Source organism: Equus asinus, chromosome 10 (genome assembly GCF_041296235.1).
Source record: "Equus asinus isolate D_3611 breed Donkey chromosome 10, EquAss-T2T_v2, whole genome shotgun sequence".
NCBI lineage: Eukaryota > Metazoa > Chordata > Mammalia > Perissodactyla > Equidae > Equus > Equus asinus.
Window position 1 is genome coordinate 66,554,031 of NC_091799.1, and position 72,089 is coordinate 66,626,119.

Below are 72,089 nucleotides of genomic sequence, written 5' to 3' on the forward strand. Positions count from 1 at the left end.
GAGGAAGATGGGCATGGATGTCAGCTCAGGGCTAATCTTCCTCGAAAAAAAGAAAGGTTAAGATGACAAGTTTTATGTTATATACATTTTACTACAATTAAAAACAACAACAGCAGCAGCAGCTATATATCAGACACTAGACTTCAGTAAAGGAGAGACAACAGGGAGAAGTGAGAAATATGGTAATCAGGCATGCATTAGCTGATAACCAATTAGTGTCAGAAGTTTCTTGGGTTTAGCTAATTGTTGCTGTAAGGGAATGTGGGTCCAGTGTTGTCTGATGCTCTAGTTTTTTAAAATCTGAAATTTCATTAAAATATACTGACAATTAATTATGTTAACTAATTCAAATATTTAAAAAATTCTTTGCAAAATGAGTAAAATGTTGATCAAGGTAGAAGTCGGGTGATGGGCACACAGTGGTCCATTATATACTCCCTCTCCATTTCTGTATATTTGAAATTTTCAGAGTAAAAAGTTAGAAACCCAAAAGAACCTCTGCTTGCCAAATAAAATATGTCAGCAGGCCATGGCCTAAAAATGATAACTCTGGCTTGTGTGCTAAGTGCTAAGAACACAAGCTCCATGAGGGCAGGATCTCTCCTCAGTGACTAGGATGGTGCTGGGACATAGTAGCCACTCAATTAGTATTTGTGGAATTAACGAATGAAGGACAACACATCCTTTTCAGCACCTACACAGGAAATGTGTTGGACACTTAATACTATTGCTGTGTAATTGTGCTGTGTTTTTTTCTGAAGAAAGATTTAACATGTACAGAATGGTCTGCATTGCCTATATATAAGATGAGTTCAGAGAGACTGTGTTAGTTTCCTACTGCTGCTGTAACAAGTTACCATAAACTTAGTGGCTTAAAACAGCACAGATTTATCTTAAAGTTCTGGAAGTCAGAAATCCAAAATGGTTCTCTCTGGGCTAAAATCAAGCAGGAATGTTCAGCAGGGCTGCATTCCCTCTGGAGGCTCCAGGCGAGAATCTATTTCCTTGCCTTTTCAAGCTTCTAGAAGCTGCCTGCGTTCCTTGGCTTATGGCTCCCTCCTTCATCTTCAAAGCCCATAATGGCCAATCCAGTCTTTCTCACATTGCATCACTCTGACATTGACACTTCTGTTCTCTCTTCCACATTTGAGGACCCTGTGACTACATTGGGCCCGCCCAGATAATCCAGGATAATCTCTCTATTTTAAGGTCAGCTGATTAGCAACCTCAATCCCATCTGTTATCTTTAATTCTCCTTTTCCAAGAACCCAACATATTTACAGGTTTCAGGGATTAGGATGTAGATGTCTTTGGGGAGGTATTGTTCTGTCTTCCCAGGGACTAAAGTCGGCACGTGCCTCCATATCTGAGTAGCAAAGAGGGCTCACTAACTAGCCACAGAGAGGACCCCACAGTACAGGCAGGTGGACCTGTCTGTAACACACAAGTGTGTCTGTCTTTTATAGATAATGTGTATCTTTCTTTCTTAGGTAGGCATATCTGTCTTTTTATAGCTTTATGACAGTAGACATTAAAACCATATAATTTCCCTTGTTCTAATTCCACATTCAATCAATTAACTTCTGACTTTACCCATGTACCCATTTTTTTCAAGATACAGAATGCTCTGATCAGACAATATTAATGGCTTCTCCATTCTTGGGTTATATTTCTTATTGTAAATTAATACCTTTAGGATGCTGGTTTCAGCTTTTTGCATATTTCCTGGACAATGAGAAGCTGGTTCTCTTGGTATGTAAAAAAGGTGGAGTTTTTGAACTTGAGGACTCAACTCCAGATTGTGATGAACACAGCAAAGTTCCACCATTATGTTTGGCTGCTCCCCAGGCAGCATCTCTCTGTCTCACTGGCATTCCTTATGAACAAAGCAAGGATCATCAGTCATCACAAATGGAAGTTGAAATCAGTTATAACCTTTATACAAAAATGACATCGTCAGCAAAGAAGGAGAACTCTGCCTCTCATGCTATCAAAGCAAGAGCAAAGGCTTTGAAGGCCAAGAAGGCCATGTTAAAAGGCAGCTGCAGCCTCCAGAAGGCCCAATAGTAACCTGCCTTCCCATGGTATAGCACACTGCTACTCCAAAGGAAACTGAAGGACTAAAGAAAAAACCAGACCACAATGCCGTCATCAAATTCTCCTTGACCACAAAGAAGATGGAGAACAACATACTGATTTTTACTGTGGATGCCAAGGCCAATAAGCCTTAGATCAAGAACTATTTGCAAAAACTATGTGACCTTGACATGGCTGAAGTCAACACCTTGATCAGGCCTGATGGAGCCCAACAGGCATGCGTTGAACTGGCCCCTGACTATGGCAATTTGATGCTGCCAACAAAACTGGGATCATCTAAATAGTTCTAAACATTTTTATCATACCCCAAAAGAGTAAATGGGGGGGTGTGCACATTATAAATAGAAACAGTTATTTCCGACAGAAAAATGTCCAAACCCTTCAATATGTGCAGCTCGTAGTATTTTGAGATATTAGTTTCAAATTTCTCTCCATATTTTCCACTTGTTCCTCCCCTAGTCAAACAGATAGCTGGCTCGTTTCTTCTGAAAGAGTGCAGAAAACACAAAACTGTCAGACATCTTATTTTTATCTGCAAAAACTCAATCAATCCCACAGGGGAACTGAGAGCTATCCAGAAGAGGTAGAAAGGAGAGGGTTTGTGGGGAAAAGGGCTTACTTGAGGCAGTCGAGAGAGAAGAATTCTTTCTTCTAGACTGCAGAGAGATCTCCCAGGCTACAGGGCAGAAAGGGAAAGTCTCCGGTCTTTTGGAGCAGCGGAGAGCCCCATGGTGCCCCCAGGAAGTATCAGGGGATGCACCAAGCCTTCCAAGAGGAATGACTGCATGGGACATTTAGGGCACGGATCACAAACCCAAATACTTGAAGGCCAGGAAGGTTGCCCTAATCAGCGAAGGGGCTGTCAAGGGTGAAGCCACTACTTATTTCCAGCCCAGTGCTGTCAGATGAGAATGTGGAACCAAAGTTAGCATACGTCCCAATTTTTAAAAAATTAATAAATCTGGACATTGAAGGACAAATCTGATTGTTTCATGTTGCAATTAATTCACATGTCTAATTGCCACTATGTGGACCAACATAAAACCATTTGCAGAGTCCTTGTCTCAAGTGTGACACGATTGTACAGAGCCCCTGGACTGGCATGAGCTATATGCACGGGAGCAAGGTCCAGCTCCACTGTGGCCTGTGTGCAGAGATGGCCAATGACCAGAGGACACTACCCCACCCCTGCTGCCTTGCCTCTGTTAGAGCTTCCTCTGTTGGCACATCCCTAGGAGGAACTCAGAGCGACTGAGCTTCATTTCTCATCAGCCCAGTAGGATGGGGCTTGAAGAAATAATTAAATTCATTTGTAAAAAGTAATGGATCATGACATATCTTTTAGGCACGAGTTTATGGATTGAGAGTCATGCCTGTTACACAATTAAAGGCATCTAAACCCCCATAATCAGGCCTTTGTCCTACCTCAGATCATTTTCTCCATTTCTGTCCACCCACAGGCTAACTGAACTCAATCTCTCCACGTTCTTTGATGACAGAGCCAGAAAGGCCAGCCTATAACCTATTCCCTTTATGTGCCCTCACGTTCCTGGTAGGGCTTTGCTTACTCTATTCCCTCCCCTGGAATGCCCTTCTCCGTCCTCATTTCTGCCAACCAAAAACCTATCTTTTGAATAAGCCCAGAATTCTAGTCAGAATCCATCTTTTCCCCTTCCATTCTCAGATTGTGGTTGCCTTGCCTGTACTGTGCCTCTTCGTAGAGAGGCCTTGTACTACACGTAGTCGTAAATGTTTCCCTTTGCTTTACGGACAAGCTTTATCTTTCAATCTTTGCTTCTGCCATGGTCTCAGAGTAAGGCTGAAAAATGATGACTGACTGGACTTGAACGATGAAATATGTTGTGGCTTAGGAGACTGTGACTTTTCTTAGAGTTTGTAAACCAAACAATGAGTTACATCTAACTAGTTTCTGTGGTGGACAGTCTCATGCACCACCTAGATCCCCTTTCAGGAATGAAGGCCTTATTCCTCCAACTGGCAGGAGTTCTGGGAGGAGTCAGCCCTCAGCTGTCAGCCCCTTTGTGATTGCTTGGGCTTCAAGAAAACTGTGTCGCCTAAGATCACCTGTCCTTTTAGGGCTGGCCTGCAGCCAAAGACTAACAAATGTGGGAGTATAAAGGCCTGACTCCCTGGCCCCAACTCTGGACAACTCTGAAGGGCCATCAGTCTGCAGGGCAACCCTGTGGGGCCAGCTGAGGCCTTTGCTGGGCCTGCATGGCAGCTGGACTTCCTGATCCTGCTTGCCGCCCTCCTTCCTCGGGTATGGACCCTAAGAGCGCTCCCTAATAGAGAAGTTGCATGCTAGCTTCTGTCAGAGTCTGCTTCTGGGAAACCCAACCTGGAAAAGGTTTCACATCAACTAACTACTATTTTCTTGTAAATTTATGGCTGTTCACGTAGACAACAGAAATGTCAAATCCACATTAATTATGTTTATTTTGTGATATAAATTCAGTGAAAGAATAAAAGGGGGGAAGATGGATGCATGGGGTAGGAAAACAGGTAGTAATTACTGAATTGTAAAAGAACATAAATTAGGATCACAAATTTAAAATTGAGTTCATTACTATTTCGAGCACGTTAAATAACTTGGTGTGTTAGCAATCATTTCAATAAAATTAACATTGTGCCCAGCAAAGATTTACAGACCATTCTGGCTTTTGTGCTGTTTGCTTTATGTCTCTCTCCTCTATGTTCTTCAATCAACAGCTCTTTGCTGTGAAGGTTTCGGTTTGGGTTTGTTACCAGGAGCATCCAGGCCAAATATCTTCTGTGGGAGAAAAAAAAAGCTTAAGTGAATTCCCTTTCAGCAGCTTCATCTCTAAATGTGCTTGAAAAAGATAAGGAAGTGAGACTCATCCATGTCAAGCAAGCGGGCAACAAAGATGCCAGCAAGATACTTTCCATGTGTTTTGCTCTTAACTGTGAGCAGTAAGTAAGAGCAGGGAGAACGTGAAGGTGGCCTATAGGCTAACAGTGAGCAGGGAAGTGCTGAAGGCCGGGAAGGAAAGGCGGAGAGGTACAAGAGGTGGAGGGCACAGCAGAGGGCAGGGTGGCCAGCTGGCAAATTGTAAGCTCTTTGTTGTTAGCATTCAAGGGTACAGGTTCTGGATCAGCTTGCTCGGATTCAAAATCCTGGCTCTCTCTCTAGCTGACCTTGAACAAATTCACTTAACTCTTCTGAACTTCAATTTCCTGAAATTTAAAATAGGAATAAGAATAACTCTTACTCTGTAGATATGTCACGATGAGTACATGAGTTATTACCTGTAAAGCCCCTAGAATTACCTGTAAAGGCTGACAATGAAATTGCTTCATGAATGCCTGGCCTTTCTAGAATGGGAGTTGAAGGCTGAGCTCCCCAGCCCTCCAGGAGTGACCAAAGTGCATTCAGCAAGCATCAGCAAGAGCAGGAGAAGACAGCCTATCTTTTATTGTGTCATTTAAGTCAACAGATGTTAATTAGCACCCAATAAATGGGGTGTCCTGTAGGGGCACAAAGATGATTCAGAGACCTATGCCCCAAAAGCCTATTGGTGAATAAGGAGCATATGATCGCCTGGCTCCTGGTGAGCAGACACCCATCCTTTTGGATTCACAGTGGAGTGAGCATCCACTGGCCAGTGGTCTTTCTATGCAGAAAGCCCTCCTTGCATGATGCCACTCGTATAGGACAAAGAGCACAGGTTTTTGGAGTATGACAGCCTTGGCTTTGAATCCCTGGTCTGCTTTGGGCAAGTCTGAACATCGCTGAGCCTTAAGTAGCCTCATCTTTAAATTGGGGTGATACTTACCTTAAAGGATTGTTGTAATAATCGAGATGGTGCAGATTAAACACCTAGCACAGATACTCAGAGTTAATTCACTGATCAAATAATTATTGAATATCTACTTTTTCAGGCAACCAAAACACAACACGACACAACAAAACAAGACCTGGTTCCTCGTATACCTGAGAAGGAAAAAAACATTCAAAAAGAGAGAACTATGTCTGGAAAGCCTTGCTTATAATATTTTTGAGTGCTTACTGTTGCCAAGTGCTAGGCCAAGTTGAATGTCTTACACAGGTTGACTCATTTGATTCTCAGGTGATTAGCAGTTTTGAATTGGATGCTGTTATTCCCTATTTCCCCCATTTTACAAGGGAGTGGCTAGAGAAGAGGCAAGATGGGTAGGCAGTGTTCAGATCACAGTGAACCTCATAGCACAGATCAGGGAAAAAGACTGAAGGCTGTGCTAACACTTTGTGTCTGCCTCTTGCAGTTCGCTCTCCACCCTGCTCTACCCTGCTCAAGGCCCAGTGTCAAGGGCTGTGTGCCTGTCTTCCACGGGGCTTCAGCCGATGGGTATCTGCAGAGCACAGGGGGATGAGCCTCGGTCAGGGTATCGATTCCCCTGGCTCCCTCCCTGTGAGCTGGCCTTGAGCTGGCTGTGCTCCTCACTGAAGGCCCCTGCTCCTCTAAAGGAGGCCAACTCCGTGAGACTGTCCCCTCTCAGCTCCAGTTAACGCTCCATCTCCTCAGATCTCTACACCTGAGGGAGCTAACATCCAGAGTAGCCCTTGTGGGTTTCCCCACATCCACAGCTCTCTCAATAAACTCATATACTTTTTAATCCATCCCCATTGCCGCTTCCCCAGTCCAGGCTGCCCCTTCACTAGATGATGGGAATAGCATTCTTTTTTTTTTTAAAGATTGACACCTGAGCTAACAACTGTTGCCAAGCTTTTTTTTTTTTTTCTGCTTTTTCTCCCCAAATTCCCCCAGTACATAGTTGTCTATTTTCAGTTGTGGTCCTTCTAGTTGTGGCATGTGGGACATCGCCTCAGCGTGGCCTGATGAGCGGTGCCAGGTCCGCGCCCAGGATCTGAATCAGTGAAACCCTGGGCCACCGAAGTGGAACGTGTGAACTTAACCACTCAGCCAGCTCCAGGCCAGCCCCTGTGGGAATAGCATTCTAATTCATTTTACTGCATCCACTCTTTTTGGCGGGGGTTGGGGGAGGAGGGAAGGGTATAAAAATGAAATGCTTTTATTCTTCTCCAATCATAGTTTGGTGGTGGTGGTGGTGCTGAGTCTTACCTTTCTCTCCCTCAATGATATTTTGGGTAGATTTCACAGCTTTATAGTTACTTTCAGTTATTAAAATTTAGTCAGTTTTAATCTCAAATTTTATTAATCTAGTTTTGGTTTTAAGAATTTATCTTTAAGAAATCTTTTTTATTATGGCCATTTTCAAATAGACAAAAGTAGAAAGAAAATAACACCATAAAACCTCCCATTACTCCAGATTCAATAATTGCTAACATTTTGCCAGCTATTGTAATTTCCGTTTTTCTTTTCTCTGGATTATTTTAAAGCAAATCACAGGTATTGTATCAATTCATTTGTAACTTCTTCAGTATGTATCTCTAACATATAAAGTTAGTTTTTTAAAAGCAAATTCCTGTGCCATTACCACACCTAACAAAACGACTATTTCTTAATAGCCTATAACACTCAACACATACTCAAATTTATCCAGTTGTCCCCAGATGTCTTTTGCAGTTGTTTTGTTTCAATCAAGATCCAAACAATACCCAATCCTTTCCTTTCTTCTCCTCCTTCATCATCGTCATGGTTATCTCATTTATTTGTTAAAGAAACCAGGTCATTCACCCTATACAGTGTGTCACCATCTGGATTTGGCTGATTATACCCTTATGGCATTATTTAACATGTTCCTCTAGCTCCTATATTTCCCGTAAACTAGGTCTAGAGGCTTGTGATAGATTCAAGATACATTTCTTGGCATTTATGGGACTGTGAACTTCATCTTTTATACGCACTCTTGATACCCTTCAATCTATTCTCCATAGAACAAGCAAGTGATTATTTAAACATATATACATCTGATAATATCACCAGCACCCTACCCTCATCATGCTAAAAAAACTCTCAGTTTTATTCTGTGGCTCTAAACCCAAAAATCAAAATCCTTGACATGGTCTACAGGAAACTGCTTTTCCATTTTTGTCTCATACTACATTCATCGTATTCCACCCACAGTGGACTCCTCTCCATTTCTTTCAATCTTTGTGCTCCTGCTTATTCAAGGCTCTAGAACTTGGTGTTTCCTCTGATGAGGACATTCTTCCCTCTTCTCATTGCTTAATTAACTCCTATTTCTTCAGATCTCAGATCACCTTCGTTCCTCAGGGAAGCCATCCCTGATTGCCCAGATAGGATTCTTTTTTTGTTCAGTTCCAAGTGACCAAAAACAAACAAAAAAATCAATCCACCAGTCAAACTGCCTTAAGCAGAAAGAGGGGAATTAACTCCTCACATAACTATGGACTCCGTTGGCTTAGATCCCTATTAGAGACATATAGCACGAGGGACTTTTGCCCTCATAAGTACTATTCACAGCCACAGTTTTACATTGATTTGTGTGGTGATGTGATTAATGTTTATATTTCCTCCTAGGCTGTAAGCTCCATGAGGACAGCCATGATTTTGTGTTACCTTATTAGATTATATCCCCAATGAGTGCCTGCCTCCAGTGGGCACACAATAAATACCTGTTCAATAAACAAAGGAACGTGTTTTGGATATCCTGGGGGTGTTATGTCATGGTGGTTTTGGAGTTAAACAAATTTGGATTTCGGTGTTGGCTCTGTCACTAATTTGCTGTTAGACTAATTAATAAATTGGCCTAAGATTTACTTTCCACTTCCGCGAAATAAAAATAATACGTGGTTTGTTGGACTATCTTGAGGATTCAATCAGATAACGAATGCAAAAGGTTGGCATATTGTAAGAATTGATTATTCTTTTATTCCAACTGTTGCCAGAAAGCCTAGCTATCCATATTACCATGAAAGAATTGCCCTATAGTTTACTTCCCCACCCAGACACTCCTTTAACTGAAACTATGACAGATATCCCAGTATTTTCCATTCCACAGAGCTCCACCCTTTAACCTATTCCTGGAGAAAACTCAAGCTGCAAATAAGACTCATGAACCACTTTACAAGCAACTGAGAGAGAGAGAGACAGAGAGAAGGCTAATCTAATGAGCAACATGCAACAGGTGGGGGCCAGGTGTGCTTCTTGTCTCTACTAGTCACTCATTGTTCTGTACATTCTCAGCAATCAAACTGAATAACACAGTGGCCTTTTACTCCCAGTCTCCCTTCTATTGGCATCCCTACCCTTGTTTATAGCTTCATCTAAGAGAGGGACTCCACCCCACACCCAAAGTATACAATCTGCTATAATAAGCAGGGAAATGGATATGTGTTTCAGACCAACCTGGGTGCTAAGAACCACAGACACCTACAGTACAATAGCCAGTGAACTGAAAGAACCATCAGGCTGAGTGAAGCAGAAGGAAAGTGCACCACTCCAAGGATGCTCCAGGTTACATGCCAGCATTCTACCTGGGGTTATGGAGTTACTCTTACTCCTCCCTCAGTCTAAGTGTATGGGGATCACTAGCTAGTAAAGCACAAGATCTGGATGGGAAGGCAGCAAATTCCATGAAAAGGGTTGGTGTGGGTGTTGGGAGTGGGCAGGCCAAAACACTGGGAAGCTTGTATTGTATAAGGACGAAGCTATGAGGGGTTAAAGGTATCTATAGGAGAGGAATTGAAATGATGGACCACAGGGAAGTGAAACAATGGGTATGGCCCAGTTTTGGCCTTGAAGGAGTTATCGAGGGAGACAGACATGAAAACCAACAATAATGTAAAATAAAAAATAAAAATTATAATAAAAATCTGTATAAAGCCCTACATGAGGGAGCCACCCTCCGCTTAGAGGAATTAGAAAAGATTTCAGTGCAGATTTTTGAGAGCAGAACACATTGGGGATAAACTTGAAGCAAGGTCAGGTTTCCTGCGTGCCTGTGACTGAGGGTGATCTGAGTAGAAAAAAACATGAGCAAAGCTATGGAGGCGTAAAAGGGAATTGGGGGTTAAGGGTTGGGCAGGTAATTTAGATATAGCTGAAAATTAAGCTATATTTGCAGCAATAGCAGGCATAAAGTTTGGATGTGGGACAGAGGTGTAGGACCAGGTTTTTCAGGGCTTGGATATGGCAGCAGAACATTTAGGCTGAGAACCTGGGTTTTGAAGAAATACCACCCTGGCTTTGAAACTTGGATGCAGTATAAGGGAAATCTATTGTCATTTCCACCTCACACCTTGGGAGGTGACTCCCTGTGCAGGAAGCTGTTGGGGGTCCCCAATTCACAAAACAGGCGCTTTTCTCATGGGCTGAGCCCATTGCCCATTACCTAGTTTCCAGTCACTGGTTCAATGACTCAGGGGTGGTATCATCAACAAGGTCAGGTCTGATCTGGTTTCTTTAAGACATAAAGCCAGTTGAACTCACACTATAGATTTTTGCCTTTCAAGACTTCACTTCTAAATGTCAGAGATGCAAAAAATTCAGAAAGTGAAGGGCCGTATTGCAATAGACAATGGTTGCAATAGGAAGCGGAAGGCTGGTTGCAACAGACAACATCCGACACTTCTGTGTTTATTAGTATCCCTCCAAGCTTTACTTTAGTAAGCACTTGCTTGGCAAATCCCTTTGTTCTTCCCCAGAACTTTGGCTCTAACCTCCTCATTTAGGCCAAGAAGGGCTTTCTGGAATGCCTTTGACTTTACAACTTATGTTGACCTGACATTAGACCTCAGATCTTCATTGCACTTGCCGTGAATGGGGCCTTTGGACACACTGCCTGATATGGGACATTTGGTCACTGAGTAGTCAGTGATTAATGTTTTACCAATGCTGCCAAGTACACACCTAAGATACAGTTTTTGTTTTATTCCTTTCTTACTCTTATTTTTTATTTAAAAAAATTTTGCTGAAAATACAAAAGTTGCTGAGATCATGGCCTATCACCCCTATAGCATGTAAATCTTAAGAACTAAGTCATTAAGATACGTAACTACCGAGTGATGATCTAACTGAAGAAGTTTAATATTAGGGCCAGCCCCGTGGCCAAGACGTTAAGTTTGCCTTCTCTGCTTCAGTAGCCCAGGGTTTCGCCGGTTTGAATCCTGGGTGCGGACGTGGCATCGCTAGTCAGGCCACGCTGAGGCGGCCTCCCACGTGCCACAACTAAAAAAGGACCCACAACTAAAAATACACACCTATGTACTGGGGGGGCATTGGGGAGAAAAAGGAAAAATAAAATCTTTAAAAAAAAGTTTAATCTTGATAAAATATTTTTATCTAATATGCAGTCTATATTCAGTTTTCACTGACTGCCCTAATATCATCCTTTATAGCAACTCTCCCTTCCTCAATATGGGATTCTATCATGTCCTATTACTCTGGAACACTTCCTCAGCCTTTTGTTGAAACTAAGAGATATTAATAATTTTTGTTAACGGATAAATACAAATACAGAGCACAAATAATACAAGTCATAAGACATATGCTAGGGGTGAATATTTTAAATATCACTTCTTTTTATGACAGGAGGCCTTTGCAGTAGTCCAAGCAAGAGATGATGAAGAAGATAAACCAACTAAAGAGACATAGTTTTCAAAAGGGGCATCCAGAGGACTCAGTTAATTTGGTGTGGGAGGTAAATGAGAAAGAAAGATCTGTAACGACTCTAAGGTTTAGTCAGCATGGACAGAGGTGTTGTCCATTGCTAGAGCAAATGCTGGGAGGAACCATGTGGAAGGGGAAGACAGTGAATGAATTTTGGATATGTTGAGTATAAGATGCCTCAGGAGTGACCAGGTAGAGTTGTTTAGAAGGAAGGTAAACAACTGTCCCAGTTTGCTTGGATCTTGCTCAGTTTTAGCGCTGAAAGTCTGTGTCCTGGAAATCCTCTTATTCCTGGGCAAAATGGGACCATTGGTCCCCTATAATCAGTAGGCAATTAGGACATGAATCTGGAGCTTAGAGAGAGGATGAAGTTAGCGATAGAAGGGCACACAGGTGATAATTTGAAACCGTGGGAGGGATTGAGACAACTTGAGGAGAAAAGCCAGGTGAGAAGGCTTCAAATCCCAGACTGGAAGCTGAGACACATGGTGTCTTTCTTTCTGGGCAAGCAATTTCCCTAGCCCGGCAGTCATAAAGCAAGCATTGATTTACTTACTGTGTACTCCAAATTACATTTCATACCACTGTGAGCTATTCATAAACTTGCTGTCTTAGGAACAGAAATGAAATCAAATTTATTATCCAACAAGGTAGTTATCACCCCTTCCATCTGTGACTTCTTTACTAGACTCATTATTAATTGGGGAGATTTAACTCCTTTTTTAGTGTTACTCATTTTTCATTCAATTCTTTACAACCACTTCCCACAGCAGCTTGTGATCATTACTTTTCAATTTTGAGTTTCCCAGTATAGCCTTTTCTACAATATGGTCCATTTTCTGCATCATGAAGTTCAGCAGAGTGGAACTTGAGTTAAATAAAATGAGAATAAATTTAGAAGTTTGTCAAGCTCTGGATCTCATAAAAATCATAGGAACTATGCTTCTTCTCTGCTATTTTCCAAAAGGAATGAGTATACTTGGACCTCAGTTATCTCCAGAGTCACTGTATTAATACATTAAACACAGTTTTGTCATCTAATTGTTAATTGGTCCTAATTTTGTCAAAAATGTTGTAATTCAGTAAGTCAGGCATAAGTAATTAGTTTGGCTCAAGGTCTTATCTATACATCTGACAGGGCCTCAAAGGTCATCTGTACTGCGTTCCCATCCAAGGCTGTGCCTGCCTTTGCTTCTATACTTAGCCTTCCTAAAGACAGCAGATGCTAAATTTGACACTTTCATATACTATTGTGAAGCCTTATGTTTCCACAGCAGTTTCTCATACTCATCATGTTTGATTCCTACAGCTGTCAAGTGAATAGGTAAAGAACTGCTATCACTCTCATTTAAAAAGTGAGGCGCCTGAGACACAAAAGTGACTTGACCAATGTCACAAGATGAGTTAATGGAGATGCCAGCAGGAGACAGGATTTTTGACTCCTAAGCTGATAGTCTTCTTATCACATCAGGTGGCCAGTCCTCACTCTGCAGTCATATAACGTCACCTGAAGTTATAAAGTACACCTGAAGTGTGAATAGATGACCTTGCCAGCCACATTGCCCTCACTTTTTGCCATCTTTTTTTTTTTTTTGAGGAAGATTAGCCCTGAGCTAACTACTGCCAATCCTCCTCTTTTTCCTGAGGAAGACTGGCCCTGAGCTAACATCCATGCCCATTTTCCTCTACTTTATATGTGGGACGCCTGTCACAGCATGGCTTTTGCTAAGTGGTGCCATGTCTGCACCCGGGATTCGAACCGGCAAACCCCGAGCCGCTGAGAAGTGGAACATGCGCACTTAACCTCTGCGCCACTGGGCCGGCCCCTTTTGCCATCATTTTATGGAATCCAGCGCGTATTTAAAAACCTAGAACCCACAGGACAGAAATTGACTTAGTAGATGTGGGAGATAGTGAGAGGATCTGAAAGCATGACTTTCTCTTGCTCCCCTACTACTGCCCATCAACCACCTGTATGCTCAAGTCCTTGGGATATCTCAGTGGGCTCTGTATGCAACTATGGTGGATTGTGTTTTTCCAAAGACGGCCACAACACTGCCTCGTATCCTACCTGCTCTTCTTACAATGTGCTTTGCACTTCTCCCATGGAGAGGTGGTATCTATGTTTCCTCCCCTTGAATCTGGGTGACTGGGTGATACAAGGTGGCTTTTGAGGCCATACCATAAAAGGTGACACAACTTTGCCTTGTTCTCTTGGGACACTTGTTCTTAGAACCCAGCTGTCATGCTGTGAGGATGCCCCAGTCACCACATGGCGATTTCATGTAAGGGTTCCAGTTGATACCTCCAGCTAAGTTCCCAGCAAACCATCAGACATGTAATAAGTCAGTGTCAACCATCAGACACGTAAGAAGTGAGATTTCCGATGATTCCAGTCCCCAGTCTGGAGGGAATATCCTGACACCTCCTCTGTCCCAGGCAAGCAGAGACAGTTGGTCACCCTACCCTAGCGGATGAGCCACATCCCCTCCCTCCTTAGAACAACTTCTGAGGATTTAGGATCCTCCACTGTTACACAGCCCAAAGCTCCAGGTGAAATATTTCATTCAAAGTGAAACAACTCAGGCACAGCCTAAACCCAGAGGTAGGACTTCAGGGGACTAAAATTTCCTCCCCAGCCTAGCAATCTGACTCTTAACTTCCATGTTAGGAGATTGACTCCATGGTCCAGTTGAAAGGCCTAGGAATGCTGATAGTTAAACTGTTGTCAGTCTTTTCATGCACTGGTTGAGGAATTGGAACACATGACCCCTAATGGTACATCCAACCCTAGAATGATAGGATTTACATGTTAATGTAAATGAGTTGATCATATCATCTACGGGGGATAGTTTCTTATATAGGAGCTGGGAGGGAGAAAATGAGCACAATGTGTTCCTGAAGAGAAGTGATTACCTTGCCCACTCATCATTCTTTCTCTCCCGTATCTTCACTCTGTGTCTGCAGTTTCCTTTTCAGCAGCACTTATGAGACTGAGGTACTGCCCATCACACAGAGAGGGCTGCCTCCTGCAGCTTTTCCACATGCTCAAGTCTCTCCTACCACTCTTAGCTCTCTATGCCTTTTCAAAACCACACTACCTTATTTTTTTATTATTTTTAACTTTTAAAAACTAAAATATATCTAAGAGAAATCAAAATATATGTGCACACAAAGACTTGCATAAAAATGTTCATAGAATCTTTATTTATAATAGTCCTAAAACTGGAAATAACTCAAATGTCTGTCAATAAGTCAAAAGATCAACAGATTGTGGTACATCCATACAATGGAACACTACCCAGCAACAAAAACAACAAACTACTGAAAAATGCTATCATATAGGATTATCTCAAAAAACATTATACTAAATGAAAGAAACCAGACAAAAAATATATGACATATTGTTGGAATTCCAGAAAATTAAAAACTAATCTATCGGAAGCATATAGGTTGTCGCCTGGAGCTGGGAGGAGGCGCAGGTAATTGCCAGAGGCATGTGGAAGCTTTTGAGAGTGGCGGAAACGTTTTACATCTTGATTTTGTGACGGTAGTTATACAGTGTAAATTGCATACCAATTATACTTCAATAAAAAATAAAATGAAATGCAAAAAAAGACAAAACTGAGTCTTAGAATGAGTATATTCTATTGTATGCAAATTATCCTTAATAAAGTAGATTTAAAAAATTAAAAAGTAAAGTGAAATGAGTCAAACAAAGAAGGACAAATACTATGTTATCTCTCTTACTTTTAAGAAAGAAAAAGAAAAAAAAACAACAAGCTTATAGATTCAGAGAACAGATTGGCAGTTTCCAGAGGCAGAGGTTAAGGGTTGAGAGAAATGGATGAAGGAAGTCAAAAGGTACAAACTTCCAGTTATAAAAGAAATAAGTCATGGGTCTGTATGTAACGTACAGCATGGCAACTATAGTTTAAATAATACCGTATTGCCTATTTGAAGGTTACTAAGAGAGTCAATCTTAAAAGCTCTCATCAAAGGAAAAAAAATTTTGTAACTATGTATGGTGATGGATGTTAACTAGACATATTGTGGTGATCATTTCCTGGTATACACAAATATCAAATAATTATGTTGTACACCTTAAACCAATATAATGTTGTATGTCAATTATGCCTCAATTAGAGAATTTAAAAATTAAAATATAGCACAAATACAGAAAAAGGTACAAGCCATAAAAGTACAGCTTATTGAATTATCGCAAAATAAACTCCTTGACCACCTCCCAAGTCAAGAAATCAATGAATATCGCTTACACCCTAGAAGACCCTCTCGTACAACATCCCAATCAGTACTGCCCCCTTAGCCCAAAGGTAACCCCTTGACTTTAACACCATAGTTTAGCTATGTCCGTTCAAACTTTATGTAAACAGAATCATACAGTATATAATCAACATCTGGCTTTTCTTAATCATCATTATGTTTGTCGGATTCATCAATATTGTTTCATGTAGCTCTTTCTTTCTGTAGAGTATTCCACTGTATGTACATACCACAATTTATTTATATATTCCATTGTTGATGGACATTTTGTTATTTCCAGTTTGAGGATATCATAAATATCTTGCTATAAGCATTCTACTACATGTCTCTTGGTTAATTTCTTTAGATATATATCTAGGAGTGGAATTCCTGGGTCATAGGATATGTGCATGCTCAGCTTCATCAGGGAATGCCAAATAGTTTCCAAATTTATGCACACCAGCAGCAGATGAGAGTTTTCTTTGCTCCACATCCTTGTCAACACTTAGTACTGTCAATTATGTTGTCAAGCTATATTTAAATGTGGAGTAGTATCTCATTAAGGCTTTAATTTGGATTTCTTTGATTATTGAGTTTGAGCTTATTTTCATGTCACTGGCCATTTGTATATCCTTTTTTGTGAAGTTACTGTTTAAGTCCCTTGCTCATTTTTTCATGAAGATGTATTTTTTTAAAAAATTGATCCTTGGGAGTTTTTCTTTGTTTAACATATCCTGGATATGACTCCTTTGTCCATTGCAAGTGTAGCAGCATCCTCTTCCACCCTGTAGATTGCATTTTCACTCTCTTAATGGAATCTTTCGATAAATAAAAGTTAATTGTAGTCCAATTTATCAATCTGTTCCTTAATGGATAGTGCTTATAAATGTTCTGTTTAAGAAATCTCTCCCTACTCCAAGTTATAAAGCTAATCTCCTAAATTACTATTTACAATTAGGTGTCAAGTTTTGTTTTTTCCCATAAGGATACCAAACATCGAAAATACTATCTTTTCTCCACTTCTCTGCAGTGCCACCATTAACATAAATCAAGTGTTCAAATGCATATAGGTCTGTTTCTGGACTCTGTAATTCTCTATTCTTGTACTGATACCTTACTGTCTTAGTTACTTGATATCATTAAAGCAAGTTCTCTTATTATTATTCTTCTTCAATGGATTTTGACTTATCATAGCCATTTGCATTTTCTTTTTTTTTCAAAGATTGGCACCTTAGCTAACATCTGTTGCCAACCTTTTTTTTTCCCTTCTTCTTCTTCACTTCAAAGCCCCCCAGTACATAGTTGTATATTCTAGTTGTAGGTCCTTCTGGTTGTGGTATGTGGGATGCCGCCTCAGCATGGCCTTATGAGCAGTGCTAGGTTGGTGCCCAGGAACCAATCCTGCAAAACCCCAGGCTGCCAATGCGGAGCATGCAAATTTAACCACTCAGCCCCGGGGCTGGCCCTGTGTATTTTCATGTAAATTTTAGTATCGCCTTCTCAAGTCACAAAATTCCTGTTCATATTTTCATTGAGACTACATTGAACAGGACATCAATTTAGAAAGAATCAACATCCTTTCAACATTGAGTCCTCCAATCTAACAACACGTTATTTCTCTCTATTTCAGTTTTTAAAAATTTAACTCAATAACATTTTATTTGCTGGATTTATTACCACATATTTGATATTTTTGAAACTATTGAGAATTGTGTCTTTTAAAAAACTTATTTTCTATTTGTTGCTGGGGTATAGAAACAGAATTGAGTTTTGTATATTGACTTTGCATCCATCAATTTTAATGAACTCTTCTTAAATCTATTTATAAGCTAGTACAATATTGAATGAAAGCAGACATCCCTTTCTTATTCTTATCTTCGAGGGAAATCTTTCAACATTTTACTATTAAGTATGTGATTGCTGTGGATTTTTTATAGATACTATTTGTCCTATTACGTAAGTTCTCATCATCTCTAGTTTTCTAGGAGTTTTATCATAGATAGATAATGTATGGATCCGAAATCAGAAGCTCTATCCACTATCAATTATTTAGATTATCTTTTAAAAAGTATTATTTATTTTTTATTGAAATTTTACACAGAACTTCAATATGTAGAGGATAAAAATTGAGCTTCTCTGCTTCGAGCTGAGGTGACAGTCTGGAGCTCACTCACACAGCTTCTATTTTTTTTTTTTTTTTTTTTTGGTCACCAAGCAGTAGCCTCAGCAGCAGCCCTTCGGAACACAGTTTGAAAACCACTGCCCCAAGCCAACTTGTTTACTTCAAACCATTTGCTTACTCCCTAAAGCTCTTAGGTACATGATTCAATAAAAATGGAATAAATAGCTAATATCTTTTGAACATTTATCCAGCACCAGGTATGTTTGTTGTTAAGGGTTTACATGGATTATCTCGTTTAATCATCACAACCATCCTAGGAAGTAGATTCTATTCATACAGATAATTTCTCATTTTATAGATGAGAAGACTGAGGCTTGGAAAGTTTAAGTAACTTAGCTCAAGATCACGTAGCTGGCAGGTGGTGGATTTTATTCCGTTATCTATTACCTATTATCACCAACTGTCTTAATGGGTAAACATCTGTTTTTCAGTGCAGACACCTTTCATCCCTAACCAAAGTAGCTAGCCGTGTTTGAAAACACCTCGTGCTTTAAGTTCCAGGAACATCTGTTCCATTATTTGCTTTTGCCTACATAACAGTACAGCTGGCTAAATAGATGATGAAAGACACATAATGGAAGGTGACAACAAGAAGCGCTGTTTGCTATCTGAAAATTTGTATCCAGGGTAACACATTCCTTTTGAAAATGTACTAGCAAGCCTAAATATATTAATTATTCAGATATCGTCTCAGATGTGGTACTTGTCAAAAACAGGGAGCTGTTTTCCCAAAACACATCATGCTCAATGCACCTAATATCAGAAACTGTTTACAAAATCACTTCAGTGCTTCAGTTTGGACCTTTTCTATTAAATATGCATTGCCTTAGGTGAGGTATTCATTGTGTTAAAATATCTGGGGACGAGATACTGACTTATTTTACGTTCCAGTATGTTGCAGTATTGATGACGTTTAACCTGGTCTTTCTTTTCGTTAATTTTTTTTTCTGGTGGAATTTCTGAAGGGTTACTCTTTGTCTCTATCACTCTCTCTCTCCTTTCCTCTCCCTCTCCCTCTCACAAGCACGACCTATTGTATTTCCTTTTCAGAAATTTATTCTTTGGTTTAACACATCAGAGGTTGGAGCTGTATGACTGTATAGTTAGATGTTACACATTGACGACATTTTTCTATTTATTTACATTCATGACCAAGATTCCTCACAAGATGAAGCAGACAGCTCTTGCTTCTGAGGTATGTGTATGCTGATGGAAGCCCCCCAAAGGAAGTCCCATATGACCCCATACAGGGCTCAATCTCTCTGCACTTGTCTGTCATTCTGTTCATTCCATCCCCTCTTGGGCAGACATAGGCATTCCTGGTCTTACTCACCCCTCTTTTCCTGCTCCTTCCTCTTCCCTTTACTCTGACAAGATTCTCTTAGTTCCTCCTACTCTCTTCATCTCCAGCGCAGGTCAGGCCAAAAGAAATACAGTCTAGAGAAAATATATCCATTTATTCTTCGGTAGGAATAAGCAGGTGAGGAGTATAGATAGAAACATTGCTTTGGGTGCAGATATTTTTAATCTAGGCCTATATCAGTCTTTAAAATTAGCTTCCTCATAGACCATTGGCCATTCAGACCTGCACCCTAACTTTAGAGTTGACTGTATCTTTACTTCTTAGATTCCTAAATGGTGGGGAATCTAATCTTTTCAATGTCTTCTAAGAAAGGAAATTAAATTATTATTTTCATCAACAACTGATGTCAGAGTTTAATGGTTTGTAATGGTTCTTTTGCTTTCATCAGAGATAATTCTTTCCATGAAATACTGGGATCTGCATTCCAACTTCTATGCATTAGAGTAAGAGTCAGTCTCTTTCATAGGTCGTCTGCCCTGGTTACAGCTGGGGAGTTTGTAAAAAGTATTGCACAAACTCCTGGGACGCTACCAAATAAGAATTACGGGAAAAACAAGGTAGATAACAAATGTAAAAAGGTTGAGGGAAGTGTTGTTTTAAGTACCACGTGAAAATCAAACATGAAGCGAAGATTCTGGGAATGGGAGGTGGGTTACATATGAAGATAATGAACTACTCAACAAGAGGAAAAAATTGGAAAACAACAGGGCCAGAGAGAGGGGAAGAAAAATTTCTCCTTGTTCTTTTAGAGTCTCCAGCTGGGCCTAAGAATTAAACTGACATAAAGCAGATTAGCAGGAGAAAAGCATACAAGGTTTATTAGAATTTTACATGTATATGGGAGTCTTAAGAAAATAAAGAGCCAAAGAAGTGACCAGAGCAAAAAGCTTATACATGTTTTAGACACAGATACAATAAATTTATGAAACAATGTTAGGACAAAGGGGTTTGGTCTGGGGGCAGTAAATTATGGGAAATGACTAGGAGATATATGGGGGGAGCTAATGGAAGATAAGGGTTATTTTAGTAAGTTATTTGTACAGATCCATTTCAGCACCAATTCCTGGTGATGAGGATGTTCTTCTCTTCCTGGTACAGGAAGTGCACCTTTCTCACAGGAGATTTTATGCCCTGTTTCTAGATAGAAAAGGGGAGGTCAGAGAGCCCTTCTTGCATCGGCTGTTTCTCAAGTGCCTTCAGCTCCAAATAACCAATATGCCAAAGCGGCGTACTTTGGCTTAGTATGCCCTGAATTCCTTCACGAGATGCCTGTGTGGAAGTCAGGGAATGTTCTGAATATCTGTTGCTATGTACCAAATCACCCCAAACTTAGTGGCTTTATACAATAGTAGTCATTTGTTATTTCTCACTGTTTCTGTGAGTCAGAAATTTGAAGTGACTTGACTGAAGGGTTCTGGCTTGGGTTTCTCATAAGGTCACAGGCAAATGATGGCTGGCATTTGTGTCGCCTGGAAGATGCTTCACTCACATGCCTGGCACTGGGTTGGGAAGACTCTGAACCTGGAACAGCTGAACCTCTTTGGGTATCTCTCTCTATCTCCATGTGGTCTCTGCCCATTGTCTCTCCAGGCAGCTTCAGGGTATCAGAATTCTTCTGTGGTGGTTCAGGGCTGTAAAGCATGCGTCCTGAGAAAGAACCAGGAGGAAGCTGTATCCTCTCTTCTAACTCAGCCTCAGAAGTCACGCAGCATCACTGTCAGCATATTCTATCCCATGCATTCTACTTGTTATAAGAGAGTCATAAGGCCAGGCCATATTTAAGCCAAGGGAAATTAGACTCCATCTTTGACGGAAGAATTGTCAAAGAATTGACAGATGTGTTTTAAAACTACCAGAGAGGTCTGGGCTAGAAATATAAATTTGGGAGTGATCCACATATAAATCATTGAAGAAGTGTGAATAATGGAAAATAGGGGTATGGTGAGATGGGAGGGAGAGAGAGAGAGAGCGAGAAGAATGAAAAGGAAGGGAAACCAAGGCAGAGTCTTAAAAAATTTCCAGCATGTAAAGGTGATTCGACAAAGGAGAATGAGAAGCCCCGATCAGAGAGACTGGAAAACAACCGGGAAAGTGTGGTATCATAGTAGCAGTGGAAGAGTATGGCTTCAAAGAGGATCTACAACAGATCCTACTGAGAAGTCAATTAAGATGAAGACTGACACACATCCGGTTTAGTAATATGGAACTCAGTGGGAACTACTTTGTTTAAGTGATGGGGAGTAGATTGAAGCAGGAGTGGGAAATAAGGAAATGGAGACAATGCCTGTAGACAACTCTTGAGTAGTTTGACTCTGAAGAGAATGAGGGAAATAAGGCAGTAGGTGGAGTGAGATCTGGGCCTGCTCTTCGCAAAGTTTGGTTCAAGGATTTGCAACATCGGTATCTCCTGTGTCTCCTTGTTAGGAATGCAGGATCTTGGGCCTGTCCCAAACATATTAAATTTGAATTTACTGTTTAACAAGATCCTCAGATGATTCTTATGTATATGGAAGTTTAAGAAGAACTGGTCCAGGGAGGGTTGTTTTTAAGTTGTTAACACATTTAAATGCTGATAAGAAGGATCCAGTAGAGGAAGAGGAATGGAAGACGAGGAGAGAGAATTCTGTCTGGAATTTCAAAGAAGACAAATTGTCTACATAATTCAATTGTTCTGTCTAGATCTCTGGGCTACTGGTGGAACAAGTAATCCTAAAACCTAAAGTCGGGCAGAGGGTGTTGATGTGAGGTGCCAACTTCAAGGAAAGTGGAGAACGGAAGTCTGTCATGGTTCTTGGATGTATTAAAAGAAAACTACAATTTGGGCTCACACTTGGCAAAACAATTCCAAATTATGGAGAATGGGCACATAATCTTTTGATTTGTTTTTTATTATGGAAATTTCCAAAATTATGCAGAAACAGAAAGAATGTTACAATATACACTTTACTCCGTTTCAACCACCTTTTTTCAATACATTATATTTTGGGCTAGAATATTTTAAAGCAAATCTCAGGCATCATATCATTTCACCCCTAAATAATTCAATATCCACCTTAAAAAATAAGAATTTTTCTTAAACGGCCACCTAATAAAATAAAAACTAATTCCTTAATGTAATGTAATACCCATTCTTTATTCAAGTTTCTCTGAATGTCTACAAAATATCTTTTTACAATTGGTTTGTTCACAAAGAATGACCACACACTGCATTTGGATGTTACATCTCTCAAGTATTTTTAATCTAGGACAATGCTCCTCCCCTCTCCCCTTCTCTCATTTATGCCATTGATTTATTGAAGAAATTGGTTAGTTGTGCTGTGGGATGTTTGACATTTTGGATTTGGATGGTTGCTTCCTCATGATGTGGTTTAATTTGTTTGTTTGTTTCTTTCATTTTGTTTTTTGCTGAGGAAGATTTGCCCTGAGCTAACATCTGTGCCAATAGTCCTTTATTTTATATGTGGGTTGCCACCACAGCATGACCACCAATGAGTGGTGTAAGTCTGTGCCCAAGAAGCAAACCTTGGCTGCCAAAGCTCAGCGTGCCAAACTTAACCACTAGGCCACGGGGCAGACCACTAATTTGTTTCTTTAGCTTCTAAATTTTCTGTATGCTGGAAATTAGATCTAACCACTTGATGAGGTTTTTTGGCAAGAATCTTTCTTAGGTGGTGCTATGTACTTCGTAATCCATCATACCAGGATGTGCATAATGTTCAATCATCCCTCTCTGATTGACAGCATTGATCAGTGGGTTCCAGCAGTGAAAGTCTGATCCCTTCGTTATAAAGTTCCCCATCAACTATTTACCCAATTCTTTTAACAGCTACTGACCTTCACCTTAATTGTCGAGGTTGAACAATAATGACTTTCTTTTTAAAAAATCTTTTACTTGGAAATTTACAAAATTAGAAAGAATAATATAATAAACTCCCACATACTCATCACCTAGCTTCAATATTTCTCAACTCAAGGCCAATATCTATACGTCCCACTCCCACCACTTCAGATTTCTTTATTATTTTAAAGCAAATCCCAGACGTCATAGAATTTCTTCTGTAAATATTTAACTACTCATGACTAAGGGTGCAGGACTCTTTTAAAAAACCTAACAATATCATTCTACCACCCAAAATGTTTTAAAAAGAATTCATTAATATCATCAAATAACCAGAGTTCACATTTTCCTTGTGCAGTTGTTTTGTTTGTATTAGGATCCAAATAAGATCTATTGCTATTGGCTAATATGGCTCCTAATTCAAACTTACCCCATCGTGATAGTTAATATTAAATATCAACTTGACTGGGCCACAGGTTCCCAGATACTGGGACAAATAATATTCTGGGTATTTCTGTGAGAGTTTAACCTTTAAATCAATCAACTGAGTAAACCAGACTGCCCTCCCTTGTGGAGGTGGACCTCATTCAATCAGTTGAAGGTCTGAACAGAACAAAAGGTTGATTTTCTCTTAAATAAGAGAGAATTCCTCCTGCCTACCTTCAAGCTGGAACATCTTCCCCCCCCCCCCGCCTTTGGATTCAGACTGAAGCATCAGCTTTTCCTGGGTCTAGAGCCTGCTGGCCTTTGGACCAGAACCACACTATCAGCTCTCCTGGGTCTCCAGCTTGCTGACTGCCAATCTTAGGACTTGTCAACCACCATAGTCTTGTAAGTCAATTCTTATGATAATTATCTTTCTTGTGCGCGCGCTCTCTCTCTCTATCCTATGTTCTGTTTCTTTGGAGTACTCTGATTAATACACCCATGAATCTCTTTTTTTTTTTCGCCCTTGTAGTCTTTTTGTTGAAGAAACTGGGTTGTATTTCCTACAGTTTCCACTGTTCACTGGATTTTGCATCCCAGTGTTGTCATTTAATATGTTCCTCTGTCCTTTAAATTTTCTGTAAACTGGATCTAGTTACTAACCAGATTTACATTGGATTTCTTTTGCCAAAGCAATTTCATGAGTGGTGGTGTACATACTTCTGTCAGGTAGTACAGAGAGTCTGGTTGTTGTTCTTTGTGAAGTTAGCAACCATTGCTGATCATTGACTAGATCTATTAATTCATTAGGGATTGCAAGATGGTGATATTCTAATTCTGTTGTTCCTTCTTTCCATCTGTAATTCTTCTACAAAGAGAAACTTTGCTCATCAAATATTTGCTTACTCTGAGGTACAGTGTGTATAGGAAATACAAGAGTAATGATTAACACTTTGCTCTATTTGCTAGTTTTTAAATTTAACGAATTACTTCACCAACATCCTTCAAGGGTGACCAATTAGTTGGATTTCTTAAAAGTATCATTTCAAACACATGGCTTTAAATACATTTCATGTATTTTAGTCTGTTGCAGGCACTATCCTTAGGGATGCTCAAATTGACTCATCCTTGGCCAATGAGAGCTTATCCTAGCAGGCTCCCGAGTCATTTTGATATGAACCTGGTGGTCTCTGCAATCAGCCACTCCTCCAAGGAGCCCAAGTTCCTTTCAGTGAGGAATGGTCTGTAGAAAACACATTCTAGCCATCAGGGTTCTCCTCGCTCCGCATTGCTTTAAAACAAATTGAGTAAGGGTAGACCTTCCTCCCTGACTCTTGGACTGAAGAGTTCCTATAGAAAGTCACTTTAGCCTACAGACAAAAACAGTTGTCCAATTTTTAAGAGGTTATATGCAAAAAAGATAAGAAGTGGAGAGAGGTGACATAGATTCTGGACAGATAGCTCCAGTTTATGATTGCTGCCAGAAAAAAATCAAGTCTTTCTAGTCTGAAAACAGCTTAGGGACAGAACTTAACTGTGGCATCTCTGGGTAGTGGAAACCAAGTACAGAGAACATCCCATGGTCTACCCAGGCCACTCATGGGGTCTGCATGGCTCCAAATTCTGTCAAGCAATGTCCAATTGGTATATTAAAAAAAAGCCCACAAACTCAAAATTTAAAAATAAATCTTTGTTATTTCCAACTGCGTTGCAGTAAGGGAGAAGGGAAATGCTCACCAGCCAGCAGACAGACGACCACCACACCCTGGTTCCTTAACACGCCAAGGTTCTGTGGTTTCTTTTACACTCAAGAGGACAACCTGAGAACCTCTGGTCAGCAGGGGAGTCACAGCCTCTGGACGCGCAGGTAAGGGGATTTCCTGATATTTAGGAAGCAGAAATAAACCTTTGTGATACTCATTCAGGGAAAGAGAAGGTGGACCTTATTTATAATCATAAGTTAGTAAAGGTAAAAAAATGCTACTTCAAAAGAGGCTAGAACATGCATTTGAATGGGATCACAGCATCAGTCCTGTAAAATATTAAGGATTTATCATTGTGTTCAGATCTCAGCTCTCTTTCTATCACTATCACCATTTACTCTCTCCAACTGTGGAAGGGCTGGATTTATCTTCAGTGCTCATCAGGCCTCGCATTCAGGAATTTCCCCTTCACTCCTGCTCTCATACATTGATACATTGCTCCCTCCCAAGACTTCTTGATTGGATAGCTTCCCACTCCCTTTAGTTCTTCTCATTCAGCAAGAAAACCAGTTTAGGAGAGAAGATCCAAGATGGCGCCGTGAGTAGTCCTCTTTGTCTCTCCCCCTTCGAGTCTACAATTATTTGGACACTTATCGCTTGACAAAGGATATCCAGACAGCATCTCAGGAGGTCTGAGAGACCCACGCGACTATACATCGGAAGGCGGATGGACTTTCCTCCGGGAGGATGTGGAAACAGGTGAAAACTCTCCGACCCCGACGAGCAGCCTAGTACCCGCAAGCGGCTTTCTTCCAACAGACGCCCCCAGAGGATCTACACACATCTAGGGCAGGAGCGAGTACACAACAGAGGAGCGACGGTGGAAACAGGTGACCAGAACCCTACCTAAACCCCCCGCAATTACTCCTAAACGCAGAGGGAAACTTTGGAGTTGCACACCTGAGCCCGCGGGGAGAGTCTCTCCCCGCCATCGGCAGGGAGACCCCGCCTGGTGTTCGCGGCGCCCGGAGGGTCCCAGAGAGAGTCGCTGAGGGTACGGAGGTCTCCCAGCTGCCGTTGCCCGCCCCGTGGGACTAGGGATTGCTGGAGATCTCGGAGAGGACCGGGGCTGGGCGAACTTTCAAAGGCCGGCTCTGCGACCCGGAGGGGAAGCGCGGCAGTTCCACCCGGGCAGCAGACAAAACTCTCTGTCTGCCATTAGCAGAGGGGCCACGCCGAGCATTCACGGCTCCAGGAGAGGCCCGGAGAGAATCGCAGAGGGCGGGGCGACCCCCAGCTGCCGTTGCCCGCCCCGTGGGACTAGGGATAGCCGGAGATCTCGGAGAGGACTGGGGCTGGGGGGAGTTCCAGAGACCCAGCTTCATAGTCTAGGGGGAAACCCTACAGGCTCACAGCAGCCTTAGGGAAAGCCTCTGCACAGCACCAGTAGAAGGCACCCAGCCACCAGCCACAAGGCTGGAAGACCCCAGGGCAAAAGCAGCATAGCTAGGTGAACTAACCACAGACTGTAGAAGATGCCAATAGCTCTCCTGCGACCCATAGAGGACAAGTGAGATTTTGTGGGTGCCGACAGCAACGGAGCGACAAATATAAGTGATCCCACCCCTGGCCGCTGGAAAAGCCCATAACACCGTTGCAGACCCCAAGGAGAGAGCACATCTAGGTGGGCTGCAACAGTAGGCACCAGCAGCCTGAAGACCCCCTGTGACGGCCCCCACAGCAGAGGAGGGAATCCAAAGGGCCACTGTGGCTACGAGGAGGGGCCCAGGCCCAGTTAGCAACTGCAGACAGGGTTCCTGGTTGGTGCAGTATAAACAGCTGCTCCCCCACCGCAGTAGCTGAAACAAGTGAAAGGAGCAACTAAACTCTATCTCCATGCGGAGGCACAAATCAACAACATCAAGCAATATGAAAAAATACATTAAATCTCCAGAACAGAAAGAAAGCAACAAATACACAGAAAACAATCCCAAAGAAAATGAGATATATAACCTAAATGATGATGACTTCAAAACAGCCATCATTAAAATTCTCAATGAGTTAAGAGAGAGTTCTGACCGTCAACTCAACGAGTTCAGGAGCTATGTCACAAAAGAGTTTGATACGATAAAGAAGAACCAAACAGAAATATTGGAAATGAAGAACACAATAGAGGAGATCAAGAAAAATCTAGATGCTCTGAACAGTAGGGCCGATAATATGGAGGAAAGAATTAGCAATTTGGAAGATGGCAATATAGAATTGCTGCAGGCAGAGGAGGAGAGAGAAGCAAGACTAAAAAGAAATGAAGAACTCTCCGAGAATTATCAGATACAATTAGGAGATGCAACGTAAGGATTATAGGTATACCAGAGGGAGAAGAGAAGGAGAAAGGGGCAGAAAGCCTATTCAAAGAAATAATGGCTGAGAACTTCCCAAATGTGGTGAGGGAGATGGATCTTCAGGTGACAGAAGCCAATAGATCTCCAAACTTTATCAATGCAAGAAGACCAACTCCACGCCATATAGTAGTGAAGCTAGCAAAAGTCAACGACAAGGAGAAAATACTAAGGACAGCCAGGCAAAAGAAACTAACCTACAAAGGAACCCCCATCAGGCTATCAGCAGATTTCTCAGCAGAAACTTTACAGGCTAGAAGAGAGTGGAATGATATATTCAAAAATCTGAAGGACAAAAATCTACAGCTGAGAATTCTCTACCCAGTGAAAATATCCTTCAAATACGATGGAGAAATAAAAACTTTCCCAGATAAACAAAGATTAAGGGAGTTCATTGCCACAAAACCTCCTCTTCAGGAAATCCTCAGGAAAACCCTCATTCCTGAAAAATCCAAAAAAGGAAAGGGACTACAAAACCAAGAGCAGAGGAGATAAGTAGTAGGACAACAACAGAGAGTAGCAGCTCTTCATCAGAACAGATTAAACCATGGGACGAGAAACAAAGGAAATTGAAGAAAACCGGAAAACAAGACACAAAATGGTAGTGGTAGGCCCCCACATCTCAATAATCACTCTAAATGTAAATGGATTGAACTCCCCAATCAAAAGACACAGAGTGGCAGGATGGATCAAAGAACAAGATCTAACAATATGCTGCCTCCAGGAAACACACCTCAGCCCCAAAGACAAACACAGACTCAGAGTGAAGGGATGAAGAACAATACTCCAAGCTAATAATGAACAAAAGAAAGTAGGTGTCGCTATACTAATATCAGACAAGGTAGATTTCAAAGCAAAATAGATAAAGAAAGACAAAGAGGGACAGTATATAATGATAAAAGGGACTCTCCACCAAGAAGACATAACACTTATAAATATATACGCACCCAACACAGGAGCACCAAAATTTGTAAAGCAACTCTTAATAGAACTAAAAGAAGACATCAACAACAATACAATAATAGTAGGGGACCTCAACACACCATTAACACCAATGGACAGAACATCCAGACAGAAAATCAACAAGGAAATAATAGAATTAAATGAAAAATTAGACCAGATGGACTTAATAGATGTATATAGAACACTTCATCCAAAAACAGCAGGTTACACATTCTTCTCAAGTGCACATGGAACATTCTCAAGGATTGACCATATTTTGGGAACCAAAGCAAACATCAATAAATACAAGAGAGTTGAAATAATATCAAGCATCTTTTCTGATCATAATGCTATTAAACTAGAAATCAACTACAAGAAAAATCAGAGAAAGGTGCAAAAATGTGGAGACTAAAAACATGCTTCTCAACAAACAATGGATCATTGAAGAAATTAAAGAAGAAATCAAATTTTATCTGGAGACTAATGAAAATGAGAACACGACATACCAAAACATTTGGGATGCAGCAAAAGCAGTCCTAAGAGGGAAATTCATCGCAATACAGGCCCACCTCACTAAAAAAGAAAAAGCTCACATAAGCAACCTCAAAAGACACCTAACAGAACTAGAAAAAGAAGAACAAACAAAGCCCAGAGTCAGTAGAAGGAGGGAAATAATAAAAATAAGAGCAGAAATAAACGATATTGAAACAAAAAAGACAATAGAAAGGATCAATGAAACAAAGAGTTGGTTCTTCGAAAGAATTAACAAAATTAACAAACCCCTAGCCAGACTCACCAAGAAAAGAAGAGAGAAATCGTAAATTAATAAAATTAGGAATGACAGAGGAGAAATCACAACAGATACCAATGAAATACAAGAGATCATAAGAGAATACTATGAAAAACTATATGCCAACAAATTGAACAACCTGGAAGAAATGGACAAATTCCTAGACTCCTACAATCTCCCCAAACTGAATCAGGAAGAAATGGAGAATCTGAATAGGCCAATCACAAGTAAGGAAATAGAAACGGTAATCAAAAACCTCCCCAAAAGTAAGAGTCCAGGACCAGACGGCTTCTCTGGAGAATTCTAGCAAACATTCAAAGAAGACTTAATACCTATTCTCCTCAAACTGTTCCAGAAAATTGAGAAAGATGGAGAACTCCCTAACACATTCTATGAAGCCAACATCACCCTGATCCCCAAACCTGACAAGGACAACACAAAGAAGGAGAACTACAGGCCGATATCACTGATGAACATAGATGCAAAAATCCTCAACAAAATTTTGGCAAACCGATTACAGCAATACATCAAAAAGATTATACACCATGATCAAGTGGGATTTATACCAGGGACACAGAGATGGTTCAACATCCGCAAGTCAATCAACGTGATACACTACATCAACAAAATGAAAAACAAAAACCACATGATCATCTCAATAGATGCAGAGAAAGCATTCGACAAGATCCAACACCCATTTATGATAAAAACCCTCAGTAAAATGGGTATAGAAGGAAAGTACCTCAACATAATAAAGGCCATATATGATAGACCCACAGCCAACATCATACTCAATGGACAAAAACTGAAAGCCATCCCTCTGAGGACAGGAACAAGACAAGGGTGCCCACTTTCACCACTCCTATTCAACATAGTACTGGAGGTGCTGGCCAGAGCAATTCGGCAGGAAAAAGAAATAAAAGGAATCCAAATAGGTAACGAAGAAGTAAAACTCTCGTTGTTTGCAGACGACATGATCTTATATATAGAAAACCCCAAAGAATCCACAGAAAAACTATTAGAAATAATCAACAACTACAGCAAAGTAGCAGGGTATAAAATTAACGTGCATAAATCAGTAGCATTTCTATACACTAACAATGAACTAACAGAAAAAGAACTCAAGAACTCAATCCCATTCACAATCACAACGAAAAGAATAAAATACCTTGGGATAAATTTAACCAAGGAAGTGAAGGATCTATACAATGAAAACTACAAGACTTTCTTGAAAGAAATTGACGATGACATAAAGAGATGGAAAGACATTCCTTGCACATGGATTGGAAGAATAAACATAGTTAAAATGTCCATACTACCTAAAGCAATATACAGATTCAATGCTATCCCAATCAGAATCCCAAGAACATTCTTCACAGATATTGAACAAACAATCCTAAAATTCATATGGGGCAACAAAAGACCGCGAATTGCTAAAGCAATCCTGAGCAAGAAAAACAAAGCCGGCGGAATCACAATCCCCGATTTCAAAACATACTACAAAGCTACAGTGATCAAAACAGCATGGTACTGGTACAAAAAACAGGTCCACAGATCAATGGAACAGAATTGAAAGCCCAGAGATAAAACCACACATCTATGGACAGCTAATCTTCGACAAAGGAGCAGAGGGCCTACAATGGAGAAAAGAAAGTCTCTTCAACAAATGGTGCTGGGTAAACTGGACAGCCACATGCAAAAGATTGAAAATTGACCAGTCTTTTTCACCACACACCAAAATAAACTCAAAATGGATCAAAGACCTAAAGATTAGGCCTGAGACAATAAGTCTTTTAGAAGAGAATATAGGCAGTACACTCTTTGACATCAGTTTCAAAAGAATCTTTTCAGACACTGTAACTCCTCAGTTGAGGGAAACAATAGAAAGAATAAACAAATAGGACTTCATTAGACTAAAGAGCTTCTTCAAGGCAAGGGAAAACAGGATTGAAACAAAAAAACAGCTCACTAATTGGGAAAAAATATTCACAAGCCACTTATCCGACAAAGGGTTAATCTCCATAATATACAAAGAACTCACACTGCTTAACAACAAAAAAACAAACAACCCGATCAAAAAATGGGCAGAGGACATGAACAGACATTTCTCAAAAGAAGATATGAATATGGCCAATAGACACATGAAAAGATGTTCATCATCGCTAATCATCAGGGAAATGCAAATCAAAACTACACTAAGATATCACCTTACCCCCGTTAGATTGGCAAAAACATCCAAAACCAAGAGTGACAAATGTTGGAGAGGTTGTGGAGAAAAAGGAACCCTCATACACTGTTGGTGGGAATGCAAACTGGTACAGCCACTATGGAAAACAGTATGGAGATTTCTCAAAAAGTTAAAAATAGAAATACCCTATGACCCAGCCATCCCATTACTGGGTATCTATCCTAAGAACCTGATATCAGAAATCTCAAGAGTCTGTTGCACCCCTATGTTCATCGCAGCATTATTTACAATAGCCAAGACGTGGAACCAGCCTACATGCCCAGAAACTGATGATTGGATAAAGAAGATGTGGTATATATACACAATGGAATACTACTCAGCCATAAAAAAAGACAAAATTGGCCCATTCACAACAACGTGGATGGACCTTGAGGGTATTATGTTAAGCGAAATAAGCCAGTCAGAGAAAGACGAACTCTATATGACTCCACTCATAGGTGGAATTTAGTATATTGATAAGGAGATCTGATCGGTGGTTACCAGGGAAAAGGGGGGGTGGGAGGAGGGCACAGAGGGGGAAGTGGTGTACCCACAACATGACTAACAAAAATGTACAACTGAAATCTCACAAGGTTGTAATCTATCATAACATTAATTAAAAAAAAAAAAAAAGAAAACCAGTTTAGACCCCCTTACAACAGAAAAGGATCCCATTGTCCAGGAGGCAATAGGAAGATTTTTAGTAATCGTGGTCACCTCACTTTCTTAGGTTTGACCCATTCTCAGACTCCCCAAATTTCAGGTGCTCCTCCTTATGTGCAGAGCTATCTCATTAGAGGAGAATGTGATCCTCTCAGACCTCTTCCAAGAACCCAGCTCCTGGAATAAGTGAGTGACACCCAGGCACCTGAGCCATTAGGAGGACGAGCTCTGGTGTTAGATTGCCTAGGTTCAAATCCTAGCTTTATGACTTGCCAGTTGTGTAACCTCAGTCAAGTATTTACCTCATTTTTTTGTGTTTTAGTGTCCTCACGTGTAAAATGGAGATTATATTAATCCCCTACCTTGTAAACTGCTGCAAGGAATAAACCAATGTACAAAAAATTCTTAGCATGGCATTTTAAGTTCTGATATATAAAGGGATCAATAAGTGATACCTATTATTATTATCTTTTGCAGGGCAAAGAAGTCTTCTGAAGCACAAACAGTTCAACCTCTCTGCATTGAGAGAAGTCAAGCCTTAATCATTGTCGCTCGTAAGTATTGCTTCAATACTGTATTGCATCTTTTTGTTTGAAATAATAAACTTCTTTGTTTCTAGAAAAGGAGGCTTGGTTGTTGTTTTACTTTTCAGAAATCCTTAAGGGGCCAAACCATCTTGTCCATTCTAGAGGGGGAATCCATGAGTCAGACACGTGGCTTGGGAGTGTCCTCACGCCTCTTCCTATGATCTTCCCTGTGCACAGCCAGTTCAACAAGACGCTCCCCCAACCTCCCCCGACACACCCAAGCCTGCTCTTGCTAATGTCAGGAAGTGGCAGCATCACCCCACTAAGTCGCCTGTGACTTCTCTCACACTCAGAACTGGAATCCTGCCTTTCCTCTCAGCCCTCATGACATCACCTTGCTTCCAGATGCCATTTTCTCTCACCTGGGTTTGGGGTACTAGCTTCCTAAGTTGCTCACCTGCCAGTAGTCTTGCCTCCTTCAAGTCCACTGGCTTTGGTCCAAGAAGCTCGTTTCAGTGGATGGTGAGGGCCTAGGTCAGGCCAGAGGTTGAAGAGAAGAAAGGAAGTGGGGACAGGGAAGGCAGGGAATGCCTACGGAACTTAGCTGGGAAAAGAGGCGAGATCAGAGATGAGACAGGTTTTCCAGAGTGATCAGCAGTAAATTTCCTTAAAACAAACGTGATTATGGCCCGGGAGCAGGGGTGAAGGATGAAAAAGAAAGCGGCCTGTGTCCCGGGAGCTGGTACAAGAACAAAGGAAAGAATAGGGTCAGTTAGGGCTTCCATCGTGAAAAATTGGGGTGGATTTTTAGACATCATGATAAAAATACTTAAGATCATTTTATGCATTATGGTCTCAGTGTATAAATCAGCAATTTAGATAACATTTAATACAGTACAAGGAAAAATTAGAGAACAGCACGTTATCTTTTTATTCCTTATTGAGGTACAAAATGAGGATTTAAAAAATCAGTGTAACAGATAATTTTAATTTGTTTTCAATTTCTATGCCCTAAATGAATGAGTTTTTTTTCTCAATACAAGGGCACTTTTCTTTCCATCATTGAGCACCCTGGAGGCAGTGAAATTCACATGTACCCCATCTCTCACAGAGGATGACAAAATGACACTTAGATCCAAGATAATTCTCACTCAGCCCTCCTTTCCTTGACTTGTCAGGTTCCTGTTTTGTTTTAAGATAGTGGATTGAGATATTTTTTTTCTCTGTTAACTCTTTCTAGGCACTCCTGAATCCTAATTCTAGATTGAAACATCTCCCCAGGCAACACCAACACACCTTTAATTTTTGTGTTCTACGTCAAAGACCTCCTTTACCGAACTTTATCTTCATCCCAGCTGATTTTTCTGGTTTATAAATTTATATTTAGTCAATGAACTGAAAAGTTTCATCTGCATGATATACCTCCCCAATGGTTTAATACCCCAGAGTTTACAAAATCCTTCCAGTGGATTGTTCCTCAAAGCTGTGAGGCAGCCTGCAAAGTTCTTTGTGGCTTCATCTTACAGAAGAACCAGCAACAACCACAGAGATGCTATGAGGTTTGACCAAATTTAAACATCTTAAAAAAAAGCCAATAAATATTTACAGATAGGCATCTGTTATCTTCTATAACTTAAATAAATGTTATTTATATTTAATAATTGGATAGAAGATGCAAGGATAAATTACGAGAACATACTATCTCTTAGGAAACATTTTTATTCTAGAATTTATGTGGGATAAACATGACCACTTATTCATTTTAGTTTATGTTTGATATATTTTATTTCATATCTTTATCCTATGCTCATAGAACAACTGGAATAAAAGAACATACATAAAAATACATAGAATTTTTAGCATTTTTCATGAATTCTTCATAAAATTTTGAACTAAATAGGAGAACTGAAAGTATTAAATATTTTTCTTTCTAGTTTATAAAAGAGCAGAAGCTAAAGCATCTTTTAAGATGACAATGTTGGGGCCAGCCTCATGGCATAGTGGTTGGGTTCATGCAATCTGCTTCGGCACCCCAGAGTCTGTGGTTTCGGATCCTGGGTGCAGACCCATGCACTGTTCATTGAGTAATGCTGTGGCAGCATCCCACACACAAAATGGAGTAGGATGGGCACAGATGATGGCTCAGGGACAATCTTCCTCCCCCCCCCCCAAAAAAAAAAGAGTGAAGACATACCAAAACATAGCTACAAAAATTGTGAGATATTAAAAAAAATGACATTGTTAATTAAAAAAATAGGAACTCAAATTTTATTTTTGGTATAATTAAAACTGAAAACAGTTTGATTTGTGGTAATATTGGGATTGTGGGTAAAATTTTCTCCCTTTTATGTCAATTTATGTTAAGGTTGTTACAGCTATCATGTATGATAAATAAATAAAGTTAAACTATTGAAAAAATCACATTATGATACATGTACATGAAATTATTTTTAAATTACTTCCATGTTTAAAAGCATTGAAAACTACTATAATGTCTCAACATGTTTGTAATTGCATCTGAGGCTAATAATTTTCAGAGGATAGGATTATTATTGTGGATAGGATTAAAGCTGGTAAAGAGTTTGATTGGTGGTCGATAACTGACCAATAGACAGATATAGCTTTTATCTAAAGGTAAATAATAAAGTATTTTAATTTAGTTGTGTAACACAAAATACAGTGAATTCTCAATTAGAACAAAATAAACCCACAAATTACCAGAGTTTCCTTTGGTCCATCTTTTAAGGGGAAACAGGAAAAATCAACAACATACGTATGCTCTGTGTCTAGATCCCCAAACTTTCTGTGTGTGTTTCGCTCTGCTAGAGACTGAGGTCAGTTGCTTTGCCTAGAAAATTTTTTATGAGGTTTGAAATTAAAGGTCAATACTGAGTTAAGCAAACAAAAAAAATCAATTGAAAACACTTGATGTCCCCAAAGGGAATCATAATTTTTCACTCAGTATAAATTAATGAGATGATGCATAGTAAGACAAACAGAATCATAGAACCACAACAGCATCCTGTCTTGTACATGGAGTAAAGATGAGAATTTTAGATATAGCCTGTGGGCTCTGCATGATATTTATTCTCTCAAACCATGTCACGTTGCCTCGGCAGTTTAGTTCAGCTAACACTTACAGATCTCCTGCTGGGGCTACACATTTTGCCAGGAGCTAGACTGCAAGATCGTCAAAATCAGTCCCTTTCCCTCTTGTCCCTTCTCCTCTCAAATAGAGCAACGGTATTTTCTTTGCTTAGCCATTTAAACAACTGTGAAATAATGTAGTAAAGGATGTAAAACACAGCTGTATGTTTAATGAATAATTCGAAAGCAAATATAGGTCTAATCACCCCACTAGGAAATGAAATAATACAAACAGTAGCGAAACCATCCTCCAAGCGTGGAATAAGACCACGCCAGCACCCCAGAAGCACCGACCAGTCCCTGTGCCCCTTCCCAGGAACATCCCTTTTCGTCTCCCCTAGAGGCAACTTCTCTCCTGATTTTATTTTATCTCTTTTTTGTTTTTCTTTCTAGTTTTTTTTTTAACCTTCTGTGCATGCAATCCCTAAATAATACAGTTTAGTTTTACTTGTTTTTTGAACTTATGTAAATGCTCCCATACTCTCCATATTCTTTTTTTTCTTGTTTCTGTCATTCGACGTTATAAGATTCATCCATGTTGTTGCATCAAGCTGAAGTTTATCTATTTTGATTGCTGTATACCACAGTTTATTTATCCACCCTACTGTTGATGGAAATTGAAATTGTTTCCATTTTGAGGCTCTTATGAACTATGCTTTACATGCTCCCTAGATCTCATGTGTATGAGTTTCAGTCTTGGTGAGTTTCACCTGGGGTGGAACTGGGTGGGCCTATCTCCCACTTTAAGTGTCAGACTGTTTTTCAAAGGTATTGTATTATTTCACATTCCCATTGCGACATACAAGATTGCCCACTAAAGAAGAGTGGTGTGTATGCTATGCTCCACAGAATCCTTCAGGGACTGCAGGATAGGGCAGAGTAGGAGTCGGTCAAGTTCTGTGTGCCCACGCCAATTCACACAGTGCAGCTTTCATGTTTTCCATACGGAGCATCAGCAATCTTTTACTGGAAAAAAGTTTGCAAAGCTTAAGAAAAAGGAATTGAAAATCATTGATCTGGAAGACAAATTATACACCTAGAATATTATAGCCTCGGTAAATGTTTGTTGAATGATGAATGACGAATAAACAGGTGAATGGGAAAAAAAGCCAAGGAATGAATAGATTTTCAGAAATGAGGGTTATAAGAGAACATCTAGTTCTTTCCAGCTATGGCCTTTGTTCACAGGGAGATAGGCTGTAGGGGGAGGTCACGTGAAGAGCAGGGATTTGTCTTGCTTTTATTTCTGCTTTCCGATAATCCAGAGAGGGACAGAGGGAGTCAGCACATGAGAGAGGAGGTGGGAGAAAGAGAGCATAGAGACAGAGATGCATAGAGAGATGAGAGGAGGGAGGGAAGCAGCGAAGAAGAGGGGTAGTCTTTTTCTCTACAGGTCATCCTCTTCTATTTTCCTGAGTGAGTTCCCAGAGCACAGTCTGAAGACCAAGTTGCCAGAGAAACTCCACTTCTCAGTCTCGTCATAGCTCAGTCCCTCTAGCTTTGACTTATTTTGTCCTTGATGCTCCTTGGGAGCCCGGGTTTGTGTTAGTCTGGAGAACCTCGCCATACTCCACTGGTCTCCCCAGCTGCCTTTGGCGGGTCCTTACAACTCCCTTAAACACAGGCCATAAGGACTTCCCCATGACTGGGCCACAGGGTTCCTCAGGAGGCCAAGGGCCTCCAGGAACTGTTCTCACCATTGATGTCCTTCTTGTTGATGTCCTCCACCCATATTAGCTTGTAGACTCTTTTATTCCAGGCAACCCAGCTAGCCTACTCATACTTAAATAATCCTTGATGTTATGTTGACCAAAAAGGAAAACATTCAAGAATCCTGGGAGCCTTTTATTTCAAAAATGATTAACTAAAAGGAATGTGATCTTCCTAATAACATTTCCCTGTCCTCATTTTATTCAAGGTGCCTGTATTATTTAAATTATATTGGTGATGAGAGTGGTGAGTTATCTGAAGATGATCAATACTATCCACTTTAACTTTTCTCTTTTCTTTAAGGCCCTATTTCTAGTTCTTTCACTTGTGGGGATACAATTTTCCAATTTCAAGAAAGGCTTTTTTTCTCTTCAGAAAAAAAATGACATAATTTTATTTAAAGTTAATATTAATATGGAATTCAAACCCATTCATATGGTAATTCCATCATTCAAATTTATGTCTCTAATTGAGAATATTACATTATCTGATCTAAGGATAATAAAAATGAATAGGGCTCTGGTCAGATCAAAGTGGATTTTCAACACATGCAACACCAAAACTAAATGGGGTAATTTAGTACTGCCTAATATAATATTCAATATTCATGGAATGCGTCCCTCAATTTCCTCAGACGAGGTATGATTCTCTCTAAAGGACAAACTGAATTAAAAAACACCACAAAAGCTATTGCATATAAATTTTCCTGCCTGGAAATTCTTACCATATGTGAACTACTTTTCAAAGACATTCAGTCATTCATTCTATAACCATTTGTAGAGTGCCTATTAGGCACTATGTTAGGCACTGAGAATGCAAAAGCAAATAAAACAAAACAAGAAATGATTGATCCATTACTGATTATTTGGGTGGCAAAGAATTGGGGAAAGAGACTTAGAGAAGAAGTGAGGCTGCAATTAAAATTACTAAATAGTGAGATACCGGCTATGATCAAGGTAAACCTGGGGTGCACTGGGGATCTGGGCTGAGGGCAGCACATGGCAATGACAGGTGGGATTTGGGCAAACTTCCTAGAGTCGAGTGCATCTGAAAAATAGTAAGAGCCAGGCAAAGAGAGACTGCAAGCACATTCCAAACAGAGGTGGGCAGGAAAGGCAAACATCGGGAAGTGAGAGAGAACATTTTGTGGTCCCAGAATTGCAAAGGACTTACTTAGTATGACTAGAGATTAGAAGGAGAGGTGGAGAGTGGTAAGAGATGAGGCTGGAGAGGTGAGTAGATACCATCTCGTAAAAGGCCTGTAGGCATTGTAGTGGGTTGAGTAATGTTGCCCCAAAATTCGCGTCTACCTGGAACCTCAGAATGTGACCTTATTTGGAAATAGGGTCCTTGCAACGTAATTAGTTAAGGGTCTGAAGATGAAGCCATCCTGGATTTAGGATGGACCCTAAATCCAATGACTGGTGTCCTTGTAAGAAAAAGAGGGGAGGCCGGCCCCATGGCTGAGTGGTTAAGTTCGTGTGCTCCAATTTGGCAGCCCAGGGTTTGCCAGTCTGGATTCTTGGTGCAGACCTACACACTGCTCATCAAGCCATGCTGTGGTAGCATCCCACATAGAGGAACTAGAATGACCTACAACTGTGTGTTGGGGCTTTAGGGGGAAAGAAATAAAAAAGGAAGATTGGCAACAGATGTTAGCTCAGGGCCAATCTTCCTCACCAAAAAAAAAAAAAAAAAAGCAAACATACTTTAAACCAAAAAAAAAAGAGAGAGAAAGAGAAGACTCAGAGAGACACACAGAAAAGAAAGCCATGTGAAGATGGAGGAAGAGTCTGGAGTGATGCAGCTCAAACCAAGGAATGTCAAGGATTTCCAGGAGTCACTAGAACCTAGGAGAAGGTAAGGAAGGATTCTTCTCTAGAGCCTTCAGAGGGAGCATGGTCCTGCCAATGCCTTGATTTTAGACTTCCAGCCTCCAGAACTGTGAAAGAATAAATTTCTGTCATTTTAAGCCACCAAGTTTGTAGTAATTTGTTACAGCAGCCCTGGGAAATGAACACCGTCATATTAAGGAGTTTGAACTGATGTAGAGATACCTACATGACAAGTGTCAGTCTTGACATGTCCTATGAAAAGATTTAAGCAAAGAAGAGACATTATCAAATTGGTACTTTGAAAAGGTCACTCTGGCTGCAGTGTAGAGGACGGACGGGGAGAAAGATGGAATGTAGGGACACACCGGAAGGATCCAGGAAGGGCAGCTTTAGCTAGAAAAGTGAGCTAGAGGAAGGAAGAGAAGAGGTTCGATTTGTGAGATATTAGATAGGTAGAATTGATAGGACTTGATCATCATTTTTTAGATGTGAGGATTTGTGCAGAGTGAAAAATCAAGGACTGACTCCTGACATATGGTCTACTTTCCCACAACCCCCTTCAAAGAGAATCTATTCTCCTCTACAGGTCCACCTAAGGTAGAGGACATGGGCGGACGTGTCTGCCCCAGTTGACCCAGCTAAATTGGGGTAATCGGATTCTCTTTTGGTGTGAACTGGGATATTCAGGGAGCTCAGGGAAATGCTCTTGCGGGATTGGCTGAAAGGTCACACTGAGTCAGAGTTATAGTAACCTTAGTGAGGTATATATGAGCAGAAAAATCTAGTGCACAGAGGAAGGAAATAGATAAAATCCAAGGAAAACAATTTGGGAAAAAAAGTTTGAGAAGAGAGATTCCGTTGAGGCCTTGTTATCCTTCTTCAAATTGCCTTCCATGAGATTATCCTTAAGCATATGATAAATCTTTTTACTTGCAAAATTGAGTGGCTTTTCTGTTTTGTAATCACATTATCTCACACTGTCACACCAGGTCTATGGCTTGGATAACTGGATGGATAGCAGCACCATTCATCACGAGGGAAGTATGGAAGGAAAAGCAAGTTCTGAGGAAAAATTACAAGTGCAGATTTGGACATTTTGCCTTTGTGATGCCGATAGGACATCTAGGCAAGTCCGTGTGGACACAGAAGACCTTAGGAGAATGTTTTGGACCAGAGTTCAGCTCTGGAAGCCATCACCCTATAAAGATGAATTGGTTCCATTTTCTTTCAGGGTAAGTGGGCAAAGAGAGCTAAGGATGGTGAGCAGTCTGACATTTGAAGATCTTTTCTATTCCAGAAAGGAAAAGGACACTGCAGAGGAGGATAAGAAGGAATAGTCAGACAAGTAGAAGAAGAATCAGCAGAAGGAGGGTGGGTCAAGAAAGTCAAGAAAGGAAAGCATTTCAGGGAGAGCAAGAGGTGTGGTGAGTCCACTGGTTTTTAACAAGGAAGAAGCCACTGCTGACTTCGGCAAGAGGAGATTTGGAGAAGTTGTGGGAGTAGAGGAGAGACTGTGGGTGGAAACCATAGGTCATGTTTTCAGTGGACTGGCTGCAATGGGAAGAAAAGAGAGATGGAGGTAACTAGAAGGGAGCCTAGGAAAAAGAGAGGCGTCTGTTTGTTTGCCTAAGATGGGAGAGACTCAAGCGTGTTTACAGACAGAGGGAAGAAAATGAGTTGATAGAATTTAAAGATACTTGATAAGGATTCATTGATGAATTAAGGTCTCTAGGAATGTGGGAGAGAGAGATACAGTGCCTAGTTGAATAATTACCCTCTTTCACTGTGGAGAGAGGGATGGGGTAAAAAAAAAGAAAGAAAAAAGGCAAGATTGCAAATAAATTTGTAGGTTGAGAAGAGAATTATAAAACAGAGGAATTTTTTCCTGATGACTTCTAATTTGTCTCTGTGTAGTAAAGTGAGGTACCAGAAAGTAAATTTGTGTTAAGCGAAGAAATGTACCCAAAGGGTAATTTGGAATTATAAATTACTTAAGACACCCCCCACCCCCCTTCCAGACTAGCTCCAAATGTGAAACAGGTGTGAGCACTTGGAAGCACTTAGGAAGTGACCCAGAGAAGGAAAATCACCTCCGGGGGCACGAAAGGATATATAAAACCTAAACGGGTTCTTTGTAAGATAAACAAAATGCAAACACCTTAGGTAACACACAGACACAGATGTGCACGTGCACTCACACATATATATACATACCGTTTTAAGTGTGGAAAAGGAGATGTGGTAGAGGTCAAAAGAATTATACAAGAGTACTTTGCGCATGCCTTGGTAGTAAATTGAAAATCTAGAGAAGAGGAATTTTTTCTAGCAAAATATAAATGACTAAAAGTTTTTTAAAACCCCGAATACCAATATCATAGAAAATACTGACTAAGCTAAATCTACTATTTGAAAAAAAGTGCCAACCGGTCTTTCCTTTATGAACTGTTTTTTAGGGTAACTGAAGAGTTGATAAAGGAAGCTTCTTCTCTGTTGAAGAATTTCAGCTAATAAAAGCAGAAGGAATGGTGGAATAAGAAAATCACCATTTTTGGAAACTAACGAAACAACGGCTCTAAGGAATGCTCTATTAATGGCTGCTAAAACTACTAGGTGAAAGGTTGATGGGGAACTTTATAATGATTGGATCAGCTGACGATACCTGAATGCACCCATCAATGTCAATATTGTTATAAGTGGGACACCAGACATTAAGGACAATCATGATATGACACCTTATGAAGTATACTACACCACCTATGAAGAATCTTCGACAAAAAAAATAATTGAACTGACAGAAAATCAAGCGTTCATCTAAATTTCAGTCTACAAAAAATAAGAAAAGAGGAACAAGTTGTGCAGCACTACAAAGAAGCAATCAACCAATTCCAGAATCTAGAACATTCTATAGGACAGACAACCTGATTTTTCAACAAATAAATGTCATGGGGGGGAGATAAGAGGGAATTTTTATAAATTAAGAGAGAATCAAGAGACAGAATAAGCAAAATACAACATTGCAGACCTTGTTTGGATTCTGATTCAAACAAACCAACTGTAAAAGGATGTTTTTTAAACAATTGAGAAATTTTTGTTATGGATGATAAGGAAACCACGTTTTAAAAAATAGACTTCATTTGTTAGCGATACATAGTGAACTATTTAAAGATGAAATGACATGAAATCTCAGATTTGCTTTATAATATTCCAGCAAAATAAAAGTGGAAGGATAGACGAAACACGAATGGGAAATTGTGATAATTGTCAAAACTAGGTGGTAGGTACATAGGGTTCACTATACTATTTTCTCTACTTGAACTTATTTGAAATTTGTCATAATAAAATTGTTTTTAAATAATGAAAAAAGCAACGTCTTGACAATGTTACTGAATTCCCTCTAATCCTCAAAGCACAGATAATTCCTATGTTTTCCAAATTATTCCAAAATATAGCAAAATATGAGAATCTTCACAATAGTTTTACAAATCCAGCATAGTCAATATCAAATCTTGAGAAAGAAGACAAAAAAGGAAAGCTATATTTTATATATATTTTTAAAATACAGGATGTAATGAAACAAATAAAAAATATTACCTCAATAGATATTGTCTCATTAAATGTGATTATTCCTAAAATTAATTTGTAAACTTAATGCAACACCAAAAAAATGTTTTTCTCCTTTTAATTGGATCCTAAAATTTATATGGAAGAATAAATATGTGGAAAATAGCTAAGAAGCATTAAAAAAGAGAGAGAGAGAACAAAATTGTGGGAGAAGTTGCACATTCAATATTGGAATATAATATAAAGCTAATGTAAAATTAAATCCATATGGTACCGGTGAAGGAACAAAATAGAATTTAGAAACAGATATAGTATAAATGAAAACTCAATACGTGGCAAAGGTGATAATTCAATTCAATGAGAAAAGGCTGAATTATTTAATGAACAGTGTTGGTGCAACTGGGGAGAAACTAAAATTAATTCTACATTTTATAATATCAGAAAAATTAATTCTGGGGCCGATCCAGTGGCATAGTGATTAAGTTCACAAGCTCCACTTTGGCTGCCTAGTGTTTGTGGGTTCAGATCCTGGGCACGGACCTACACCCCACTCAACAAGCCATGCTATGGTGGCATCCCAATACACAGTAAAGGAAGATTGGCACATTTGTTAGCTCAGGGCCAATCTTCCTCACCAATAAATAAATAAACAAACAAATAAATAAATTCTGGTTGGATCAAAGGCATAACTACAAACAATAAAATAAGAACAATTTTGCAAGAAAGTGTAAGAGTCTACATGAGCCGTCTAAGGGCATGGGTGATATTAACCAAGCCTGAGAACCCAAAATCAATAACAGAAAAGGTGAATATATAAAAACAAAAAAATTTTTATAGCAAAAGATAGCATAGGTAAATAAATGAAGAAAATAATAAGTATGGAAATGTATTTGTGAAATAATATAAATCCAAATAACCAAGTAATTTTTTTTTTTTGAGGAAGACTGGCCCTGAGCTAACATCCGTGCCCATCTTCCTCTACTTTATATGTGGGACACCTACCACAGCATGGTTTGTCAAGTGGTGCCATGTCCGCACCCAGAATCCAAACCAGCAAATCCCAGGCTGCCGAAGCGGAACGTCTGAACTTAACCACTGTGCCATCGGGCTGGCCCCAAGTCAATGTATTTTAAAGTGCTCTGACTTATAGATAGTCAGTGAAATGCAAATTAAAGTACAATGAGATACCACTTTTCACTCATGTGATTGGCAAAACATTAAAAACATCAATATGTCTATTACTTATGGAGATTAATGGAAAATGTTTCACAGACAGTTGGGGAAACATGAATTAATACACTTTGGAAAACAATCTGGTAATTTCCATTTTATCAAGTTGAGTCAGAAAATATATTTTTTCAAGAGTGGGATTAGGTGAGTAGGAAGCTATTTAACTTATTTTCTGAGAGAATATATAACATTAACACCTAAACTAAATAAGAGCAGTGTATTTGTTTTCCATTGCTGTTGTAACAAATCACCACAAACAGCTTAAAACAACACAGATCTATTATGTTACAGCTCTGGAGGTCACAAGTCTGAAACGGGTATCATTGGGTTAAATCGAGGTGCTGGCAGGCTGTGTTCCTTTGGAGGATTAGGGAAGAATCTATTTTCTTGACTTGCCCAGCTTCAGGAGGCCACCTGAGCTCCTTGGTTCATGATCCCCTCCACCTTCAAAGCCAGCAGTGGCTGCTGGAGTCTTTCTCATGTCACATCATTCTGACGTTGACTCTTCTGCCTCCCTCTTCCACATTTAAGATCCTGTGATTACACTGGGCTCACTCAGATAATCCAGCAAAAATCTCCCTATTTTGAGGACAGCTGACTAGCAAGCTTAATTGCATCCACAGCCTTGATTCTCCCCTGCCGTGTAACATAACAGATGCATCGGTTCCAGGGATGCGGTCGTGGACATGGTTAGGAGACCACTATTCTGTCTGTTACAAACAGTACAAGAACAAATAATTACAGCTAGGCTCACTAACTGTCCTGGTTTGCCTTGGACTGAAGCGTTTTCTAGGACTTGGAATTTGTGGTTTAAAACAGAACTAGACAGTTCTGGGCAAACCAGGACAACTGGTTACCCCCAAGTGGGTCAGTATGACTTGTGAACATAGATCCAAAAATCTCAAATAAAATTTTAGCTCACGGACGCAAGGCTGTTTTCACATCACATAATTTTTCCATGTAATTCACCTCATTTATAGATTAAGGAGGAAAATTCCACAAATATCTCAGTAGATCAGAAAACGCTTTCGATAAAATTGATCACTTACATACGATTAAAAACAAACTATTTTTTAAAAATGAATAGAAGAAAACTTAACTGGAAAAAGAGTACTTATCAAATACCTATGGCAAACACAATTGTTAATAAAACATTTCAAAACACACTCCCTGTAAAATTGAGAATCAATAAGCATATCTTCTGTATCACCACTATTGTTGACCATAGTACCTGACCAATAAAATAAGATTGAAAAAAGAAATAACATATGTCTAAGGATTGGGAGGGATGAAATTGTCATTACTGGTAGATGATATTATCGTTTACAGAGAAAACCCAAGAGAATCAACAAGATTGCCAGATACAAGACCAATAGGAAATATAGTAGAAAATAAGATACAATTTGCAGTAGCAACAACAATACAAAGTACCTAGGAATTAAACTATCAAAAAATTCAAAGAGTTATATGGGAAAATTCGAAAGGAATTACTATTTAGAATATACAAAGGACTTTGCAAGACAGTGAGAAAAATAAATCAACAATCAGGAAATCCAGTAGGAAATGGGCAAAGGAGAGAAAATGTGAACTAACAGGTATGAGAAGAGCTACTTAATTTCACTACTGAGCCTGTCACATTGGCAAGTAAGAATGTAACATAAGGATTTAGGGAAATGAGAAATCTCAAATATTGCTGTGTGAGGTGGTATAGTCCTTAATTAAGTATGTATACTCTTTATGTAGAGACAGCAATCCTACTTCTGGGAACTTAACTCTGAAACTTTTTCACACACGTCCTCAAGGAAACAGATAAAAGAATGCTCATACGGAAAAAGCACTGAGAAGACATATATACACTAGGATGAGGGCTTCTAGAAAAGAGAAAAGGAAATGGGAATAGCAGTAATTGGGGAAAATATAAAACAAAAGGAGGGCCTTGAATGAACTAATAATGATAGTGTGTCATCAACTGAGGAGTATGACCAATTCACTTCAGTACATGTGATGTCACAAAAACATAAATACCTCATTCTTTGACACAGTAATCCCACTTTCAGTAATTTTTTTCTTTGAGGAAGATTAGCCCTGAGCTAACTACTGCCAATCCTCCTCTTTTTGCTGAGGAAGACTGACCCTGAGCTCACATCCGTGCCCATCTTCCTCTACTTTATATGTGGGACGCCTACCACAGCATGGCTTTTGCCAAGCGGTGCCATGTCCACACCCGGGATCTGAACCAGCAAACCCCGGGCCACCGAGAAGCAGAATGTGCGCACTTAACCACTGTGCCACTGGGCCGGCCCAGTAATTTTTTAATAGAAACAAATGTATTAGTATAGAAAGATATATGAACAAGGATGTTTATTGTAGCATTTTTTTGTAATAGCAAAAATTAGGACTTGACTTGTGCATCCATCAACAGGAGAATGGTTGAATAAATTACAGTCTGTCCACTTAATGGAATATTATGCAGCCATTGAGAAGAATTAGTTAGAGCTATATATATTGATCTGGAAAGATGTTCATGAAACTTTAAGTGAAAAATGCAAGTTGCAAAGTAATAGGCATGCTATTATCCCATTTATTGTAAATAAATAAATACAGAGAAAAAAATTCCAATGTATGTATATTTCTGTGCTGGTCAGTGTCTAATCAGAAAAGAGAAATCATACCAGTTTTATGAAATGGAAAAAATTAAATATAAAATAAGGATAAACTATCAATTTGCTGACTAGATAACCAAAGGAGAACTGGGAGATCTCTAAGTTAGTGGGTGTGATGAATCTGGTTCTGCAATTGTTGGTAAAACTGCAAACCGGATTCAGCTACTGCCTGGGGCCATGGCTGCAGCTGCAGGAGTGAAGAAACATTGCTCGGATGATACTCATGGGATCTGTTAGCAAACCGGAAGTAAACAAGGATCCTGACAGGAAGCCAGAGAGCAAAGGAGAAATGTAGTTTGCAGAGTCACAATCCTAGCATCATAAAACAGGGGGGAGGTTGGAGCTGAGAGACAAGGGTTTAATAACTGACACCATATGTTTGCACACAACCGTGTGGATATGAAGAAAAGCATTGAATGATACCGATCAAACTGTTCATAGGAACAGCAATTACCTCAGAGGTAAAAGGAGACTGAGAACTTTAAAAAGAGAAAAAAATAACAACTCCCATGTAGTGTTTGATGGATTACAATGTGTATGTACTATTTACTTAATAATCATTTTAAACCCCCCACATAGCCAACGAAGCAGAAAAATAAAGAAAGATTTAAATTAGAAGCAGAAATAGTCACCCTGAGGTGTGCCCTGGGAAGAGAACAGCTCTGTCTCTGTGTGGTGGGAGACGCCTGAGCTGTCAGCGCCCTGGGACCTGAGAGCGAGCTGCTCAGGGGACCGGATTGCACCAAGTATACAGCCAAATTTATGCACTGGATTTTTAAACTGTTTCTACAACTGTGGCAACTCATTGATGATTGTTGAATCTGAATAATGGGTACATGGGGATTCATTGTATTGTTCACTCTACTTTTGCGTAGGTTGATATTTTTTCATGATAAATACTGAAAAAAGAAGATTCTGATATAATCCACGAATTATTTTATGATCACAGACCATGAAAGGAACAAAATAGATGCATTTTTCCTATCTTGAAGAGAATCTGGCAATTCCTTTATACTTGTTGAATTAATTACAATAGGATCAGTTACAATGTTGATGAGCAAATTCAAATTGAACTTTCTGTAACAAACAATGAGGAAATAAAATTTCTCAAAGCAAACAAGTAAAACAAGCATCATTGCCTCAAAATTAAGGGTAATATAACAATAAAGCACTGTAGTTAAAAATCAAGATGGAACTTGTAAACATCTTACATGCTAGCCAAGAATCAAATTTCATCATGATCAGAAACATAAATCTGTCAAGAAGGGACCTTCAACCCAAGCTGGCTAATGTTTACATTTTTAGTGTCCTCAAAATATCTGATTGGTTAATAGAGTCTATTTTTGATCTTTATCTGTATAACAAGACGCAATTGCCAGTTCAGTGTTTTGTAATCTTAATGTCTGTTTCAACATCTCATCTACCCAAGGTTCCTGTTATTGAAACATATGGCACCTCTGGTACAATCTGGAATTCAATTTAATCAATGCTGAATCAAAAATATTTAGGTTTATATATATATATTTTATTTCCTCCGCTCTGGGATTAGAACTTTGAGAACCTAAGAGTATGGCAGGCTGGGAAGAGATTAATACTATTTGAGGGAGATTGCCATCTCTTGAAGATCCCAGGCAGCCCCTGCAGGATCATCAAGGGAGTTGGCAGCAGTGGGTCACAATTCAACAAGTTGGATCATGTAGGGTTAAGTATCAATAATACACACACACACTTCTTGTGTACCCACAAGAAGTCATGGAAGTGGGTCCTAATCAGACTCCAGAGCCATCTTTATTTGGGTGTGGAAAGTAGACTGACCCTCTTTTGGGTGTGAAAACCCCTAGGGCTTTTAGACAATTCAGAGAGAATGTAGAGACTTCAAGAAGGAGATAACTGAAGTTCCTGCTAGAAAGGCTTGTTGACTATGGGCTCTGCAGTGTCCTGATACCCAGAGGGTGTGGAGCACCTCCAACTGAATACACTGATGAGGCGCAGTCAGTGTCTTCTTCTGAGGCTAAGGAGAGGTCTGTAGAATAGAGGCGTTAAGGAAAAGTGGTAGAAGTTTGAAATAGCTGCCATGAGGAATGGGAGAAAAATCTGATAAAGCATTCACTGAAGGACTCTTGGGCTGTGAGGAAGGATAAGTTGAGGCTGGAGAACCTTATTGAATGATTTTCTCAGCAGCCCTAAGGCAACTTGAGTTTGGGGCTGAGAGGATGGATGGATAAAGACTACAGTATGATGGGACACAAAGTGGCAAAGGTGGTGAGATCATTGATGAGACAATGATTGAACTGATACAATCTGGGGTATCAGCTGTGTAAAGAAAAGAGCGAAGACAGAAGGGTATGAAAGTTAGAGGGAAACACAGGAGGCAGTCCCTGGGGGGCTTGACTTGATCAAAGGCCAAGTGGAGGAGTAAGATGTGGAGAGCTAGAAGGTTGTGCTCAGTGAGCAATTTACTGGAATTCAATATATCAGAGGTGGAGCAAATATATGTGCAAAGGTCCCCAGGTGTGCCTATGGGAGGAGGTAGTTGTTATGGAATAAAGGTCATTACGCATACGGATGTTAAAACTGATGGCAAATAGAAAGAGAATGACTCTGGCATGAATTTCAGACAATACCAGAAGATTGATAGATGACAGACTTTGGGCACATCATGAGAAGGCAGGATCCTTTAGAAAAGACAACAATGCTGGGAAAAGTAGCAGGCAGCAGGAACAGAGGAAGACCAAATATGATATGGATTGACTCCATGAAGGAAGCCACAGGCACGAGTCTACAGGAGCTGAAGATGGCTGTTGAGGACAGGACATTGTGGACATCACTCACCCACAGGGTCTCCAGGAGTGAGAGCCAGCTTGACGGCATGTGACAACCTCAGTCCCAGCCTCTGATCTCCATTCATTGCATTCTGGAAGCCTGGAGAGGAATTCGAGGACTCTGGTCCCCTATTCTTGAATATTCCCCACCACCTCTATGCTTACCCCTTCACACACACACAAGCCCACACACCCCAGTGGCCTCTCTCATTCTAAATTAGGAAAGAGCAGCTGAGAGATCCTAAACATAAATCTCTCATTAATTCAAAAAAGAAAAAAGTGAAATTTATAAGGAAGATGAATGGTTTATCATAATATTATGAGTCAAGAAATTAGCACCTTTCTTGCAGGTTTACTTTGTGCTTAGCTTAGAGTTCAAGTGTATAGACTTTGGAGTCCAGCAGTCCAAAGACCAGATCTGCCACTTAACAGCTGCGTGAGCACGGCAAATTACTTTACTCCCAAAACTTCAGATTGGTGTCTTAAAATCATGATAATACTGTCTACTGCATGGAGTTGCCATGAGGATTAAATGAGACGCTCCTTGTGAAGTATAAAGTACTTAGACTAGTAAGCGCTCAGTTTCTGTTAGCTGTTATCGTTCTTCTCCTTCCTCCATCCTGAGGCATTTTCCTCACAGTCTCCTCTTTACTCATTCAAGAATGAAGAGAAATTCATCCACATCTAGTGTTTGCCGGAGAATGTGATGAGTCCAGCTCATACCAACTCGGGTTGTGTGCTTCTCTTCCCAGCTTGGGCTTCAGTGGTGTTGATAGCTGAGATCCACGGAGTGGGAGTATTTGCATCATGGACATCGGCAAATAATGACAAAACAGGACTTTTGGGGGGGAGTTTGCTGTTTTTCTCAGTGGCATAGGAAGGAAGAGCATTTGATTGAACTTTTCTAGATGATTCCACTTGACTTATACTTAGTGGAATTTTCCCCTTGATTCTGCCCATAGGTTAACTGACAGTTTTTAATTTTGATTTTGGTATTCACCTTCTTTCTTCTTCTTAAGTATTTCGATTGGAAGTTGAAAAAGCTTATATCAGGATATGCTAGCTGAATGCCATTTTATATTAGAAATTGTGCTAAGAGACACTCAGTTTTACTTACAAACTTTATTTTTGTTCCACCCCTTTTCATGCCCTCCCCCAAAAGTTGTTATTAAATAGAATTATTTTGAGTTATATTTCCTTACAGAAAGTACAGATAGAAAGGACAGGATCCAACTCAACCTAGAGTTTCTAGGAATTTACTGGAATGTACAATAGTGCCCCTAATAAAAAGAGTCCTCCAATATGCACAAATTAATAAATAAAATTATGAACTCCGCCTATGAGAGCTGAGAGCCAGGAAATACTCAGATGTGATAAAGTATGTTTTCAAAAATTACCTTTTAACCTGAATAGATAAAGCCTATATTCAAATTGATATTTTAAAATCCCCCCCAAAACTAATGGATTTAGGTCAAGCAAGAAACAAAGCCCAAAATCAAGTATGTACTGGATACCATCTACCAAATAATTTCTGGCAGAGAAAAAAATCTTATCAAAAGCTATAACAGAAAGACCTGTATTTTAGGAACGTCCTTAGGAATGGATATTATACAATGGATAGTGGATATTTTCTGAGTAAGTTCTGGCGATTAGAAAGTGAACAGAAAAAGTAACAAGGAGGGTATCGGTGGGTTATTTAAAGGCTGGTCTTGTGCTCTGGAGCTCTGTGGACTGTGTGTGGGTGCTGGGAGACAACACGTGAGGCTGTAGCCCTCCTCTGAATTTCTCATCAACAGGCAGCCTAGGAGGATGAATAATGTCAGTTTGATTTACTTTACCTGCTTGCTGCCAGGTAGTGATTAGCTGCCATGAGGAGTAACCTGTCTCGGGTGAGTGAGTCACCAAGTTGTTTTATTTTTGTAGGAGTAACGCCTTCCCTTCAATGTGGAGGGAGCCAGATGAGTGTGAGCTAGGCTTTTTTAAACAAATCGGAATCCTTTAATACGGCAGTAGGCGCCAGCTGGGGTTCATCAGGAGTAAGGCGTGCCAAAGTAACCTCATTTCCTTCCTTACAAGAGATTAGTAGAAGGGAGGGAAGCTATTGGTCGTTATTTCTTGGTTTAGTTAGACACCTGACAAAGAAAATCACTATATCCTTATGGAGGAGTCCAGAAAATGTGATGTGGAAGACAATACAACGGATTATGTGGACTAGATTCTTAGCTAATTTAATAACAGTGCCAAACATCTCTGATTAATAACCCGTGTTGGCTTGCAGGTTTTTTCTTTTAATAGTTTTATGCAGGATTCACTAAGTATTCTTATTTTTATTAGGTACCTCCGTGAAGACCTGGAAGAGATCCTTACCAAATAGGTGGATGAATAAAAGCTGGAGCAATGGATTACAGGTTGGGTGATAAAACCAAGACCTCCACAGACCACGTGAGAAACTCTCAAAAGGTCAAATGTGGTGTGGATCAATAAGTCTATACTTAAATTGTAAAGATCAGCCTCACAAATAGAACTCGAGGGTGACCTAGAACAGAAAAAACTTAAAAAAAAATAAAGTGAAGGGTTTTGTTGATTTTAAGTTTATGTTACCTAGTAGTTTACCACTAAGAAAAGGCAAGTGCGACCTTCGGTTGTGTTAATAAAAGTATAGCCAAAGAGGACGGGAGCCCAGTGTCTTCTGTAATCATCAGACCACAGTCATTCAGGATCACTTATTACCGTGATTCAGGCCATCGTTCTAGAAGTTATGGGACTCCAAAGATGGATCAATCTGAGTTACTTCAGGAAGCTTCCAGTTTACTCAGAGGATGAGTCTGTACTTTAATAACCACAGCAGAAGATAAGAACCGAGATAGCGTAAGAGAGGTACGAGCAAAGTTGTATGTAAATTCGGAGAAGCCACAGATCATTTCTAGGAGTAGGGGGGTCAGGTAGGGGTAATGAGCAAGAAATGCTCATTGAGCAGAAGGCATAGCTGGAAGAGAACATGGTCAAATCTCTTGTGTCATGTATGAATCTTGCAGGGGGCTTGGTGTCTGCGGCCAGCAGACATTTGTTGCATGACTACAAGAGAATCAACTTAAAATGTCAGAGGCAAAATGAACCTAATTGGAAATTCTGAGTGCAGAAATAGTACAGAAAGTAGTTAAGTTTGGCTGAGTTTGTCAAGGGTAGTAGTGTGAAAGGAGACTGAAAAGGTAAATCGGAGCCAGATAATTGTGCTTTATTAATATCAATGGGAAGGGACCTCAGATTTTCAAAGAGGTCCTTTCTCCTCAAACAAGGATTGAATTCCCCAGCTTTGCCTCTGATCTCCAACCATCACAGTCTTAACTCTGGATTATTATGCTCCAACTCATACCACTGTGGATTTGATGCCTCTTGCTATACAGAACTATACATAACTCTGATTTCCCATATCTCTGCTTTGCATTCTACCTATTCTCTCTCCAAACCCAATCCCCGTCCATTCGTGTCTTCTTGATACCTGTAACAACTACATCTTGTGCAGAAGACCCTGCATGACAAGCAAAGATGTTTGCATTTTACAGAGTATACACAGGAGTGGCATAATCACAGAAGTGATTTGAGCAACGAATCAACCATAAAGGGTAGATAAAATGGAAGGTGGAAGATTAAGGCAGAGAAAGAGATAATGAAGGTCAGATTTAGGGTTATGCTTATAGGAATATAAAAGAGGAAGCAGTTTTAAAAGATGCCCATAGTCACCTCTAAAACAAGATCTTACTTGCTGGAAATACTGTACACATTCCTGCTGGAGTTAGGAACCAGGCAAAAATGATCGCCATCTCCACCGCAAATTAACTCTCTTAGACTTCAGCCTACATAAGCACTCAGTGGAAAACAATTAGAAGGTTGAAAATTGAATGGGCCGGCCCTGTGGCCTGGTAGTTAAGTTTAGTGCACTCCACTTTTGCAGCCTGCTTTGGTTGCCTGGTGTGAACCTACACCACTCGTTGCTGGCCATGCTGTGGTGGCAACCCATATACAAAATAGGGGAAGACTGGAGCAGATGTTAGCTCAGGGCAAATCTTCCTTAGGCAAAAAAAAGGAATATTAGCAGTGGATGTTAGCTCAGGCAAAATCTTCCTCAGGAAAAAAAAAATGGAAACGAAGGCACAAAACTGTCTTTATTTCCAGATAATATTATAATTTACCTGAAAAACATAAAACTCTAAAGTTGAAAGCAGAATGAAACAAATCAATTTAACTGTATATCAAGTTGGTGATACAATCATAAAGAGGAAAGAATTATTTCTACAGTCTTCAGAACATAGGACTCTGACTATGTGTCCTTGGTGAGATATACCATAAGAATAAAGAAGAATGGCAAAGAAATCTTGTGCTTTACTTGTAGCAACTTTGGTATTGCTATTGATATTATAATTTTGACACTACTTCATGTACATCATGAGATAAAACAAAAAATAAATAATTATGTTGACATTATCAGGAACCAGTATTTTCAGCGTGAGAAAAGAGATATAAATATAAAATCAAAGAAGTTAAGAAAAGCTTATGTCACTCTTGGCAACCTAGGAAGGGAAGGGCATCAATTTGGTAAGGCACACGTACAAGACAACAATAAAATAGCTATTGTCACTTTAATGTGAACCATTGAATGTTTCCCTGCTAAACTGGGAACAAGACAATAATATCTATTCTCACCACTTCTATTCACGTTGTACTAGAGATCCTAGCCAGTGCAACAAAACAATAAAAAGAAATAAAAGGCATACAATTGTATAGGAAGAAGTAAGATTCTCTTTGTTCACAGACGATTTGATTGTATACGTAGAAAATTCGACTGAGTCTGCTGCCAAACCAACGTGGGTTTGCCTCCTGGCAGTTAAAATCAGACTCTCCACCAGGAGTAGTTGTCACGCGAAGTAGAGCTTCCTTGCAGCAAATAGGAGACCACTTGGAATAATTTCCAAAGTCGTGGCTCCCCAGGCAAAGGACAGCAGGGGCCTTTTATTTCGGATGGGGAATGAATATTCAAAAGGGAGTGGTGGGTATTCGCTTGTGCAGGCTCAGCTGGAAAACATGCTTCCACATACATGTGTGTTAAGTAAAGGGTGACTTCAGGTCATCTCTTGGCTCATCTGGCCAGGCCCTGCTCTTGCGTTGGGGCTCAGTCTGGTTCAGGGTGGTGGGTGGTTGCAGCTCTTAACATAACAAAAAAGAAAAAACAATTTGGAGAAACAGTTAAATGCTTCTGAAACCTCCCTTGAGTTCCTCTGAGCAATTAGTCAGGGACAAGGCTAGAGATAAATTTTGAGAATAGTAAGTTGAATTTAGCAACGGTGAGGAAGACTGGCCCTGAGCTAACATCCATGCCCATCTTCCTCTACTTTATATGTGGGACGCCTACCACAGCATGGCTTGCCAGGCGGTGCCATGTCCGCACCCAGGATCCGAACCAGCCAACCCCAGGCCATCGAAGCAGAACATCTGAACTTAACCGCTGTGCCACTAGGCCAGCCCCTGTCAGTTGTCTTCTAATTGATCTGTAGATTTAATATAATTCCATAAAAATCTCAGCAGGTTTTTGTTTTTTTAAATATTGGCACCTGAGCTAACATCTGTTGCCAATCTTTTTTTTTTCTTCTTCTTCTTCTTCTCCCCAAAGCCCCCAGTACATAGTTGTATATTGTAGTTGTAGGTCCTTCTGGTTGTGCTATGTGGGACGCCACTTCAGCATGGCCTGATGAACGGTGCCATGTCTACACTCAGGATCCAAACCAGCAAAACCCAGGGCTGCCAAAGCAGAGCATGCAAACTCGACCACTCGGCCACGGGGCCAGCCCCTCAGCAGGTTTTTAATAGGAATTCACAAGCTGATTTAAAAATTTCTATGAAAAAAACAAAGATGTATAACAGTTGATCTTGAAGAGGAATGGATTTGAATGACTAAGCTACCAGATGTCAACAATTAGTCTCAAACTTAATCTAAAAGACTAATTAAGACAGTGTGCTATTGACATAAGGACAGACAAAGAGCTCAACGGAGTAGACAGTGCAGAAATAGACCCAGGCATATACAGTGGCTTGATTTACAACAATGTCACCAATGCAATTCAGTGGGGAAAAGATGACTTTTTTTTCAGTGAGTGGCCTTGGAACAATTTAATATTTACGTGGAATAAAAAGATCCTAGTAGCATGCTCTACCTTATAACATGCTCAGAAATTAATTTGAGAATACATCATAGATCTAAATGTGCCAGGTAAAACTATATTTCTTGAAAAACACATAAGATAATATATTCATGGAATTGGGATAGGCAAAAAATTTATAACTAAGACACAAATGAATTAACCATAAAAAAAGAAAAGCTGACATATTGGACTTCATCAAAACTAGAAACTTCTGTTCATCAAAAGCACCATTAAAAGAGAGAAATAGAATCATATGTCTACAAAGAGAATTGTACTAGAATATTTATAGCAGTCTTACTCATAATAGCCAAAAGCTGGAAATGGCCCAAGTGTCCATCAACAGGAGAATGGATAAATAGACTGTGTTCATATGGGTGATCACTGGACAATCCTTTCAACTTTTCTATATTTTTGAAATTTTTTGTAATAAGATTTTGGACAAAAAAGTACAGGAAAGCAACAAACACAATGGGTGCTAAATATGCTTTTTATTTATCCCCGGGTATTTAGATCTGGGATGAATTTATGAACTGGCAAAGACACACATCACATTATGTAAAATCATTTCTATTTTATGTTTTATATAGCATATCTGGGTATTTTTAAATTTAGTATATATATTTTAATAAATCATGAATTTTACTTTCTCATATGGTATAAAAGAAAAAGAAGCATATGTACATCCTGTTACTGCAGCTGCATCTGTAATAGATCCAATGCCAATAAGATATTTTCAATAAGATCTTTAAAGGTATATGGAATTGTCTGACTTTTCTATAATTACTCTTTGAGGGCATATTACCACATAAGATAGTTATTTGAGGGTTTTTGGGGGGTTTTTTTTGAGGAAGATTAGCCCTGAGCTAACATGTGCCACCAACCCTCTTCCTTTTTGCTAAGAAAGACTGGCCCTGAGCTAACATCCATGCCCATCTTCCTCTACTTTATATGTGGGACGCCTGCCACAGCATGGCTTGACAAGCAGGGTGTAGGTCCGCACCCAGGATCCGAACCCCCGAACCCCAGGCCGCAGAAGCAGAATGTGCAAACTTAACCACTGCGCTGATAGTTATTTTAAAAGCATGGAAAATACAGAAATAACTGTAGTCAGCCGTAATTTGGATGTACTTCTTGCTACTTAAGTTGGAAATTTCTTATATTATTGAAACTATTTCTAGAATTTTTTAACCCAAAAATGCAGGAAGTATTTTCACAGAAATAAATGTACAATGATTTAAAATACAAGAAAATGAAGGTGATTCATGGCTTTCCAATACAAATACGTGAAGACAAAATTTTTTAAGAAGTACATAGGATAAGAATTGGCTCTAAGAGATGAGGCACTGATACGAGTCGGAGACAGCACAGAGTGCCAGGCCTGGGTGGACACAGGTCTACTGACTGAACAGACCATTGCCCAGAATGCCAACTCTGCCCACAAGCCCCTCTCAGGGGTCCCTTTCCTGACCCGCCAGCCCGGGGGCGCTCCCGCCCCAGCTGACTGTAGTCGGTTGTCTCAGAGGGGTTGCAGCGATTTTCTGGACCAATTGATTCTCTCTCTGGAGCAGTTTGGAAAGTTTCAAGACATAGCTGAGCAGTTGGCAAATCAGAGTGGAAGCTGAACTCACACAGAGGGCAAACAATATGCAAATGCCACAAGGGAGCAGTGAGTTAAGCCAAAGCCGTCAATCAGCAAAAGCCATCAACACAAGAAAGAACAGTGGATAGTTGGTTGACAGGAGAGGGAAGAAGCAGAAATGGATTTGAACGGTTGATAGTGCCTGCCGCTTGCCAGGGAATGTCCTAAGTGTTTTATATGCGCTAACTCATTTAATCCTTAATTGAAGGCAGGTGCTTTTATTCTTCTTATTTCTACAGATGAGGAAACTGAGGCAGAAAAGCGTTAAGTGTCTTGACAGTCTGGGTGCAGGGGCCCTGCTGTTAGCCACTACACTGTGCAGCCCCACCCAAGGCCCATTAGGAGGGGGGAGCTTCCCTGCAGGGGCAGCTCAGTGCTGCGCCACAGAGGATTCAGGCCCGGCTCTGGAGCTGTTCCCATTTTTCCCCATGAGGCCTACTGTGGGACCTGTCCTGGGTTATTTTTCCTAAAGTCTGGCTCTGTGCCTGAGGGTCTTATAACACCCACGGATGGAGGAGAAAGAATGGCCACCAGGAGGGAAAGAGTTGTAGTGCTTTGAGACCCTTATGAGAAAGGGCCTTATAAGCCACGTTAAGGTGTTTGAACTTTATCCCCAAAGTAAGTGGTGTCATTGAGGTGTTGTAAGCGGGGAGGTGGGGGGAGGATCATGAAGAGATTTGCTTCTTTTTGTTTTCTGCTTTTTTTCCCTGAATCCCCCCAGCACGTAGTTGCATATTTTAGTTGTGGGTCCTTCTAGTTGTGGCATGTGGGATGCCACCTCAGCGTGACCTGACAAGAGGCACCATGTCTGCGCCCAGGATCCGAACCAGCGAAACCCTGGGCTGCCCAAGCGGAGTGTGTGAACTTAACCACTCAGCCATGGGGCCAGCCCTTGCTTTTTTGGTTTTTGTTTTTTGAGGAAGATTAGCCCCGAGCTCATATCCGCTGCCAATCCTCCTCTTTTTGCTGAGGAATATTGGCCCTGAGCTGACACCCATATCCATCTTCCTCTGCTTTATATTTGGGACGCCTGCCACAGCATGGCTTGACTGTGGTGTTGTAGGTCTGAGCCTGGGCTCGGAACCAGCGAACTCTGGGCCAACGAAGCGGAATGTGCGCACATACTTAACCACTATGCCGCCAGGCGGCCCCCAGATTTGCATTTTTAGAAAGATTATCCTGGCTGCCTTGCGGAGGAGTGAGATAGGAGGCGGAGTGAGTGGTGGAAGGCTGAAGCAGTCCTCTAGGTGAGGGGTGATGACAGCCTGAATTAGGGAGCTTGGCAGTGGAGATAAAGAGGTGTGGACAAGATGGAGAGATATTTAAGTGGGAGAATTCCAGACTTGGTGATTTACTGAATGTGAGGAGGTGAAGGAGAGGAAAAGTCAAGAATAATAATCAGGGAAGCTGGGCAGATGATGATGCCACTCATTAAGACAGGAAACACAGTAGGAGAAAGTCTCTCAGGTAGGACCGGCTTCGTGGGCATGTGAACTGTGCAGTCACACAGGGCTTTGTGCTCAGGAGGGCCCCATGATTGGCTTGATGCTCTGCTGCTGCTGCTCTTAATAATTTTCGGACAAGGAATTCCACATTTTGGTTTTGCACCAGGTCCCACAAATTGTGTAGCTGGTCCTGCCATCAAGCATTTGGGAGTACAGCACTGGAGCTCAGAGAAATAAGGGTTTGGGTGGTGTTCCCCAAAGTGTGTTTCCCAGGGCACTAATAGGTGTTGTGTCGGGGAAGAGGCCATGAAATGGGGCTTCACCGTCAAGTGACCGGAGTGTCTTTGTTATGCTAATGACATAATATGGAGGTGGGGGGTGTGACTAGACAGTCCCCGGATAGGGGCTGATCATCAGAAAGACCAAACAGGTAATTTGAGGGTTGGAAAGATCAGCCAACCAGCCTCCTAGGAAGAGAGGAGGCTGGAGATTGAGTTCAATCGCATGACCAGTGATTTAAGCCATCACGGTTATGCAATGAAGCCCCGGGAAAACACTCTGGACTCAGGCTCAGTGGAGCTTCCTGGCTGGTGAGCACATTGATGTGCTGAAAGGGTGACATGCCCACATTCCACAGGGAAAGGACATGGAAGCTCTGTGTCGTCCCCCAACCCTGCCCTTGCCTTATGTCTCTTCCATTTGGCTGTTCCTGAGTTGTACCCTTTATAATAAAACGGTAATCGTTATAGTGCTTTTAGTGAGTTCTGTGAGTCGTTCTAGCGAATTAGTGAAATTTAGGGGATCGTGGGAACTCCCAAATTTATGACTGGTCAGTCAGAAGTGCAGGTGCTCCCCGAGACTTGCAGCTAGTGTCTGAAGTGAGGGCAGTCTTGTAAAAGACTTTGCCTTTAACCTGTGGGGTCTGTGCTAACTCTGGGTAGTTAGCATCAGAACTGAATTGTAGGACCCCCAGCTTGTGTCAGAGAATTGATATCAGAACAGTTGAGCTGTAGTGGGTGTTTTGGTGTGCCACCCAGCCCAGGATTGCCCTTCAGAACTACTCATTCTCCCAGCTGCGGGGACAGAGTGCTGGTTGTGGACTGCTCGCAGCTCCCTCCCTCTCTGAGAGACGCCCTGGCAGAAGGGAGCTGAACTGCCCAAGGTTACGCTCCCTTATCCCTGGCACAGTCTGCATCCAATGACTCCGATGACGAGACAAGCCTGACCCTTCTTGCCTCAATGCATAACAACCCTGAATTGCTGTCCCAGCTCCAGGGTTCCCTCCCTGTGGGGTCCGCTGAGGGCTCCATGGCCAGTGTATTGCTCTGCCCAGCCTTGCTTCCCTCACTCCCTTACAGGTGGTGTTTCCAAAAGCGCTCCCCAGGAAACCACATGCACACAATTCTCCAGTTAGTCTGTTTCCTAGGGAGTTGGACCTAGGATATAGGCACTAGGAACCTCTAAGAGGGAAATAAAGTATGTAGCCTTTCCCAAACTTCTTTGACCGTGGAGGCCATTTTCCATAGCATCATGTGGAGTGAGAGTGGCTGCTTTCAGTGAGGCGCTGGTACTGACCGGCTTGCAGAAGTGGCTTCTCTGAGGCAAGTTGTCCTTGACTGATTAAATGGGTTGAAATCTGATAATGGCAGCTACTTGTTTCCATTGCTATAGGACAATCAGTTTTTTCCCTAGGAGTGTGGGAACTTATTTTTATATTCTCAAAGAGGTACTCTTTTTACACCATTGAACGGAATAAGAAAACTGAAGGCAAGATTGAGTAACTTGCCCAAGATCATAAGTGACAGGGAAAGGATTCACATTCCCAGATTTTAAAACTTGCTACAAAGCAGCAAGTAATCAGGACAGCATGGTACTGGCCTAAGGATAGACGTATAGATCAATAAAACAGAATTGACAGTCCAAAAATACACTCTTTACATTTACGGTCAATTGATTTTTTTTTTTTTAAGATTGGCCCTGAGCTAACATCTTTTGCCAATGTTCCTCTTTTTTTTTTTTCCTCCCCGAAGTCCCAGCACATAGTGGTACATCCTAGTTGTAAGTCATTCTAATTCTTCTATGTGGGATGCCGCCACAGCATGGCTTGATGAGTAGTGTGTAGGTCCGTGCCCAGGATCCGAAGTGGCAAACCCTAGGCCACTGAAGGGGAGTGTGGGAACTTAACCACTCACTATGGGGCCAGCCCCAGTCAATTGGTTTTTGTCAGGGTGCAAAACAATTCAATGGGGGAAAGAATAGTCTTTTCAACAAATGGTGAAACCACTGGATAGCCACATGCAAAAGAATGAAGCTGCTATCACATCATACAAAAAAATTAATTCAAAATGAATCATAGACTCAAATATAAGAGCTAAAACTATAAAACTCTTAGAAGAAAACATAGGGATAAATCTTTATGTATTTAGATTAAGCATAGCCTTCTGAGATGTAACACCAAACACGCACAAAGGAAAAACATATTTCATTGGACTAAATTGGATTTCATCCAAATTAAAAACTTTTCTTCAGCAAACCATACCATCAAGAAAGTGAAAAGATGTGGGGCCAGCCTGGTGGCATAGTGGTTAAGTTCACACACTCTGCTTTGGCAGCCCAGGGTTGATGGGTTCGAACCCCGGGCACAGACCTAGCACCACTCATCAGGCCATGCTGTGGTGGCATCCCACATAAAATACAGGAAGATTGGCACAGATTTTAGCTCAGTGAGAATCTTCCTCAAGCAAAAGGAGAAGGATTGGCAACAGATGTTAGCTCAGGGTCAATCTTCCTCAACAACAACAACAACAAAAAAGTGAAAAACAACTCACAGAAAGTGAGAAAATATTTACAAATCATATATTTGATAAAGGACTTGTATCCAGAATATATAACTAAAATGTTAGAAGACAAATAACCCAATTAAAAAACAGCCAAAGGACTTAAATAGGCATTTCTCTAAAGAAGATATACACATGGCCAGTGAGCACATGAAAAGATGCTCAGCATCATTAGCCTTCAAAAAAGGAACCAGTGCAAGAAGAGGTAAATGCACAAGAAAGAGGACATATGGATGGGGCAAAGTTTCTGGAGAAAGGAGGAAGTCAAACTGAGAACACCAGTGGAAGACTTCCTTTTGGAAAAGAGGCAGGACGTTTCTCTAAGTTAATAGGAAGAAACATTCCAACGCACGAAGACATTTGGAGATGCAGAAAGAAAATGTGATGGAGTTCTCTTCCGATGATTTCTGCCTCCAGTAAATCATGAAGCAAGGTGACCCAAAGAAAGTGAAAAGCTGAATATTTCATTTAGCTCTGAATAATAAAGATTTTTAATGAGTTCAACAGTTTTAGTGTAATACATAGAATTATTTTTTTTTAACTTTTCTTTCCAGTGAAAAAGTTATATAACCCCTTTATAGAAAAAATTCAAGGCAACTAAAGAAGAGAAAAAAAAACACTTGTGACTTGTGACCCTAATATAATTACCATTAGTATTTTGATGAATTTCCTTCTAGTCTTTTTAATGCATGTTGAAAAAATCTTAACGTTCTCAAAGTGCACAAGTAATTAGTACCTTGAGGGTTTCTTTGTTTTGGTTTTCGTGTTTTTTTAACCTAAGAGTCTCCTGCCCTGCCGCCTTATGAGGGCACATAGCCTTAATATAGCAGCCATTTTTAGGGGCTGCATAAACTTGATAAATAAATTTGTTATAATTAAACAGTAAGTCCCCACTGATTAAATATTGGTTCCAATTTTCCAATATTATAATAACTCAAGAAAAAATATTTTCATACCTAGTACGGATTATTTCTTTAGAATAAATTAACAAGTAGTATTGCTTAGTCAGGAACTATAAATAATTTTATGCCTTATAATATACAGCGTTAGTTCAAGTACACACTTGAAAAACTGTTTCACCTCACCAGTAATTAAAATGAAAATAAGGTATCATTTTTGGCCTACCATCAATTTGGCCTACCAAATTAACTTAAAAAATAAATGAAATACATTCATTTGTTATGAAGTTTTTATAAAGCAATTTGACAGAAAATATCAATGACCATAAACGTTTTTATACCCTGGTTGCGACGTATTTCAGGGACATTGCCAAATTAGAGCATGGTTAGCAAAGGTATTCAAGATTTTCCATTTCAGAAAGGAGTGGTTTGCTTAAATTTCCAAATCCTGGAAATAAGGAAAATAAGCAGCTTTCAGTTAGGTACAACCATCAGAAAATCAGCAAGCAGGACGTTACCCTACCAATTCTAAGTTCAAGAAAGATTTAATTACTCATCAAAAACAATGAAAATGAGGGGCTGGCCTGGTGGCATAGCGGTTAAGTTCAAGCGTTTCTCTTCTCGGCAGCCCGGGGTTCGCCAGTTGGGATCCCGAGTGCGGACATGGCACGCTTGGCAAAAGCCATGCTGTGGTAGGCGTCCCACGTATAAAGTGGAGGAAGATGGGCACAGATGTTAGCTCAGGGCCAGTCTTCCTCAGCAAAAAGAGGAGGATTGGCAGTGGATGTCAGCTCAGGGCTACTCTTCCTCAAAAAAAAAAAAAAAAAAATGAACAAGACAATTATTCTCAACAAATACACATCTTGAACAAATAAATAAAATTTCAGCAATTTCAAATTTTGTAACAAAGGGAGATTTTCATTATTGATTAAAAAATGAAAACAGGGGAAGGCTCCATTTGCACTCTTGCCTCAAGCCCTGCAGATGTTGGGGGTGGGCCTGTGGGGGCGTTGGGGGTATTGAAGGGGAAGGCGTTAAGTAGCAGGTCAACCTTTTGGTGAGGGAGGGTCTTTTTTTATCTTTCTGAGCTCTACTTTTTGTATTTTTCATTTCAAAATCAAATATAACAGTATTCAAGGTACACAAACTTTAAATATATTTACAAAAATGTAAATTCCTGTAAAAATTTTAAAACAAAAACATATATTTATGTATTTTATACATATTTTATATAAAATTATTTTATATATTTTATACATAAAAATGACCGTTAGTTTTCTGCGTCAGCTTGGCTGGGCTGCACTACCCGGTTTTTCAGTCGCACTCATCTAGGTGTTGCTGTGGAGGTGTTTTGTAGCTGTGGTTGACACCTACCATCCGTTGGCTTAAGTAAAGATTACCTTCAATAACGTGAGTGGGTCTCATCCAATTAGTGGTCAAAAGGCCTTAAGAGCAAAAACTGAGGTTTCCCAAACAAGAAGAAATTCTGCCTCCAGACAGCAGCATCAACGCCCGCCCTGTCGATTCCAGACTTGCCAGCCCCACTATCGAATGAGCCCATTCCTTGAAATAAATAAATCTCTTTCTCTCTCTCATCCTGACTAATCTGTTTTAAAAATAAGATATTTTTGGGAAAATATTCAAAATTATTTAAATAGGCCCAATACAAAGCATAATTCATTAATACAAAAAGTTAGATTCCAAGTATTTAAGTAAAATTGTACTATAATCTTTCAAAAGTTCAATTAAATCTTATTAAGTTTATAAAAATAAAGCCATTCATAATTCCAGCACTCCACGTGTCCATCTAATTGCATTGTAAAGAATTGTTCTCATGCTTCACGCTTACTGCATTCAGACCTATTGTATCAGTTGGGGCCAGTTAGGAAAACAGAAGTACCACCAGTGGTCTGAACAGCAAAAACTTAAGGAACTGGTTAAACAGGTATGAGAGGACTAAAAAACTGAAGAGGGGTCATGAAGGTAACGTGAAGATAGTATCTGTGGAAGCTACTGTGCCCAGGACTGGGAGAAAAAAGAAACTGGAAGCTTGGAGGAGGGCGCTGTGGAACTGGGGCAGAGAGTTGTGAATAGGGAAAGTTACCTGGCCAGTGGATGCCATGATGCTGGTTCTGGGAACGCCACAAAAAACTGGACACGAATCAGCTCTCACTGCCAGGCCGGAGGGCCTTGTGGAGGTGATGCTGACGGGAACATCCAGCCATCAGAAAAGAGGAGCAAGTCCCTTCCACCTGGGGCCTCGCAGCCCCCTCATGCGCTTCCCTGTAGGCAAAAAGTAGAAAGGAAGTTTTCAGAGACCCAGGAACTGCCTCACAAAGCAAAATCTAGCAGGTGGTTTAGGATCTGAGGGACAACACAAATTTAAGAGTAAAACAACTTGTTTAATGTTACAAAATGTTCCTCTGCCACCATATGCAACTGTTGTGAACACAACATTAATTTGTCAGTTCCTCCGGAACCAGGAATTGGAACACGAAGAAAAACAAGAATACTCGGCACTGTCGGGAAATACCTCACTGTGGAAGAATCTACGGCCTTCCTGCTCTCTGAGAAGGATCTGACAAGTTAAGGAACTTGTCTTTTTTCTAACCTCAGCACTTGTGCTGCTCAAATCTGCCCTGAAACCCGAAAAGGGGTTGGCCTTGCTGGCCGTGGAACAGCCCACAAATCCCAGCGGCATTTTGACACCATTGCCTTTTGTTTCGAGGATATAGGGCAAGCCATGTGAAGAAGTATTCCCCGGGGGCCAGAACAGGAGAAGGTGTTTGGGGTTAGAGGTTGTGCTGTGCCAGTAATGATGGTAGGATCCCAAGTGGCAGACATGTTGTCTAGTATTTGTGTGTGTGCGTGTGTGTGTGTCTATGATGTGCAGGGTTTGTGGCATGCAGGGCAAGTCTAAGCATGAAGCCCAGGGCAGAGGTGCCTCTTGTCTTGTCCGGCTCTAATAGTACTGCTTAAGTGTGCCCTAGCAGCCTGGGGGAATTAATGCCTCATAGGGAGAAATTTTGACCAACGAAAGATGGGAACCTGTGGATAAATTCTTCCCTTTTTCCCCCTTCCCTTCCCCAAGATGACGCTGAGATGCTGTTTGTGTGGTTTCTCAGGGGCACAATCTCACGCTTTTGAGTTATCAGTTGTACTTATTGGCGGCCTCTTCGCATGGTTCTTTCTCCTTCCCTGCCTCACTGCCCTAGTGCATCACTCCCGCTTCCTGGGACTGCATTCCCTGGAAAAGTACCCACACATGAGCCCTCGGCTTCAGGCTCTTTTTTCTGGGAACCGAGGCTGAGACACTGTCAGTCTCCCTGGCGTGAGACCCGTAATCAGAGAGTATTTCTGTTCTGGTAAGGAAGAGCGAGACTCGTTCTCTAAGGCAGGGCCAGCACTAGGATGAGGCAAGACAGATGCCCGGGGCAACATTCAAGGAGGGATGCACTCCCAGGGTGGCGCTGGTGCAGGCTGTCCTGGACAAGGAGAGCCTCCTTCAGTTTTGTGCCCTAGGAGCCTCTCTTCCTCACACCTGTCTGGCTTTGCTGTTGGAGGTGAGGGTATCAACCGATCACTCGGGCCTTTGGAGTCCCAATCAATTGGACACAGATATAAGAAATCAAAAGAGCAGAAGCTTTAATGGGGCCAGGCGATGTCCATCAACTCCACACTATAGAGCTTTTACTAAATTGTGTTGAAGGCTGTGGAACTGGCACTATAATTTTCCCCAAATCCGCATGACTGACATTTTGCTGAATGCCTTTGTCTAAGGAGACAAACAAGTTCATCATTGTTTTTCAGCAAAAATGATTTTCCTATCATTCGATTTGAGGTGCAGAGCACTGAGTCAATCATTTGCAGTGTGGGGCACACTCCTACTCTTGCTTCCCGGATGTCTTTTAGACATTAATGCTTAGCCTTCTTTTAAGTGTCATTTTTTTTTAATTTTTTATTTTTTTTGAGGAAGATTAGCCCTGAGCTAACATCTGCTGCCAATCCTCCTCTTTTTGCTGAGGAAGACTGGCCCTGAGCTAACATCCATGCCCATCTTCCTCTATTTTATGTGGGTCGCCTGCCACAGCATGGTTTGACAAGTGGTGCATAGGTCCGCACCCAGGATCCAAACCAGTGAACCCTGGACTGCCAAGGTGGAACATGCAAACTTAACTGCTGTGCCACTGGGCTGGCCCCTTAAATGCCATTTTTAAAACTTTTTTTCAGTTTTCATGCTCTCTTTTATAATTAATAAAGCATTTTCTTTTAATTATAGAAGATATAGGAAGTCTTAAAAATATAAGAATACTCATAACCCCATACCCAAATGGTACTGTTGTTAACATTTTGATAATTCCTTTTAGACCTTTCTCTGTGCATTTTGTTTTAGGATAAACTGTGTATATACTTCATAATTTTCTATCATGTTTTTTCACTCAAGGTTATATCATGATCATTTTGCAATGCATTAAAAACTTTCGGTAAAATTTTAAGATGGAAATAACTTGATTTTGGTAACAAAAGTAATACATGCTTATTATAAAAAATGTTGCTAATATAGAAAAATATAAAGAGTAAGGTGAAAATCACCTGTAATTCCATGTCCTGAATATGCACTGCTAACCTATCTGTATATCCTTGTGGTGGATTGTATGCTAAAATTGCCACAATTATTCCCTTCCACACCCCTTTGCAATGTGACCTGGCAGCTCCTTACGTCAAGAGGTTGAGTCCATTTTCCCTCCCCTTGAATCCGAGCTGGCCTTGTGATTTACTTTGGCCAACAGAATGTGGGAGAAGTAATGTGGGAGTTCTCAACTCAGGATTCACTCTCACCCTCAGAACCCTGGGGGCCACTATGTGATTGAACCCAGGCTGCTTTCCTTGGGAATGAGAGACCGGGAAGAGCAGAGATGAGCTGTCCCAGCTGAGGCCAACCTATACCAGCCAGCGTCCAGCCAGCTAGCTGCTGACCGCAGAGGCACGAGGGAGCCCAAGACCAGAAGAACCCAGCCCAAATCGTCACCCTGCAAAATCATGAACTAAAGAAAGGGTGGTTGTTTTAAGCCACTAAGTTTTAGAGTGATTTGTTATGCAGCAAAAGTTAACAATGCGATCTTTCCAGACTGCTTTTCTATGCTTCACACACAAACTTTTTTGAAAAAGATTTTACTCTATGTGTTATTTTGTAAACTGCTTTATTTTTTTCATTATAGTATAGCATGTGTGAAATAAAATCTTTGTTTCTGTGCTAAGTAAATATTAATATCATTATGTTTAATAGTTGCCTAATATTATTAATGCTATGTTCATTTCAATATTGTAATTCATTCAGGTGATTCCTTATTAGTGGAAACTTGTTTTTCTACTATAAAAAGTCCTCATTAGGGGTCTGCCCAGTGGCATAGCGGTTAAGTTCCCACACTCCGCTTTGACAGCCAGGGTTTGGGGGTTCGGATCCCAAGCCCAGATGGTACCACTTATCAGGCCATGCTGTGGCAGGCGTTTCGCATATAAAGTGGAGGAAGATGGGCACGGCCCTCAAGAAAGGTGATGCCACATTGCCAATTGTGTTGTTTATTGTCTCCATGATGAGTTTTAGCTCTGCTATTTCAGAGTTCATCTCACCAGCCTCCCTTTTCCTTTCCTTTCATTGTCTTGGCATCTCAACCCATCCTGCGCTTTTCTGAACCTGTTACAAAGAGGTCAGTTACTTTGCCTTCTTCTGAGGAAGTAAACCTGTCCAAACTCTGTGTTTTTCTGATTCCTGTAGGAAATATTTTTAGGGACCTATGAATTATCTGAATCTGAGAATGACGCCCCTTCTCTTGTTTTTGGTATTTTTCCACAGGCTTCATTTTATTACTTGTTGTTTATTCTACGTATCCTCTGGAGAAGCGAGATCTATCCAGACATTTCGCTTGGGTGTGCCTTTTGCCCTCAGCACTTCCCTCTCTTCACTTGGGTGCTGGTGGGATCCACAAGTCAGACCCATGGGTAGTGGCTGGCAGGTGCACGCTGCTCCAGGCCCACTTCACTAGGCTTTCAGCAAATGCCTCTGCTGGAACGTGACGGGATTTTTGATACTATTTGCTGGCGCTCTCACACTCTGAACAGATGCAGTTCATAAGAGATCTCCAGTCTCCAGCACACACTGCTCAAGGGCTCTTGCTCTCTCTCTGCCCCGCCTCTAGGACTCTACTTGAGGGGCAGCCACATCACAACTTAGTTGAATGCTTCGTATCAAATGGCTCTCTAGTTAATAATTAGATCATCATGTAAAGATGTTTGTTCTTTTTTTTTTTTTTGAGGAAGATTAGCCCTGAGCTACCAATCCTCCTCTTTTTGCTGAGGAAGCCTGGCCGTGAGCTAAAATCTGTGCCCATCTTCCTCTACTTTCTATGTGGGATGCCTACCACAGCGCGGCGTGCCAAGCGGTGCCATGTCCGCACCCTGGAAAGGACCGGCGAACCTCAGGCTGCTGAAGCAGAATGTGCGCACTTAACCGCTGCACCACCGGCAGGCCCAGATGTTTGCTCTTAAAAACAACATAAACAATACCCTGCTCTCTCTTCAGGAAAGGGCCTAGGGTTCCCAGTGTTCAGTGTGATTGGTATTCCGTCTGTGTTTGTCTCTAGCACCTTTCAGAGTTCTAAGCATCTGGTCAGCATTACCTGCAGCCCTCAAAACAACCTCACAAGGCAAGGAGGAGGCAGGTGTTGTCTCTGAACTTCACCGGGAACAGAGGCACACAGTGATTCATCTGCCCAGTAGGGGGGCATCTGTGGTTCCCTGGCTTCCCCTCTAGTCCTTTTTCCCATGGCATTGTGCTGCCAGTCTGCCCATCCCCTGAGCTTCAGTGGAGGATCAGTTCAGGTGAGTCATTCAAACACTTGAATTACTTCGCTGCTGCTTAAAAAGTGCCCTTAACACAGGCTGCCCTGCTGAGCATTTGAGGTGTGGTGCTGAAAAAACCGCACACCACCCAGCCTGCCCCCAAAGCCCTGTGTCATGTGTTTGCGGCTCAGACTCCCTAAGTCTTAATCCACTTCATCCTCAGTAACAGCTTAGTCAGTATGAAGTGCTTCCAATAATAGCAGCAGCAGATGAGCGTACAAAATACCTGTCATCCTGAAGGTGCTTTAGGAAAGTATGCACAGGTGTTTCTGTGTCTGGTCATCACTTTAACCATGCATCCGGGAGAGGATGCTCATGGCAAGGTAGATGGAAATATTTGGTAACCGGGAAGTCTTGGGGCTATACCTAAGAGGTTCAGTAGAGAATATAACTAGATCCAACTGCCCACATTAGATGCATTGCCTGCCATGAACTTGCATTCCTAGGAGAATGGAAACCAGCATCTACTAAGCAGGTTTTAAGAATCTTTTGGTTTCCACGGTATGTGGAACTATAATGGGTCCAGCAGGTGCAGAGGGGAGCCAGCTGTGAAAGGGTTAATAGGTCAGGTAGCCTATTAGAGGCTAATATTAGAAACTCAGGAAGTAGTCATTTGTTGGACTTACAGAAATGGAAGCTAGTAGGAAAGAGGGAGAGAGAGAGAGAGAGAGAGAATAATATCAATTGTTCCTGTTTCAGAGAAGGGGCATTTAAATTATTGATTGGAGAGATCCAGGGGCTGGCAGGTTCCCAGGATGTGGGGAGAGTAAACAAGACAATTCACTGGCAAATGAAAATGAGGTTGAACTGATACGGGATCCAGGAGGATTGTGAGGTACGTTAGCCCCCCTCTTCATTCTTCAGAGGAGATGTGGTCCATTGCCCGGAGCCACACCTCAAGTGTGAGAGGCTGAGATTGAAGTAATAGGGACTGGAGAGAACAGATGATGACAGGGAGAGAGGAGAAGAGAATCTGAGATGAACCAGTTGCTTCAAGTTCTTGAAATGGAAATATACATAACATATAAAAAATATAAACTTCTGTGACTGTTCCAGGAGAAAATCCTGATTCCATTATTTCACTCCATGAGTAAATCTACCTTGTCATTTATTTTGATAAATGAAATTTTACTCATGGACTCAAGTCTATGTAGAAACCTTTTCCTATTTTACAATCTCATTGGTTTGAATACCTGTGTAAAATCTGTTCTCTGCTCAAGCTCCTCATTTTGATCTCCGCACTAATTTCTGGACAATTCAGTTCCTAGTCAACCCTAGAAAGAGGAATAATCTCACGAGAATAGGCCTAAAGGTAGAAACCACCATAATGTTTAACGTACAAGTCATACAATGGGTAGGGCAGTTTCAGGTTTCACTTCCTTCTTCTTCAGCCTTAATTTTAGGGTGCCACTCTAAGCCATAAAACCAGAATTACACAATAAATTGTGCTCACAGGCTTGGGTATGATTTCAGGGGTTTCTGGAGTGACTAAATATTTTCATTGATGTTAAGTGGTGAAATCATGTATTTCTTCCCCCCCCCCCTCAAAATTTATATTATGGAAATTTTCAAACATTCAGAAAAGTTGGGAGAATAGTTCAGTGAGCCTCCATATACCTTCTTCTTAGAGTCAACAACTGTTAATATTTTGCCATATTTGCTTTTTCTTTCTCTGGAAATCATATATATCTAAACTCTTTGAAAGGAAGTTGTAGATATCACATTTTACTCCTAAATACTTCGCCAAACTTGATACTTGTCATACCATCAGAAAGCGAGAATTCTTGAACAAGTAAGGTCAAGTCTTGTTTAGAAAAGGCTGGGCAGGATGAATTATCAGCACAACTTCTGGGAATGGTGGTTTCTGGTATTTAGCTAGTTCTCACGTTGATTATCTGTTGCGTGGTGCCATTTTACAAGGCACACACAATAAACTTCATCTTGGTAGTTCTTGTTTCAATAATTTCAGAAGAGACAAAGCAAATCCATCTTAGTTCTACACTTTCATGCCCATTTTCTTCATTGTTTACTTCAAAAATACATCTTTATTACAGTGTCCTCTTGCACACACTAGAAGATAGAACTTCCTTTTTTCTTCCCAGCATGCTAAGTACTAGAGTTACTTTGTAAAACATATTTGGGACTACTAAGGAGAGAGTTAAGATCTTTCATTATTTTACCTGTGACTTGAATCATAATAAAATAATCACCT

At 40.6% G+C, this 72,089-nt stretch overlaps 1 long non-coding RNA gene across 1 annotated transcript; it reads left to right on the forward strand.

Annotated features, from left to right (window-relative positions):
• The first annotated feature begins 23,805 nt into the window (after nucleotides 1-23,805).
• LOC106843340 (uncharacterized) lies at nucleotides 23,806-43,287 on the forward strand. The gene is made up of 5 exons (XR_006531776.2): nucleotides 23,806-24,149; nucleotides 25,459-25,611; nucleotides 32,946-33,022; nucleotides 40,677-40,919; nucleotides 42,141-43,287. It is a non-coding gene; the product is annotated as an uncharacterized lncRNA (long non-coding RNA).
• Nucleotides 43,288-72,089: the final 28,802 nt, after the last annotated feature.